Consider the following 60569-nt stretch of genomic DNA (forward strand, 5'->3'; position numbering starts at 1 on the left):
CACTACTCAGAATACTTCCAACTGCTGTTCAGACAAGCGGCCAGCTGCCTAATGTTAAGTTCATCGCTTATATAGCAACAAAAACACTCATACTGAACAAGTGAAAGGTATTTAGATTGATTTCAAGTAAAAACATATTTTTGTCATAGCATAACTAAAAACTACATGAGAAGTGACTTTTGGCTGACACGTATTGTTTTACAGAAACATTTTATAACAACAAAAATTTATGCAAATTAATCCCTATTAAATAATCCACAAGCATTTTAGCAAAAATGCCTCAAATCTGAAAAGCGCTGCTGGTACTACTAATGTTACAATGACTTTATTTGCTGTGCTGTAGTAGACGGAGTGCCTTATACTAAGTTTTAAGGGTCACAGACTTAATAAGATTTTAAGTAAGTGGAAAGGGAAACTAAAATCAAGCTCTCAGGACCAGAGAGCGTAGGTTCCGAGTCGCTTCTGACTCTGTCACGGGGGCTCACAGATAGGCCTTCCGACCTCTTCTTTAATTTCCACACGTGACCACAAATAGAATATTCACAGCTTTGTCCTTTTTGGTATTCCCCAGGTGAACCGCCGGTGGAGCCTTCCACACTCCCTTTCCTGGAAGTGAAGAAATGAAGATAGTTGGTTGCACTGATAAATAGATGAAATGGGTACCTTGGGCTGGCGGCCACAACGTATAAGGGGGACCCTTGGCTCAAGGCTTGAGCGTCCAGACGGTATACGAGTGTGTTCCTGGGCTTGATGCTGGAGGCGCCTAGAGGGTACACAGGTGAGTATATGGAGGGTAACTGGGCTAGGTACAATGTGCGTTGCGGTAAGTAAACAGATAGGTACACTGGATTCTTGACTTTAGGTGTACAGGTGAGTATGCAAAGAGATACACTGGATCTTAACTTTTGGGCGTACAGGTGAGTATACAGAGGGATACACTGGGTCTTGACTTTGGGCGTACAGGTGAGTATACAGGGAGGTATAGCTGGAAATTGGTACAACTCGCAGACCCTGAGGTAGATGGACGCCAGGCTTTAGCCCTTCAAGCTTGGGGGACTGGAGAAGACGTATTTGCCATGACAACTTCTAGCCTTCCTCACCAGGACAGACTTCTCAGAAAACCAGGACCGGGAATTCACCCGTAAAATCGAAGAAGCTGATGTAGCGGATGACCAGATAAAGACGTCACGGCCACAATGTTGCAACACACTCCCTCCTCTCCTTAGCTGGTTCCGGCTCACCCACCAATCTTTTCCACGGGTGGGGCCGCTTACACACTGATCACACTCACAAAGAAGCACACTGAGATACAACACTTTTAAGGTTAGCATTGACACGATAACAATTCAGCGTACTCACAGTTCCGTTGCTACTTAATCCTATCCTCTGCCTTCCAGATATCTGATGTATACGAGGCCGACAGTACAACACTCCTTCGTTTTGTCTCCTTTCACTGTGTTTCTGGTGGCTCTTCAATGTTCACAATCTCTTCGAAATAAGTAGCATATGTCCACACAACACTTCAATGAAGATACTTAAATACTCAACTCTGTATCTTTAGCCCAATCCTCCGTTTCACTTTGCCCAGTCCACAATATCCACAATGAATACGTCTCTCCAAGCACCTCAAATGCTCCGTCTCACCCACAACATTCGTCAGAATAAAACTTCCTCTTCCTGTTCTTCCGATGCCTTATTTATATGCCTCCACTTCCTTGAATCGCCCAATCACCGATCGCCACACTCATCTGCACACCTGTTCTCAATAAAACCCGAATTTGGGTTGCCCGGAGTTACCAGAAGTGACTGGTGTTTCATGGACAGTCGTCCGGGCGGAACTATTTTTGGCCACTATAGGTTCCACTATAAAAAGTCACTCCATGACAATTGTGTCATAACCTGTGACTCTCTGTCGCACAGTAGAGAAATGACTGTATAGACAGGAGGACAAGATTGTAGGCAATGATTTACTGTCTATGAGGCAGTCGGGTGGACGTGGAGGCATAAAGTCAAGGAAGATTATTAAACAGAATACTTACCAAAATTTGCTCCTGTTCGAGCTCACGGTCTCTGCAAGATTTTGTGGGTGATTCAGATTTCGCTTGGCATGGCTATTAGAAGACTTACAATTGTCAGACAGGTTGCTCATGTGACATCTACGTCATTAAGCTCAGTTTGAGTCCGCGCAGTACGCTCGACCCCCAGGAAGTGTGTGCTTCTAATTGATTTCACTTGTCTCTGTTGAATCCAATGGGGTCGCTGTGTCCTTTCTTTTACAGGCTGGATCCGAAATCGCATACTTACTGAGTAGGCACTGAATTTCACTTAGTACCTACTTAACGAGCACTAAGACAGTACGTACGTTTGCGTTAGTATGGACAGCATCCGCCATGTTGACGTTATCATGTGACCTATAATGTAGTAGACTTGTTCGAGTTAATGCAGAACCACAAGAACCGACAGAGGGACAACATCACAATAACGCAAGAACACACACAGAGCTGCCGAACAGCTCGGGACGTAACAACCATATGAAACAAAACTTTATTTAAATGTATCAAATGTATTCAAACTATCACATATTTACTGCCATCCCAACACAGCTGTGACAATTCTACAGCTTTATTTTCATGAATCAGCTGAGCACCTTGGGTCTATGTGTGAAGTCAGGGTGCTGAGGAACAGCCCTGTGTAACGTATCGAAATCACCAGATTGGCTGCTCTCCCGTTGTTATTTTGCTTTCTGGTGACATCATGGGAAAGCTGGGATAGAAGGGTCCATCCGATGCTTGCTTCCAAATCTTGGCGGACTCAGTAGGGCATCCGGGGATTTCTCGCATACTGATTTTATGAATACTGAGGATTTGGACATACTTCTCTGTTCACATACTGTTTCCCCTACTACATTTTCAGTAAGTAGGCAGTGTCGGATGATACTTAAGTAAACATGCCTCTGAAAATCCCGGTAATTCTCGCCTACCCTATACTGAGGTTTCGGACATACTATTCGTTCGCCTTACTGCTTTTTGCCTACTATCAGAGCCGCCTAAACCTAATGTGAGGCCCTGGGGCTGAGAGGTTTTGTAGGCCCCCCATCCCCTCAATTTATAGTCTCTTTTTTTTTTTAAAGTGTAATATCTAGGTAATCTACATCACAAAATGCATTAGTTTCTTTCGAGACATACAACAGTGAGTTTTCCCTCTTTGACCCAGAAAACACCATAATATTGTTATTAACATATCACTGAGCCCACTTGAGCATAAACACAAGACACTTTATTTAACAACCACACACAGCAACTTGTGGTGATAATAAAACCAAAATGTGTGAAAGTATATATGTTTATAAGCTTTATGTTTATATAGTTTAGTTTTTGAAATATACAAATGTGCAGAAAATTGCAACTCACTAACTAAATGCTCACTTACTAATTAATGGATACAGTATAAGTATGCATTATTATTAAAATGGCATGTTATGGCATGTTATTTAGAAATTAATAAATTGAATGTTTATCTTATTATCTTATTATCTATGGACTTTGAACTTGTTTTAATGCGTCTTTGCATACAGCCATTAGGAAACAGGTTTCCATCGTATATGGTTTACTTTTTTTTAATTTGCTAATAAAAGATATCAAATAAGTTATTTTTTATATTAACTTGTATAGGAATAGCTGTGTAATAAGTGGGATAATGTACAAATAAATCCCTTCAGTGATATCACACTGTTGGGAACGTGTCCGTACCTTACACCTAACTGTGATACTTTCTAAATTATGAATCTTTCTCAACTATATTATTAATCAAACATACACTTAAATTGATAATAGCAAACGTTGGCGACCACAGGTTGCAACTAATTGCAGGCTGCAACAACTCAAATATATTGGTTCATTTGGCGGAACAAAGTATATAAAGTGGGAGGAGTTGGATCTAGATCCAACCCCGCCCCCTGGATGTTGTGTTCCGCAGTGAGAACGATCTCGTCTTGTCAGTCTTATGAACACCCCTTCAAGTAAAGTGTTGGCAGTGTATTTTGTGCTGTTTTACTTTGTTTCTATGTCAGTACAATATATAATACTGGCGTGCATGTGTGCGTGGCCATGCAAGAGGATTACAAAAGTCTGAGACAAAACAGAGGAACAACAACTGTGATGATGATTGTGTTGAACTGAATGGAGGGAGGGAGGGAGGGCTGTTTGAACTTACATAACGTGACATTCTAGATTGGTTGAGAGAGGGAGAGAGAGAGAGAGAGAGAGAGAGGGAACTGTGAACATAAGAACAGAATGTAGTTGAATGCGGAAGAGTTTTCAGCAGAAAGATTTGATGAGAACAAAAGATCAGAGCTAGAAGAATTCATCATCATGGAAACCCCTGACATGTCCTCAGTGAGTAAATACAACTATTTTCTGATACTTTAAACAAAGTTGTAAATCAAAAACTGTTGAATTATAAAAAACTGTATAACAATAGTGTCCCAGGGTCGACATAATGCTGCTCTGAGGAAATGAACCCCTTGGCAAAATCAGGAGAGCCGTTCTTGTAGCTAACATTGTATATTTTATTTTACACAGTAGCATTAGCTCATATATAAATATATATATGAACAAAGGTAATTAACCTGACATTTATTTTGCTTGTTATCAGAAATAATCTGCTCTACAGGAACTCTGTTGTTATTGAATCCATGTGCAAGTTTTCCGAAAGTTAGGTTTGGTCCACAAAAGGTGTTTGTTTATGTTGTTACTGCTGAAACCATCTACAGTAATAAATATTAAGCATTGTTATTTTCTCCGCTCACACAGTGATTTGTTTCCTTTATGATTTAATGACATCACAAAACAGTGCAGCCAAATTTAAGTTTAGCTTAAAATTTTACTTAAAGGTGTTGCTCTTTCACCGACAACAGAGAAATGTCACACTAGAGTTAACGCTCAGCTTCTGAGTTTGATTTAATTGGTCACCTTAATGATTTTAACATTGATAAGTCTTTAGATCAGTTACTGGATGTTTGGCTTGAGAATGGATTTAATTGTGTGAAAGCAGGCAGCATGTTTGCAAGATGCAGCACAGTTATTATATTTAAAGGAACAATATGTGAGAAATTTATATCAATTAATCATAAAATGGCCATGATATGTCACTAGACATTAAGAAATCATTATTATTTCAAAAACTTATATCACTGACAACAGTTGTCTGGCCAGGATATTGTCATTTAAAAAGTGGAGTTGCAGCCCTCAACTGATGTTGATGTTGTCATTTTGTGTATTGGCCACCAGCTGTGTGATTGCAGTACCAGTTTTAGCCACAAGTTTTGTGATTGCAATACCAGTTTTGCCCACAATCCTACATACTGTTCCTTTAAGGCCATTAGATATACTATGACCTAAACACATACATTTTGTCTAAATAAAAGCAAACCCCCTCAATCTGAAATGACATTATATACTGTATAACTTATACATTTACCAAATCAGGCTGGGGCACACATGCCACACTTCTTAGCAAAGCAGGGTCTCTCAGTAAAAATAAAGTATGCCATCTTTTGGGGTTTACTATGTTATTTTATTTACCTTCAGTGTCACTTTCTGTGTTTCCTGAAATTTAAGACCTCAGCAAATGATAATCAAAACTTTTTTCAAACTATTTTGATGAATGAGTATTATTACAATGAAACCTCAATATTTTGTTTTCAATACTGCAGCTGAAAATATCTCGGCCTGAGCTGATTGATTTTGAGGGCATTTCTATGGTAAATTTTTTCACTGACAACTGGGAAAATGTGAAGAACTTCCAGGCGAGACCAGATGACATCCTAATCGCCACTTACCCTAAAGCAGGTGAGTGTACTGAACGAGGTCAGTTACCATACATGAACTACATCTGACTCGCATAAATAAAGCTTGTCAATCACACAAATCCCCTTATGAGCGTGTCACTCAACTTCCACACAAACTTACACAAATGAAACTTGATGAAAGCATTGATGTTGCAAAGAGCACACAAGGTGCTTTCTGAATTACCTGAATTTTCTTCTTAAGAATCTTTTCTTTCATTTTAAGGGGAAACGCCCACATTTTTTGGAATTCTCTAAGAACTGTGCTAGGTTCACAGGTGAACAAATTTGAAAACTACCCCAGGAGCAAAACAATGGGTGTGCAGCATATGCAGAACAAGTGCTTACATGTCAACCGCTCACTTCCCAGTGCAATCACATGACCAAAACTGGACAGATCAGATCACATAAGAGTTGTGAGGTGCAGAATAGAAAAAAACTAACTGTAAAAAACCCAATTCATTAAAATAAGAACAAGGAGCAAATCCCCCTCTTCTTTCCAATTTTCACAAACCGTGAAAATGACATGCTTACACTAAAATGGTTGTAGTTCCTAAAGTACCTGGGACTTGCAAATGAAGTCAGAATTAAGATCAATTATAAAGTAAAAGATTCGGTGACGTATAGTAAATATTAAGAAACATTTTTGCAGAATAAATATATACATGTGGGTGTTTTCACACATACACTGTTTATGTCGGCCCAAATGATGTGTCGGTCCGAAGTACGGTTCGTTTGGGTCAGTGTGAACACAACAGCCGCACTCGGCCACACTAAACGGCCGCTCCGAGACCGCTCTAAACAGTTAGTCTCGACCTCAGCCCGAACCAAATACAGGAAGTTCTCCATATGTTTGATCCACTTGGCTTCCGTCGTGACGTGAGCCGGGTGTTATATTGTGGGTTAACAACAGGGGCGGAGTGGGACCAAAAAATCTACCTGGAAATTTTGTATACCACCGGCCCTCTATGGTAAAAAAAAGGTATCATAGCCTATTGGTAGTAAAATTAGGGTAATACAAATCATAATAAATCTGCCCCCCCCAAAAAAACATTTTAATAATAATAATAATAAAATCATTAAATCATGGCTAATTTTCCTAAATGATTAAGTAACTATGTAAAATTATACCTGTTTGAAAGACAGAGATGCGCACCTCAATCAGCTATTACATAACAGAGCGAGGCCAGAGATGAACGTGCTCATAAACGGGAGTAATATGGAATAATATGTGCATCTGTGAATAACTGTAAGAATATTTCCTTTAAATATAATTTTTGGCATATAAAGTTTTGAGAGATAATAATGTTTTTTCCACTGTTATTACTCATTTATTTTAACGTGTTTGGCGCATTTACCTCAGAGATTTTTTCAGTAATATTGCTGTTTTTCCGCTAATAATAATACAATTTACATGCTAATCCTGCTTCCTTGTCCATTTATTCATTTCATTATGCTGTTGAGTTAAGTTATATGTGGATATTTATTGTCATATAAGACGTTCATTGCCGTTAAATACTCACGTCTAATATTCAAATCATATGCGGAATAATGTGTGCATCTTTGAATAACTGTAAGAATACAGTTCCTTTGAAAATAATTTTTGTCAAAGTTTTGAGAAAAATAATGTTGTGAGGATATTTATATATTGCAGTTGAATACTCTCGTTTATTATTAATCCGACCGCATATGTACTGCAATAAACAGGCATTCGGCCGCGCAGCTTTTTACATCAAAGGCCGACAGGCTATGCAATTTGGAGTGTGGCCGTTCAATGATCCCCCTATATTTAAAAAGACGTTTGAGCTGATGATTTTATAAATGCAAAGCTGTCCTCCACACACACAAATAGTGCTGGCTCCGTGAGAAGGGCTTTTAATAGAACAGTTAAGCAATTTTGCGTTAAAGCAAAGAAACTTCGCAAAGACGTGCATCGTTTATCTCCATATCTTGATAGCCTCGCTCTTTCTGTCAAACTGGTTGTCGTGGAAACATGGGGAGTTGTCATGAGATGGTAAGAGCTGTCAGAGACCAATGACAGCGCTGACCGTTGTCACATGGTGTACAGTGCGGCGTTTCGAGTACGGTAAAAACAACATATGTGAACACGGAGGCCGCACCACGGTGCGCACCAACATATGTGAAAACACCATTAGTCTTACTTAGTCATAAAGATAAAGACCATAGAGACAAGCAGCAAATGAGTCCAGAGCAAATGAAGGGAACATGTAGGAATATCAATGATATTATAGATTCGATTAAGGTAATGGTGATTTTTTAACATTCAATATTGAACACATCCCCTTCAAGTATTGTGTAAATGTCTACCCTGAAGTTTTCCATGAATAATCCACAACAGTCTTTATATCTTGTACAGATGTGGCCTTTAAAAATGCGCGTCTCTGAGACTAGAATGCCGCGGAGACTTCCGAAATTCTGCGAGATCCCGCAAAAGGGGGGTTTGGTGGGGGACGCAGGAAATATAAAAACCTGTAGAGGGCAGGCGTGTTTCATGTAGGCCATACTGACGACAATGTGTATGCTCGACTTCATGCTGAGCATATACTGTATGATATTGAAGTAACATGACACGGATTATCGATGTTTAGGCGATAGACTTTGATGTCATACAAATGCATGCTTTTTGGCAAACATTTTGTTGGCGAAGTTTTCTTTTGCCAGTTACATAAACAGTCACATATTCTTCATAAAAATCCGACTCAAACGCGCATCATTTGTCTTATTTTTTCCGTGTACTTACAGAAGAGACGTGATGTATGATAATCGAGTCTTATAACAAAATAATTCGCGAAGACCTTTGAAGAGACCGAGCGCATTTACGCAATATCATTAACTAGTTTATCTAATTTTACATTTAGTTCATTTGTGCATCTGAACGTTTTAATAGCTTTAACATGGTTGTGGTGCGCTTTTCTGCATTACTGAACAGTAGGCTACTTTTTATATTATCATGTTTCCCTTTACATGGTATGAAACACGATAAAAAGTATGCATTGGTGTTTAATACATTTCACTGAGAATTTGTATAATATGTTATACTTTTGTACTAAGGAAATAAAATCATATTGTGAGTGTAAATATTCATAAATTCGAGGAGTTTCTGAGGTGTTTGTCATCGGCAAAATGCGCAGTTTCTTTGTTGCTGATTAAAAAACCGTTGGCTATGTGATTGTTTAAAATTGAATTTTTTTTCTACTTATTATTAATAAATTTTTTGCCTACATTTACTCAAATAATATCAATGTGAAAATATAAGTAAATCATACTTCAAGTTAGGCGTAAAACTTGCACATTTTTGATGTCAAATAGAAATAATAATAATTTGAAATATGCAATTATTACAGTTTTAAAAACTTAAATATATTACTCTGACCTTTTTAAATATATTGACTAAAATAATCTGTAAATGTAATACTTATATTATTAAGGCGTATACATCAAATAATATATGTACATTTTACACAAAATATCTGTTCTATTTTTAGTAATTTATTTTCCAACTAGAAAAATCGCATAACTGCATTAAGAGATTTTATTAAGTTACTTTAATCATTTATTTTAGAGATATTTACAAAGCCACTGAATCATTTTTAACAGTGTGTACATTATGACCTTACGGTAGACTATTATTAAATGCATATAAATAAAAATATGTAAAACTAAATAAAAAAGATATCATACACGGACTGTATGTAAGCATACGTTTTCTTGTTCGGTGCACGTGGGTTTAAATGCCGTTTTTCTAAAGAAGAATTTTAAAACTTTATTGGTGGTAGTTGAGAAGAATTCCTTTTTCCATTTCTAAATCATTTTGAGCGCAATATAAATATATCATATTGTTATTCTTATTATATAAGAATACGCAATTTTTACAACATTTTTAACATATAGAAAATATACGTTAAGCATGTTGTGTATATTTCCTAATTACAAGCTTTTGATGAAATTGCACCAAAACTAAACGTGCATAAAAACATAAAAAAGTCATTTAAATAAGCGAAAAATCTTTTTTATGAGCTCAAAATTTTGAATATAATGTGCTATTGCTGAAAATTGCCCATCTCTAAAGGAGAATATTCATCTTTAAAGTTTAAGAAACAAAAAAGTACTGATAAGCATTCTCAAACATATATATTCTGCAAGCACTCATTTATCCATAATGATGTAATTTATTTTTTAATAACATATTGTCGCTGTCGGGCAAAAATACTCTCTGGACACCAAGACCATGTCTATGGGTTCAAGAATAACAAAATATTGGCCATTTGAAACTCGAAAGTTATCACTTTATTTTGTCCCATTGTTTTCCATTTTGCGTTTGGTAAAACTCCTGTGCGCGTTGTTCAAATTCATTGAAATTTCGTTCACTTGTAGTTTAGCAAGAATGTATAATACAATTTCAATAATGTTTTTACACTGCACATCGTCTGAGGAAATCCGAAGTTGCGTCGAGGGGAACCAAGCTGACAGCCACGACAGCAGAGATTGTCACGTACCTAAAAGGGTATTGGAAAAAGCTTGCATCTGACCTGCAGCGATATCATTCTGGCTTGGTGGGATGTCAGCCAGCGAGAGTCCTCTGATTCTGACCTTGTTCTTTTACTCCTCAGAGTCTAAAACCAGGAGGGCATATTAAGTATTCATTGTATTTTCATTTTAACAGAGCAGCTATGGTTGCGCGTTTCACACACCTCTCCAAACCACGTTGTTAACACTATGCTTGTTCGACTTCATGCGGCGCCACAAGAACCGACAGCCGGATGACGTCAGAGTACCGCGAGAATGATTCAAGAAATCATATTTCGCCTCGCTCTCGCGATACTGTGAAGTCTTCCGGCTGTCGATTCTCGGGGCGCCGCATGAAGTCGAACAAGCCTATTGACAGCAGCAAAAGCTACGCATGCGCTTTTAACTTGTAAAACTCAAAGGTGTATGGGTAATGTAGTCTCTGCTCTCGGTGGGACGAATTAGGTAGCTTGCATTGTGAAGGGCGCTTTGAAAAGCGGCAGCGCAGCCAAATTATTAAATTAAGCCTCTGATTTAAACAGATGTGCAAATGAGCGTTCTGGTACGCTAGAAGTACGTTCTGGGCGCAGGGAGAGGTGGTGGTACGCTCAAGAGCTATATTTGGAAGTGGCGGTACTGAGTACTGGCGCCTACCGGCCCACATTAAAGCACTGGCGGTAGCAAAGGTAGACGGCCCTTTGAAAAGCAAAAGAAAGCTGATAAAAATGAGAAACCTACACTGAAATAAATTGGAGTAAGATTTAGGCTACTTAACAAAATCTAAACATTTTTCACTCAGAAAATGCTAGTAAATATAAACAAAATTATCAGCAGCTTTAACTTTATTACTTTTTTAATTTTAATTCACTCTTTGTTTTAGTGATGTTTATAAAGATACTATTTTTGCATTTTGATGACAAACTGTTCTACACTGAAAAGAAACTAATTTAATCTTCCTGATTTAATCACGTAAAACACAAGTCTAAACACAAGCACCACTTTTCTGAATGATAATAATCACAAACATCCCAGAGTTTGTAAACCAATTGTTTGTAAAACATATTTAATGCTAACTTTACTTAAAAATTCAGAAAATATTTTTTACAGGGTATAAATAAAAAGACATGAAGGAAGTTAATTCCAAAATGTAATTAATTGTACATGGTTTAGCTGCTTGTTTTAGCAGCTACCAGTGACACAGAGTCAAGAAATTAATAATAATAATAATTCCTTACATTTATATAGCGCTTTTCTTATGCTATACCCATAATAACATTTTCTACGTTTTTCTTTCAATAAAAATAAACATATTTATTATTGTCTTAACTTAAAACTTTGTTTTTTAATTTATAAATTAGATTTTATATAAATAAGTTTTAAAAGTGTTGACTGCGAACGTCTGAGATAAGATATCTGGAAGGACCTATAATATACGCCTATAATATATGTACATTTTAAATTAAAATGTCTGTTCTATTTCTAGCCATTTATTTTGTTTTGACCAAATAAAAAATACAAAAGTGACATTAAGAGATTTTATAAAGTTACTTTAATCCATTATTTTAGTAATATATTTACAAAGCCACTGAATATTTTTACTGTTATGAATAACGGCTGAAAGGATTAAAAAAATCATAACACTGACTGCCTATATGCGCAAGAAAGGTATTATTAAAGTTTTAAATATGTAAAACTAAATAAAGATATCATATGCCCACTGTACAGTATGTAAGCATAGGCCCATGTTTTCTTGTTCGCTCTGCGTGGGTTTAAACGCCGTTTTTAAAGAATATTTTTTAAACTTTATTGGTGGTGGTTGAGAAGAATTCCTCTTTCCACATGTAAAGCAATTTAGCGCAATATACATGTGTCATATTATTGTTCTTAATATATTAAGAACAATAATACTTATATATTTTTACAACATTTATAACTTTAAAACATGTATTTTTATACCACATGAATCTCTTTAAAATATTAATACTTTTAGAAAAACTGACATAATTATTAATATTATGAACAAACAATGAAACGGTGTCAAAATTCGACAACACAAATAATTAAGATATTCATTGTAAATAGAGTTAAGTGTATTAGGCTCACACTAAATTCTTTGTTGCACTTAGTATAAGTTGCACGTACAGTCATCTTAATATATGTATGCGCTGTTATGCTGGCAAGAAGTGGTTGACGTCACTTTGCTGTTTTAATAGAAATGTTAAATATTCAGCAATGCCCTTATTAACTTCTGGAAACAACCGCATTACAACGCATATAAAAATTTAGTTTTTTTATGCGCCACCTGGTGGATTTTCTGTGAAGTGAAACACATTAAGGGAAAAGGGAAAGTAGCCCCCCCGAAAACACTTGCAGAATTCTGCGTGACTCCGCGAGACGATTTGGCGAATGCCGCGGGAGAAAACGCGCGTTTTTAAAGGCCACATCTGTAATAGTTGAGTCTCTTGTTTGCTCTGAGATATTAACGTGCCCACTAATCTTCAGAAAAATCCTCCAGGTCTTACACAATCTTTGCTTTTCCAGCATCTTTGACATACCGTATTTTCCGGACTATAAGTCGCGGCTTTTTTCACATTTTGGCTGGTGCTGCTTCTTATTCTCGGGAGCCGCTTGTGAGTCTGTAGCAATTTACGAGTTCGCCTCACTGACAATAAAGTGGGACTGCTAATATGAGTGAGTGGCGTGCTGTCCCGGGGCGAAGGTTCCGAGCTCGGGAAATACACCCCGAGTTCGGAACGTTCGTCCCTTGACCGGGGAAGGAGCCCCGGGCCTGGGGCGTGCCCTGACCCGGGTTATCCCCGGTGCTGAGCTAAATGTACGTAGTGAGGCGAAGGGGTGGAGGTGGGTTTGCGATAATTCCGGAGAATGAGGGTAAGGAGTCTTGATTATTTATAGAGCTGCTACTAAGTTAGTGATTGATAAACAGCTGTGTTCATTGCTTAATGATCGAGAGCCAGCCGTGTTCATTGATTAGTGATTGAGAGCCAGCCGTGTTCATTGATTAATGATCGAGAGCCAGCCGTGTTCATTGACTGATCAGCTCCTCCCAAACCTTGTTTATATAAAACATCATTTAATGTTGACATTTTTGAGGCAAGAGAGACCATTACTGTCTACAGTCGTGAGAGTCCGCTATATGCTGCTCTGTATTTATGTAATTTAATGGATTCAGTGATGTGGAAGGACGAGTCCGCGAACTTGATGCTAGGTGGCTTGTTTGGTTAATTTATCCTCTTCAGGCTTCCAGGTATGTTCTGTTTGCTATTGTTTATTGTGTAAATAACTGATAATGTTACGTTAATATACAAACATATATTCAGCCTGCTGTTCTTTGTGCTGTTGTTTAGTTGAATAACTTGCCTCTCCAGATTAAATGTGTGTTGTTCGGCACGGATTTTGTGAAATAATTTTATAAATAAATGCCATGTATAGTCCACTGCAACATATACTGTATATGTTATTTTGACTGACTGATGCATTTTTGATTGGTGCGACTTTACTCCGGAGCGACTTATAGTCCGGAAAATACCGTATTTGACCTCTTTCCAACAGTGCCTATTTGATGTTGAAATACATCTTTTTACACTGAGGACAACTGATGGACTCATACACAGCTATTACTATCATGATGCCTGTCTCCCACCCAGTATTTTCACAAGAGCACAAAAAACACATTTTGAGATGGAAAGATGTCTTTTAGACATTTAGCTATTATAAACATGAAAACAGAAAAAAATGATGCCTAACTTGCTATATCAACACAACAAGCAGCTTAACCCATCAAAATCAATTATCGAAACAAACATTTTATATTTACTATTTATTTATTGTTTAATTTATTTTTTTGAATGTTATTTTTAACCTTCCATTTTCAATGTCTACATTTACGTTTTACATTATTTGTCTTCCTCAAACAGAAAATACATAAGTCATCTTCTGCGTCTTATTAATGTCAGCAGGGAGTAAAAGGGTATAGGAAACTTTTTCTGAAGATATTTTGGAGAGTTACAGTTGCCCCGACCGAATTAGACAAGTTTTTAATGTCAACATTGTATAGATATAATAATGCGGTAACGACGTTCAATGTGTGGCTTCAATTCACCTAAAGCCAAGGTATGGTAGACTCTGGTGACGTCATTCAATCTTACGACAGTCCCATGGACTATATTTTCATTAATTCTTGACCCTTTCATACATGCTGCTGCAGCAACCCATGCTCACATATCACAACAAAGCACAACGCTTTAAATAATCTGTTGATGAGAACATCATGGATTCAATTTGACAAATAGACATGCATGACAAATTCATCAAAGGTTAACCTGTTTGCCAAGACATGTTTGCTTGTGAAGTCTTTCTCAAACACAAGCTGAATGAGCTGACGATGACAACAAAACCACAAAAAAATTGATTTTAAAAATGCTTGCGATGCGCAGCTGTTAAAATACTGTGTATTTATATACCATCTTATATCATTTATTTCTACTATATCTATTATATATATCTAAACTACTATATATCATGCTACAACCAAACTGCATATTCTTATTTTAATAAACAGTACTACATTATCTGTGTGTTATCTGTTGGCTGTTGTATTTGAATAAATAATGAGGTGAGTCTAAGAAAGCATTAGGGGCCATTTAGGAATGTTTTACTATAAATATAATAGTTTCATATTAATATGTGTTGTGTTAGTATGTGTATGTAATAGTGACTTGCATTTTCACAGATATATATTTTAAAGATGCATGCAATTTTTTTGAAGTTACCATCATAAAGAATAGTACAGTTTGTTTGTGCCCCCCCCCAAAAAAATTATTTTAGCACCAGCCGCCACTGCTGCAAAGTTACATCAACAGAATCATTATACATTCCACACTGTAGTTTGTGAACATTTCTTTCCCATGTTTGACAGTTATTGTTATTTAAAGTTGATTAAATGTAAAACTATTTATTTTTTTCTCCACTGTTCCACTAGGTACCACCTGGGTTTCTTATATATTGGACCTTCTGTATTTCGGTAATGATGATTCAGATCACCAGACATCAACGCCAATTTACATGAGGGTGCCATTCCTGGAGTCATGCTTTCAAGTTATTCCAACAGGTCAGAGAACACAGTATAATTCACTTCATAAATTCAATCATGATTTTGTCCATCATGAAAAGTATTATTACATCTTAAAAATGTATTGACATTTCATTAAGAGAAATATAAACCAGATGCATTGGAAGTTCTCACATGAATAAACATGTTTTTATTTCTTTGAAATGCCCCTCTCTCTCTCTCTCTCAGAAATACCCATTCCAAAATCATAGTTTATAGTAACTTAGATGTAATATTGACTCTTTATACACTTTACAATCTAAAAAAATGATGGGTTATTTTCAATAATTAACACAGAAAGTGTTTATTTTTGACCCAACAATGGTTTAAAACAACACACATCTTGGGTTGAAATAATACATCATGGATTAACCCTTACAAAAATTAACCATGTTTTACTACAGTTAAAACCAAAAAAACATGGTTACTGTAGTAAAACCATAGTAACTACAAAAAACCATGGTTTTGACAATCATGGTTTTCAAAAACCATAGTTAAACCATAGTTAGTGTAGTAAAACCATGGTTTTGCTCATACTAATCAATACACCAAAAAACCATGGTTACTACACTTTTACCACAATATAACCATGGTTAATTTTTGCACTGCTGGTTTCCTTCATATGTTGTATTTTTTGGATGTTGGTGTTGTGTATGAGAATCTTAACTATATTGATTTCTAATCTAGAATCAAATGTCTCACTTTCAGGGACAGAACTGGCTAATAATCTGAAAACTTCTCCTCGCCTCATCAAAACTCATCTACCTGTTCAGCTGGTGCCTAAGTCTTTCTGGGAACAGAACTCAAGGGTATATATTTATAAATATATTGATTTATACTGGAGTACAAAAAAGATGAGGAAACCTCTTCTTACTGAGATGGATTACTGAGTTTATTATGAGCCACCACACCCTCAAACGGTTCAGACCAGCACCGTGGAGAACATTCTAACTAGCTGCACCACTACCTAGTATACCAAAAGCTCTGCCCTCAATTGTAAAGCCCTTGTAGAAAATGATGTTGTTTTTCATTACTTATCAAGTTCATTGAGTGTATTTTAATCGTTCACACTATGAAACACAATTGCACAACTCCTTCAAGTTTATACTTCAAGAGCTTTGAAAGGGAACAGGGCATAGAGATGATCAGTTTCAAATGGAATTTGCCCTTAGATTTGTTTATTTGAATAGAGTTGCAATCTATTAATTTCTTGGTGAAAACAAACCAAAATCAGTTACATAAATCAGTTACATAAAAAGTACATACAATTTATTAGATTACGTCTGCTTACCTTTCCCTGATTCACAAACAATAAGTTTATAATAATAATAATAATAATTTGTGTCAGATTTGGAAGTCATTCAACTTTGCATGATTTCATAACGTTTGTAAACAGATAAAGGAGGATCCTGCTTATATATCAGGTGTTATAAGGTATGTGTGCTGAATATATATATATATATATATATATATATATATATATATATATATATATATATATATATATATATATATATGAAGAGTTTGGTTCCAAAACGCAATAAACGCCATTTTTAAAAAAAACGAAGTTATCGCCAAAATCAGTATTGTATCTGGTCGGTATTGAGACGTCGATAATCAGTTTAACGCAAAACCCAATATCCGCCATGTTATTTTGACATGTTTTCTCCCTTTTTTCCAAACCGCGACAAACGCCAGTCTCCACTTTTTGCAGAATGCAATATATCCGCTCAACCAATCACAGCGGTAGATCCCCTCAACGAATCATAGCGCACCATTACACGCGCACACGGATTGTAAACAGAAGACGGTGCTTTGACTACACCCAGCTTCCTAGCTTTTCCTTATCTATATTGTTAACAACAAACAAACAAACAAACAAAAAATGAATACTTTTGACGGTATTGATGAACCTGTGGTGGTTTCTGCAGTGGGCAAGAAACGTAAACCATCAAAAGCGAATCATTTACGTGAGGTGATTATAAAGATGAGGCACTCGGGAGGAGGAAAAATGCCAGCTGTTGCTTGCGTTCATAGGACAGCATTCTGTCGCGCTAAAAGACTGAGCCCCGGGGATCTTTTGGAAAACTTTCAAATGTTTTACGCGAAGTCAACAAAAACCGAACAGGACCAAGCCATTTTACAGCTAATGACCGTCAAAAGAGTGCAGCGACGATGCCTCAAGGTTTACAACAGAGATTTACAGAAGAATAGGGAGTTCACAAACAAATATCATTTGCTGACTAAAGATCATCCGACAAAGATTCCTGTCTGCAAGGCCACATTTTGCAGTTTATTTTTTTATTTATTAATCATACTAACGTTATATTGTATGCTCTTTAGCTGTGTGCATCATTGATCGACATTGTTTATGTGATTTATTTAGCCAAGGCTATATGACGTTAGCTTAACATTATTGTGGGGAAAAAAACATTATTGTGGGCTATGCTGGCCATCAGCACTGCAGGATAAGACATACGTTTTTCTGTTGAATCTGTAATATTTTAAGTCTGTTTCTTGTTTGTTTGCATGTTAAAATGTACATAAGGAATGAGCAACACTAGTTGTCTGATGTAGGGTACAAAATGTCCTAGTTGGCTGATCATCTCCCAGTGCTATTTGATAAATAGGCTGCAAGTTAAATTAATGTAAACAGACAAACACACAGACAGACAGACAGACAGACAGACAGACAGACACACACACACACACACACACACACACACACACACAGGGTCAAAACAGAACGAACACAGCCTGCTGGGTTGTAATGTAATCCATACTGGGTTGTTTTAACCCATTGTTGGGTCAAATATGAACATTTTCTGGGTAAAACCCAGCTGGGTTTTCGCTTTTTGCAACACTGGGTTGAAAATAACCAAGCATTTTCTAGAGTGTACATACAACAAACATACTTACATGAAATGTATGTCTTTTTTGTCATTGCAAGCATCAGCAAAGATCGTGTGTCTCGAGTGGCAAAGTATTATGCACTCAATGCTTCAGCCAGACCCGAACACAGGGGTGGTGCTCGTAAGGTGGCTGAAAATAAGGCCAAAAGGCAGCTCGTGATAGATCATATCCAAAGGTTTACATGTAGGGCTAGCCATTATGGACGAAGGGGAGCACCTGGCCGGAAATACCTACCCTGTAACCTCAGCGTGAAGAAAATGCACCAGTTATTTGACCAGCAAAATCATGATGTAGTCAGCTACTCGCTGTATTACACTGTTTTTCGAAAGCATTTCAACCTTGGATTTGGGCATCCTGCCACAGATACCTGTTCTTCATGTGCCAGGTTTCAACTGAGAGTTAAGGACCCCAGCTTAACTGAAGAGGAGAAACGCAGTGAATCCGCATCCTTCATTTTACACAGGAGGCAAGCACGGGCGTTCTATGATTTCATGGGGAAGGTAGATCCTGATGCAGTGACACTTTGCTTTGACATGATGCAGAATCTGATACTTCCTAAAACCCCCATTTGTCAGGCATACTATAGCAGACAGCTGTACATGTATGTCTTTGGTGTTGTTGTTCACCATGGGAAGGGCAGTAAACAAGCAGTGGATGATGTTCATCTGTACACATGGATGGAGCATGAGAACGGAAAAGGTAGCAACATGACTGCTTCAGCTCTGGACCACTGTTTACGTCAACAGTTGAGTGGTGCTGTTCAAAGTGCTCAAAGGCTGCGGTTGTTCAGCGATTCATGTTTTGGTCTAAATAAAAACATGAATCTTCTGTCCATGCTGTTTGCCTTGATGAAGGAGGCATTTCCTAGGATTAGTGCTGAGTATGTGTTTCCTGTAAGGGGACACAGTTTTCTGCCTGTGGACCGTGTATTTGGAAGGATTGAGCAAGAGGTTCTAAAGAAGGATACAATTCTTCTGCCCGAAGAATATTATGAGATTTTGTGCAACCATGGAAATGTTCACATCTACGGGCAACACTGGAAGGCTTATGATTTCAAGGCGGAAACACATGTTTTTGTGAAGGCACAGAAGTCATTTAAGCTAAGTGATGCAAGAATGCTGGAATTGAGGAACAACAAACTTGGATTCAAGGTTGTGTATAGTGGTGAATACCGTTATCACTCAATACTGAAGAGAGGGAAGAATTGGGAAAACTTCAAGCCAAGTCAGCTTCCTAATGAAAGCACAGTGAAAGAAGCAAAAAGGAAAGATGTGCTGAAATTGCTCTCTGAAATTGGTGTAAGTGCCAATGTGCATGCATTCTATGATAATGCACTCTCTCAGTCACAGATGAACAATGTTGACAGTGACAGTCATGAAGAGTAGCTAACCATTGTGTCAGCCTTTTGGGAGTGACCATTCACTGATTTCGTAATGAACGATAAGTTATTGAATGTTTTTACAAAGAATATTGTTATATTAAATGCAATGAATTTATAGTATGCACAAGACAATTAATTCAATTCAACAAAGAAGTCGTAAATATGAATGTGATTTATCTAGTCTAATACAAGTGGTGTCATGTGCAAATCAGTTTTTAATATTCTTCAAAATTTTATTTTGCACAGTTTTATAATTAAATACAGATATTATATTAATGCAATGGATTTATAGTATACACAAGACAACATGCAATATGTTAAAAATGAATGTAATTTTGATTCATTGTTTATAAATTCAAAAGATTAATCCAGTTCCTGTATGTAAGATTAATATTGACCAAGTTCAGAAGCTGTTCTATGTGGACAAACTTACTCTGTTGTGTATTTTCAATGTTTCAGTATGAAAAAATACATTTATATTGATTAAATGGATTTATTGCATTTTGGGGAAAAATGTGTCGTGGATTTATTGCATTTTGGGGAAAAAATAATCAGTTTTTATAATAAATATTTTAAAATCAAATAATGGATTTGAATTTTTAATGTTATTATAACCTAAAGGTGGTATGTGAAAGTTTGTAACAGAAAATAGTGTTTTTTATCTTTTCACTTTCTTGGTATAAAAAACACCTTTTTACCAAAATTTGTCAAAATGGATTTATTGCGTTTTGGAACCAAACTCTTCATATATATATATAAATATATATATATATATATATATATATATATATATATATATATATATATATATATATATATATATATATATATATATATATATACAGTGGGTGAAATAAGTATTGAACACGTCACTATTTTTCTCCTTAAATATATTTCTATATTTCCAAAGATGCTATTGACATTCACAGATGTTGGTAACAACCCAAGTAATCCATACATACAATTAAACAAAAGAAATTAAGTTATGTGTAATAATGTGAAATGACACAGGAAAAAAGTATTGAACACGTGAAGAAAGGGAGTTGCAAAAAAGGCATGGAAAACCAAGACAACAGTTTAAAACATCAGCAATTAAAAAGCAACCCAGCCCCCTGTCATTGCAAATTAATATCAGCCCGTTCATTCCAAACTGATGGCATAAAAAAAGGTCTTATTGGCTTTTTTAAAAGGAAAGGGCTGTCTCAATACCTTTGCAACCTAATTGTTGCAAAACATAATAATGATGGCATTGGTTATAGGTGCATTTCTAGGCTTCTGAATGTTCCAGTGAGCACTATTGGGGCCTTAATATGGAAGTTGCTTAGACTGTGTTCCCTGAGTTTCCTGTCATGACCATTAGGGCTAAATCCATGTTCCCTGAGTTTACAGTCACAGTCCTAATTGACATGGATTTTGTTCCTTTACATCTGACAGACACATGTCTTGATGCAGTTTTATTGCTCGTTGCAATAGAGAGGTTGAGTTGTTGGCCACCATGCTAGTCTTGTAAACCTTGTCTCCTTCTTTCACAAAAGTTATGGCTTTGGGTGGGTAGGCCTGCTTCTTGTTGGCTTTCACTCTAAAAAAATACTAAATACTGACCGGTGCCTGATTAATTTTTATTTTATTTTTATTTTATTTTTATTTTGTGTACATATTTCCTGTTTGTATCTTAATAAAATAGATCGAAAAATAAATGTAGATGGACATTAAGGGCCCTATTTTAACGATCTAAGCACAATGTCTAAAGCGCACAGCGCAACGTTTAAATGGGCGTGTCCGAATCCACTTTTGCTAATTTAACGACATGAAAAATGGTTTGTGCGCCGAGCACAGGGTCGAAAAGGGTTGGTCCTTTTTTTAATGAGTAATGGGTGTGTTTTGGGCGTAACGCGCAATAAACCAATGAGAGTCTCAGCTCTCATCCCCTTTAAAAGCCAGTTGCGCTGGCACTATGTCTAATCCCTATTTGTCACGATCGGGGAACACGAGAAGACAGGAAAACCCAAACGCAGACTTAAATAAACAATACTTTAATGTATACAGACACACAGAACCAAAACACCCACGAGGGGGTAAAACATTACAATAAACAGACACGAGAACTAAACTCACTAACATACACACTGAGAACACTAAACTACATAAACTCACACAAGAGACCAGGAACAGGAATACACTCAGGGAATATGCAGGAAACACAGAAGAATACCAACGCACGGAGGACAGGACAGAAGGGTATTAAATAGGGAGTTCTAACAACAGACACCTGGAGCTAATCAAACATAAGGGAGCGGGAAACAATTCACGAACCCTGAGAGAAACGTGGACCGCGGAAGGGCATGTCACACAATCTCTCAGGGCAGACACGTACTGTCACAACCTAATCTCTCAAACTCGGATAAGACAAGAAATGGAGAGATCAGGTCATGACACTATTTAGATGACGGACTTTGTAAACTGAAAAACTAAGCAGAGGAAGAAGAACCCCAGTTTAAGAATAATGTTAAATAATTGTGTTGTTTTTCACTTGTATTGAAATAGTTATTTTTTTATTAAAACCTTTAAAACCCGTTTTCTTTTAGTCATGGAAGTAAAAAAGCAGGCTTTTAACTCTTTCCCCGCCATTGACGAGATATCTCGTCAATTAAGAGAAAACGCTTCCCCGCCAATGACGAGATTTTCCGTCTTTCCGCAACTTTTTAAACCCGGAAGTATTGCCCTATGGCAAGCGGCTGCATGTCCGTGTCTGTTTTAAAGGTCGCTCTGAATGGGATCTCTATGAAAAGTCCGTCACAAAAATGGAATTATCTCTGCTTTTTGCTCAAAATATGGTGTTTTTGCAAAAACCTACCCATATTCAAAAGCTGATTGCAAAAGAACCACTAAAGGTAGGATGAAACGTTTTTTTTTTTGTTTGAAAGCAGAGGGTCTGTTCTTTCATTTGGTATATTGTATGTTTATATATTTAAAGAAGAACATTTTCTGGAAGGCATTAAACTTTGGTGAAAATCATGAAAAATGCTGGCGCTGGCTGGCAACTTTTTAAAAAAAAACCGCTGGCGGTGAAAGAGTTAATTGCTTTGAATGTATGGCTATCCAATATCATCAAAAAATAATTTACAAGTATGTAAGAAAGTTTATACTAAAAATACTTTATTTGTAACAACCAGGAGATAAAGAATTTACAAACGGCTCTCTGCACGTCTCAGCACTTGGACAGTGTCAGTTTCTTTTAAGCATTACTTAAAAATGTTTCTCATCCACAGGTACAAAGTCATCATATACAATAAATCCATGAGGTAGCATTTAAAAAAAACATTTAAAAACAGATGCATTTGTTTAAAGCAAAGCATTTATTTACTTACCAGGCTGCAGGTGAAGCAGCTCTTTGTGCCTTCTAACGTCTAATAATTAGTCCTCATTTATGTCCAAGAGACTCAATAATAATCTTTTACATTCAATCCTTTAATCTTTCATATTTAATAGCGTTTTTGCGCTGCTGCTGCGCATTCATGTATGTGATTAGCAAACCCGCGTTGTCGTACGGTTTATAGGCACATATTACTAATGCGCTCTTTAAATAACAAAAAACATATTGCGCAGTTGCCTCAAAATAGCAACGCGCCAACAATGTGCTTGAACACATCTCGTTTTCAGACCAGAACGCCCATGGGCGCAAAAGGGGGCGCAAATGCATTTGCTATTTAAACAACGTGGTGCTAAACGTGAAAATGATAATTGCGCAGGGTGGAAACTAGCAAAAGACACTTGCGTCGTGCATTGCGCTTCATTGCGCCAGCTGTAAGATAAAGCCCTAAAACTTCTAAAACAACAAGTCTGGTGGTTGTGGCCAAAGACTTTTGCACAGTACTGTTTATATATCCGCCAAAGTGGTTAGTGTGACTTACTCTGATACAAGCCACTGCTAAATTCCATCCCCATTTAGCAGTTGTTAATGTTAAGCCCTGATTGACAAATGAGCACCGTGGGTTACACATGGCTGTTCGCAATTTTCCTGATGGCAACAGTTTTCCTAATGCGGTGCTGTGCCAACAATAAAATGCATCCAAGTAATCCAAGCTTGCCCTTAAATACTCATATTCACAAAATGCTGATAAGCAAAAATAAGTAATGTAATTTGTTTTGCTACACATGCTTTGCTTTGACAACAGAATGTAGAAGTAAGCATGCATCAATTGAAGAGCCCTATTTGAACATATACAGAAAAATAATTTTTGTGTTATAGCCATTACTGCACTTCGGAAATTGAATTATTTTGTCTTTCCTTCCAGGTTGTGTATTTAGGTCGTAATGCAAAGGACAACGTAGTTTCCTATTTTCATTTTGAGCGAATGAACATGGTACAGCCTGAACCGGGTGATTGGAACCACTACTTACAGAAGTTTATGGAAGGAAAAAGTAAGTTTAACTTAGTAAGTAAAAGTTGTTAAAATAACAAATTAAAAAATCAAATGGTATTTGTCAATTACAACTCTAAACTTTAATGGGTAGTTTCCCAGGCTAAAATATTTGAGATGTCTTAACAAAAAACAGATTTATTTTTGCCATCTGTCTCAAGATGCAGGAAAGTAATAGTAATGTTTTTTTTGTAAACTAGTGAAAAAAAATATTTAAGTGACCTAATAAAACTAAGACCTAGTCCTGGCTTAATCTAAACTCTGTCTGGGAAACCACCTCTAAATGCTAGAAATTCATTTAAAAGGATCTTATGACTAGTACACTTTAGGTAGAGTAAATGGTAACACTTTAGAATACGGATCCATTGTTAATGAATAACTACACAGGAACAAATGAGGAATGCAATATTAACAATCTAGTAACTACTGTTAACTAACACGAAACTCTGATTAATTAACTGGTAAGTAATAGCACACAGATGAGCGTGGTAGTTAACTATTAACTAATCAATAACTACTATTTTTTTCATACTTCCCAGAAAACTGCTGTGAAGTTTCATAATTCATGCAAAACTAAACAATAACTAATACAGGACTAATGACTACCACTATATTAACATGTTTACTACTGTAAACAAATAGACAAGACTCTTTACATTATCAATACATAATAGCAGACTTGTTCTCATTGAGTCAGAGTAATTAAGAGACTATTGGAACATATAGATTCATCAACCATCAAAATGCCAGTGATTTTATTATTTAACCTACCTGTCAAAACATTACACAAAAACTGACTAAATATGAAAGAATGCATTTCTTGAATGTGCTTAATATAATGTCTTTAAATTTGTCTCTGACAATTGATATTCCTTGCTCAGACTTGAATGATAAATTGAGTGTTTGATTGCTTTTCCAGGGGAAGTGTTTACCCGCGGGGGTAATTCTAAAATTAAAATGAGTAATTACTTTAGAATGATGTATTAACACTTGAGTCATTACTAGTGGGTTACCATGATATTCACTTTAGAATACTCATCCAAAAAATGTATAATTACTTTAGAAGAATGTATTAAAGCAACACTATGTAGTTTCCATGTAAAAATGACTTACATGTAAAAATGATAACGCTGGCATTAACAATGGATCAGTATTCTAAAGTGTTACCAAGTAAATGTATTCAGAGTATCTACTGTGTCCAAAACCAGTCTAAAAGTATCATCATTAAACATCAGCTTTTCACCCCACAGATGTGTTTGGTCCATGGTACGACCATGTCAGCGGATGGTGGGAGAAGAAACAGACATATTCTAACTTACTGTACTTGTTCTATGAGGATTTGGTTGAAGTATGTTTCTTTCATAGAATAATATATATATATTTCAAGACTTTGGCCCTCATTTTATCAAATGAACACAGAAAACGATAAATGAGGGCCTCTGTGTCTAAAGCAGGGGTCTCAAACTCAAATTGGCTTGGGGCCATTTCTGAGATTGACATTTAATCGGAGGGCCACAGAGCTATTTTAAGTAGTGATGGGTCGTTCGCGAACGAGCCGGCTCTAAGAGCCGATTCTTTGTAGTGAACGAGAAGAGCCGACTCCCGTCAACGAGAGCCGAATCTTCAGCCGCAGGCAGGGGCGGGACCTATTTGTATGTGGCACAAAATGCATCCAATCAAATGGGAAGACAGACTAGGATTATACTGTTATGTGAAAGAATAATGGGGGATATATGCTGCAAAAAGCCAGTGAAGTGGTACAGTAACAGGCCAGTATAATGTAAGCGCGTTGGGACTTGGGAGGAAGTTAAGGCATTTACCAAAAAGAAGAAGAAAGTTGAGGCAAGCTGAGGCATTTATTATAAATGCTAACCTGCACTAAAGACTAATTTTGACTATTTATTTGGTTTGCTGTGGTTCTGTGTTCATTGTTCAATTGTTTAATTAAAGTTTTATTATAATGTTAATTATAACTATGTATTTTTTGACGAAAAAAATCATAAAAATACAGCTTTTATAAAAACAATTGATACAAAAATTGCATACCAATACACAAACCATTCACAATTGCAACATTTGGCTTTAAAAAGAAGTCTCCCAGATACTAAAAATTAATAAAGAGCTGGAGCCGTAAGAGCCGGCTCTTCTAAGGGAGCCGAGCCAGAAGAGCCGAATCTATGAAAAGAGCCGGATTGCCCATCACTAATTTTAAGGTTAAAAAGTACAATATTTCTGTAAATAGACAGTTAAAATTCTATTATTTAATGTATACTAAAAGCAGTGGTTTTATCTTTTAAATATACATTATTTTATATAAGTAAATCATTTCTTAACCTTCTCTTTAATAACTAAGGCCTATTAAAACCTTGCACTAAACTAACAAATAACATTTCTGTATACATTTATAAACTAATATAAAAAATGACCATCAGTAAGTGTTTGTGTTTTGATTTATTTTGGATTGTTTACAGTCATAGTATAGACTTTATTATGCTCCATCTTTGTTATTCCACAGTTTTAATGAATTTGCTATTATATGTGGAAAAATATGAATAAGTGAAAGTGATCCTTAAACTTCTGAATGGGTAGTAGTCAATGTTACATAAGCTAGTTAAACAGAAAAACATTATAATACTGCTAGGTGTAATTGCATAGCAAGCTACATAATAATATTTTATACTTCATTATATATAGCAGTATACATACTTTTATCCTCTGTATGTTTCTCCTCATCTTTCCTCTTTTAACCTGGGCACTTTGATGGCAATTTTCCTTATCTGTAGTTTATGTGTTGCATTACATCTACGGCTCTCCCTCATATTATGCGGTGTCTCCATTAGAAGCTGTGACTTGTTGATGAGAGTCCACCGCAGCTCTTCTGATATTCACCCGGAAGTAACAAATCTTCTCTGGATAAACACTACAAAGTCCTGACCAGATTAACTGATCGCATGGTGACAATGATATGATTGACGCGAGGTCCAGATGAGGAATTAAAGTCCAATCACGCATTCCGTTATCCTCGCAAACACAGAGCGCGCGCGGCTCATGGCTGCGTAGCAACGCGTGACGTTACGCCACGGAGCGCAACTTCCGCTCCCGAGCACTTTAGAAAGTAAGAAATGCTTTGACCCGTTTTAACACGCGTTGTTAGACGCGACATGTGAACGAACCCTTAAACGTTTAAATTAAAAATGAAATGAATATGAAACAAAGTGAATAAAAATCTTTCTGCGGGCCAGATTATGTTATATTGTTGAAAGGTGCCCGCGGGTCGGGAGTTTGAGACCACTGGTCTAAAGTGTAATTTGTTAAATTATTTCCTCAGGACACAGGACGTGAGGTGGAACGTTTGTGCTCTTTCCTGGGATTATCAACTTCGGCTGAGGAGAGAGAGAAAATAACAAAAGGAGTTCATTTTGATGTCATGAAAAACAACAAGATGACCAATTATTCCACAATCCCAGTCATGGACTTCAAGATCTCACCCTTCATGAGGAAAGGTTAGAAAACATCATCTACATTTGTCCCACTGTAATGGACGATTCTGACGTTCAGCTAATTTGCTTCTCTTTGTTTGTGTATAAAAGGTAAAGTTGGAGACTGGAAAACTCACTTTACTGTGGCACAAAATGAAGAGTTTGATGAGGTCTACAAACAAAAGATGAAGAACACCACTGTCAAGTTTAGGACAGAACTTTGATGCTTGCTGAACTTAGCTCAACAATATTCACTGAATTTGGCTCATTTGTCTGACTAAAGGCAAATTTTAACTCAGTTTGACCTACAGAATATTTTATATTAAAACACAATTATACATTATACCAAAGATAGCAAGTAAACCATATGTTTGTAGGACAGGTGTCCAGAAGATCAGCATTGGGTTTGCTTGTGGAGATACCTATATAGGACTCAATCTCTCCGTCTTGCTCTCCCAAATTCCAGTTCACTGAAGGTCCACTGTATCTATGGTTGATGTTTTTTTAAAGGCCATGGTTAAAAAAGTCAAATTTCTATACTTCTATGAGAAAGAATATCGTTTAGAATTTAAGGCATAATCTGAACTAATTCTAGGGGTGTCTCCTACTTAGGAGATCTAGATTACAGATGGTTAACAGTCCCATTTGGTGCTCCTTCAGGTCACAAGAACTGATTTGGGAATTTTATGATTCTTTGTCTCATTTGTGTATATAAGGTGGCTTGGCAAGAATCTTCCACCCAACAGTGTGTATTAAATGGGGAATTCTGTATTCAAAGGCTCCCACACAACTGTGTATGTATTAAAACATCAATGGGGATTCTGTATTCAGAATCTTTCTGCACTATGTGTATTCAAACATAAGGGAAGCATGTTTAAAACTAGGGCTGGGAATCACTGGGTACCTCACGATACGATGCTGATAGTATCACGATGCGCCGATACTGCGATGGACGATACATTGGTCTATAATAACTTGTGATATATCATGCTTTAAGAAATAAAAACTTTTTTATTAGGAAAATGAATCTCCGTTTATTTTTTTGGATGAAACACAACAACAAAAACAACTTGTGTCTTATCAGTTGCAACAAAACAGACACTATTTTAGTGTAACATTGCTGCTAGTAATAAATTATAATACTATGTCTTCGACAAACAGTGACACCATTTGGGTGCAAAATAGCTGTAAGGCTGAGGACAGATTCAGTGTAAACAATACAATATGATTGTCCTTCATAAACATGAACAAAACTACTTGCAACAAAACAGTCACAGACACTTTTTTTAGTGTAACATTGCTGCAATCAGTAGTAGTAATAATACTATGTCTTTGACATACAGTGACACCATTTGGGTGCAAAATAGCTGTAAGGCTGAAGACAGATTCAGTGTAAACAATAGTACATGATTGTCCTTCATAAACATGAACAGTGACACTATTAAGTGCAAGAAACATAAACATTTGGGCTACTGCTTTCAAATAAAAAATAAAATAAATATATCAGGGATAAAATACATCTAAAATGTACCCAACTTAAAGTGCATCCAAAAATACATCACAACAAAATAGAAAACGGCTTCATGTGATGTGTTTTATATGTTCATATTTTTCTTAAAAAAGAGGAGTTGGTCAGCATGTTCAGGAGTGAGTGAACTTCTTTGGGTACTGATAATATCTCCTGCAGTTTAAAATACCCTCTCAGCTGGTACACTGGTTCCAGGAATACACAAATGCATATGGGCCAGTTTGGAGAGGAGAGTTGTGTTCCCTACATGTTGCTGAGATTTCAACCACAACAGTGGATCTTCAGTGAGAGGCAGAGAAGGACATCTTGATATTGTTTTATCTTCTTCTCTGCAATTGAGGTTGCTGATGAGACATAAGAGGTCTTCTTGAAGGTCTGACCAAGAAGATCAACAAACTTTACTTACCTCTGGTGATAAGAGGGCAGCACAGACAGCTGGGTGTTGCTCAAGAAACCTTAAGACCATCTCATAGGTACTATTCCAATGAACAGGCATGTCCGTGATGAGCTTGTGAAAGGGGAGGCCAATGAGTTTCTGGTTTCTTTTCAGTGTTTCTGCTCCAGTTGTGCTTCTATGAAAGAATGTTGAGATCCTCCTAACTTTGACAAGTACCTTTGTAACAGCCACTATTTTCAGCGCACGTTGGGATGCAAGATTTAAAACATGAGCAAAACATTTAACATGTTGGTATCCTTTTAAGTCCATTGCTACACGCATGTTTGATGCATTGTCGGTGACAACCACTGGCTTCTTTGCGTCAAGCTTCCACTCCTCCACGGCGGCTTTCAGTACATCGGCAATGTGTGTCCCAGTGTGCGTTTCATGCATTGCTCGGGTTTGCAGGACATATGACTTCATTTTCCAGTCTTCGTTTATAAAATGTACAGTGAACGTTATGTAGGACTCCGTGGCTCTCGATGTCCACCCGTCACACGTGAGCCAGACTCTTTCTGCCGACTCGAGTGCAGACTCAACTTTAGCCCTGGTCTGTTCATAAAGTTCAGGAATAATTTTTTCAGCAAAATATTTCCGAGAGGGAATATCGAAGCGTGGCTCTAAGATTTTCATCATAAAGCAGAACCCCTCATTCTCCACCTCGCTGTACTGACAGAGCCCTTTACACATGTAAACAGTGATCCCATTTGTGATTGACTGTGCCCTCGCAGAACAAGATGGCAGCTTTGCCTGGAAAAGGGTGTTTACGCCGAGGTGTGTTTGCTTTGAGCCAGCATCAACAACGGCTTTCTCACAGAGCTCCGGGTGATGCTGTGCGAGGTGGCTGTGCATTTTGGTCATGTTTCCCATGTAGCAGACTTTTGCAAAGCACTTCTTGCATATTGTTTAGTCCTTTTCTAGCTTTGCGCCGTCCTCACTGCTATAAAATTCAAAGTTAGTCCACACTTTGGATTTAAATGTTGCTGGAGCGTCCTTTAACTTCTTGATCTCGCTTGACAGCCAAATTTCGCAACGCGCGACCCCTATCTACTTCCGGAGAAGGGTCTCATCAAGGGATAATAAATACTAGAGCGTTTTAAAAGGGCTTTTAAGATCGATACTTGGCAAGAGCACATCGAGAATCGATTGCGCATGTAAACATCGCGATGTATGGTCATATCGATATTTTGGCGCACCCCTAGTTAAAACATTATGGAAGTACTCTGTATATAGAGTGTCTATTGTATTCTTTAATTGATGTTTTAAGATGGAACCTGCCTGGCATAATACATTGTTACTTTTGGCACATTCTAAATGGGTCAGTAATTCTTAATGCAAACATTATTGGGCGGTTTCCCAGACAGGTATTAGACTAGTACTAGACTACAATGAATGTAAGAGCCGTCCATACAACTTGCATTGACATATCTTAAAATACATCAGTTCCCTTTGTTTTATCTCAAAATGCACACAAGTAATGTTTTTACTAAGGCATGTTTGTTAAAACTAGTTAGATTTCCTAAGACTTGAATGGAGAAACCTCTTCTTAAGACTGAATAGTATTAATTTAAATTAAAATGGATAGCCTCAGTTTAAGTTTATAGTAGTGTATCAGCATTTTTATATTTATATTATAACCTTGATAAAATAACCATTGTTAAACTATGATCAGTAGGGATGCACCGATACTGGTATCGTGTATCGGCCTTGATACCACATTTTCTAAGTCCCCCGATACCTGGAATCGATACCACGGTCTGAGAAATGTCTATGTTTGAGCGGCGTATAAGGGGTTAATGCCTCTTGTGTTGTCCAAAGAGGCAGAGTTTACAACAAACTGGAAAACTAGTCCTTTGTTTTTTTGTCAAATTATATGGCTAAAGCTGTTACCTGTAAATTTAAATCATGTTTTTTTATTAAGTACTCGGTATCGGTATCAGCAAGTACTCAATTGCAAGTACTCGTACTCCAAAAAAGTGGTATTGGTGCATCCTTAATGATCAGCATTATTATTATTATTATTTAAAATTGGAGTCAGAGTAAGTAACAACTGTCAAAAGTGGCGAGAAAAGACAAAACATGCTGATACCTTCGCCCATGCCATTGGATACCATCATTGGGCCGATGGGTGGCTCCTTACAGTTTGATTTCCTTCATTAGCTTTCAAAACATTTGTCTGTTTGTTTAAGCATCTATGGGAGGAGGGTGAACAAACTTCAGAGTAAGGCTATGCGTTTCCACTTTAGAAACACATTTGAAGATTTCCTGACAAAGAAACAAGTCATTTTGTTAATTTTAATTGAAAAAATACTGTAACTACATTAGTAGTTAGCTTACTGTAAAATTTAATATAGCATTTTACTGTTTTTTAACATGTCCAAGTACAGTATTACACTGTTGATTTTTAATAATACTGTAAAGTATTATACAGTTATGAAATTGTATTTTCATTTATTTATATTATAGTATAGTGCTACTGTTTAACCTTTAGAATTTGTAGAAAACCTATAAAAGTGCTATTTCAACTGTTGGTGGGAAATAAGAAAAATAACTATTGCACAAAAACGGTTTATTTTCATTTTTAAACAAAAAGCAAAAATAATGACATATAACAACAAAAATCTGCTTTAAAAGAAGACTAACTAATTTATAATTAGTTATTAAAATCACAGAACTATATTAATAATAATAAAAGCATGTAATACAACAATAAAATATGTTTTAACACGACCAATTAACAATTTATAGTTAATCATTAAAATCTGTGAACAATTCATGCAAAAACAAATATGTAAAATACAAACTTACATAACAACACAGTAGAACAAAGAAAGAAGGTGAAGATGGCCAGGTGAGGAGGGCTGTGGAACACGTGAAAAAAGTTGAATTTCTAATAATCCTGCAAGAAATTATAAGCACAAATCAAGCATTGAGGCCAAATATACAACTAACAATCAAAACAAAAACTCACATTATCAACAACTTTAAATGATGGGCAAAAGCTTTTGCAAAGGCCCCGCAGCGACAGAAATTTAACAGTTTTTTCATTAATATGTTCAACTCAAAAGAAAACATACATACAATATACATTTTGGTGGATAACAGCATATGTATATAGTGCTTACATGTTGTGTGACATACATAAATCATCTGATTTAGGAGGGAAGGAAGAGGGTGGTCGGTGATAAAGGCAGGTGAGAAGTCTTGCTCCTCAAAAATATATGGGTTGAAGTGGCAGATGATAGTGCACAGAAATCCAGATGTTATGTTGCTGAGTGTTGCTGCTCATGCCAGAGCTTTGGCTACTAGGCTTGGAACATCATAGATGGTCAACGTTTTTCCAGGATGTGTTTTCATCCAGTAATCTGCTGCTGTGTTTATGTGTCGCTTCTGTAGACCGAGGAAACTCCTGTCAAGTGGCCGGAGGTGATGTGAGCAGTGGGGTGGGAAAGATAGTAGGACTATGCAGTTTGACCAACAAAAGTAATTTGCTACCACAGAAAGGTGTGACCAATATTTGTCTAGGAGGAGCAGCACCTTTGACTCCAGGGTTACACAGGTGTTACACTGGCAAAGTGTTGGAGAGACGCCAGAAAGTCTGCATCCTGCATCCACCCTGTACTATTTGCAGAACCAACAGAGCCGATGTGACCATTCCTCACAAAGTGCTCCTGGAACTTCTTTCTGGTAAAGATGAAGTAAGGGTGAATGAAATACCCTTGTGCTTTTACAGCAAGGGCAGTGGTGTATAATGTCCCCTCTCTCCAAAGGTCACTGCACTGACCTGGCGCTTTCCTTTGGTGGTGATTATTTTATCTAGCACTTGGACCGTTGTTGTACCTGAAAATATATCAGCAGCCCTCTTTATATATGGCTGCAGCTTCCTCTCTTGGTCCACAGAGATGACCCTAGAGTGTGTATCTATACCCTGGTGGTCTAGTGGTCTCTGCCCTCTTCCTGTAGTATCTGAGCAAAGTGACATGGCATATGCCATGCCATGCAACTTTGCAGCTGCCCTGAGGCTTATGTTTCTGACAGATATGTTCAAAAACGTCCTCTCATATACCTCTGGCTGAACCAGACCTATGTCTGTCTTTCTGACCCTGACTCTCGGCATATTCTGTTGGTATATAATGATGACATAATCTAGCCTGGGTTTTCCCCTGCTGCCTTTGTGTTTAAATTTATTCACGCTGCGAGTCTAACATGGAAACCATGGACCAATTTTACACATCAAATAGGGAACCAATCACAGAATGGGGAGGGGGCAGCAAGACGATGATGACATCTACGTGACACACTGAGGCAGTTTTGTTTATCCATTGTGGGAGCAGACACAAAGTTACTTTTCGATGCAGCCTTAGATAGTGTTCTAAGTAGTTTTGAACGCAAGTTTTTAAAAAAAGAGCAACTTTTGGCATTAAACAATTTCATATCCAAAAAGGATGTCTGGATATGGCAAGATATGTTAGCCACAGAGTTTTATAGGACCAACCTGCTAGGCATCGTCGTCGACGAAGTCCATTTAACTTATTCATAAAGGACATGTAAAAAATTGCTGCTAAGCTACAGTTGTGTATTACTATATATTATATTAATCCATATACAGTGGCAAGAAAAAGTATGTGAATCTTTTGGAATTTCATAGTTTTCTGAATAAATTTGTCATAAAATGTGATCTGATCTTCTTCTAAGTCAAGGGTATTGACAGACATAATGTGTTTAAAAATAATTATACAAAAAATTCTGGTCTTTCATATCTTTATTACAAAAATAAAACAAAAATAAGTTAAATAGGTAAATAAACAAGCCTGCATGACAGCCAAAGATTTGAAGGCATTAACCTGCTAACATTTCTGTTTATGAGTCTACAATACGTAAAACACTGAACAAGCAGGGTATCCACGTCAGGACACCATGAAGGAAGTCACTGCTTACTAAAAAGAACATTGCTGCAAACCTGGGGCCTCATTTATCAACAGTGCGTAGAAAATGTTCTATATTTGTACCTACGAATCAAATTTAGAATGTGCCTAAGTACAAAAAAAATCGGGATTTATTAAACGTGCGCACGGGGTTCGTACGCACATCAGTAAGTAATCCTTGATGATAAATCCCACTTGTTCTTAAGCACTATGCTCGTGCACGTTCATGGTCATTTGCATTCCGAAACGCCTCCAATGAACCATATATGGTGACAACACCTCCCGTTATAAGTCACGTGGTTTTGCTTTTTCCCTCATCGCAATAATGGCAAAGAGAGCGTAAAATAGGAACTTTACAGACACAGAAATTGAGTTACTGGTGGATGAGGTTAATAACACATCTGTTTGGTTCACTTAGTACGGGAGGAATTACTAAAAAAAGAAAACAAATCTGCATGGGAACATGTTACCAGTGAGTTTAATTCCGTTGAGTATGAGAACACTTCTAGAAATAAAAAAGTGGTTTGACATTAAATTATCAGCAAAAAAAAAAAACGCATCACAGCACACCGACGTGAAATCTGTAGGAGGATAGACATTGACAGAACTTTCCTTGGACAGCCGCATAACCAGCATCATCGGCGCAATCTCTGAAAACGCGCTCCCGGCGGAATGGATGATTTGCCAAATCTTCCAATAATGCAAGATAAGCCACTGTGTCAAGCATTTGACGGAGCTTTCTAATATAGGGTTAGACACTAATTTCATTAATTAACTTCTACACTGATTTGCAGTTACTTTATTAACAGTAATCATTTTTAACACCTTGGGGTGGATAATAAATAGGCAAAGTGTTCTTTTAACGCTGGTGATGGACGGTCCTGTGTAGTATCGCTATTCTACCACTAGATGCTCTGCGTACGCATACTCCGAGGTGTGTGTATATTTACACACATTTCTACGTATAAGTACAATTTGATAAATTCCACACTTTGCGTAAAACTGTTCCTACGCACACTTTATGCACACTTCTGTTCGTACGCACGCTTGATAAATGAGGCCCCTGAAGTTTGCAAAAGAGCAAATTGACACTCAAAAATGTTTTGTGTACTGATGAAACTAAGATTAAACTATTTAGAAAAAACACACATCTGTCGTAGAAAGGCATATCGTCATGAAAACATCATGCCAACTGTAAAGTATGGTGGAAGAAACATTATGATTTCGGCCTGCTTTGCTGCATCAGGGCCTGGCCAGCTTGCAACCATTGAGGGGAAGATGAATTCCCAAGTATATCAGAAAATTCTTCAGGATAATGTGAGAATGTCTGTATGTCAACTGAAACTGTGTAGATGTGAGTGATGCTACAGGACAATGACCAAAAACACTGTAGCAAGTCCACAACAGAATGGCTTTAGAAAAACAAAATCCACCTTTTAGAGTGGCCAAGTCAGAGCCCAGACCTCAACCCAATAGAAATGCTATGGATTGACTTGAAGAGGGCCATACACATAAGACGGCCAAATGATTATGACAGAGCTAAAGCAGTTGTGCCAGGGAAAATTAGCTAAAATTCCTCCCCAACAATGTTCAGGTCTGCATGTGCCTGGTTGAGGTTAATGCTGCCACGGGGGGTCAACTCATTATTCATTTTGAGGGTTAACTTACTTTTCCACTGCCATTTTGAATGTTAAATAAGTGTGTTTTTTGGTGTAATTATTTGTCGACACATTATGGTCCCGTACACACTGCATATTAATTCGGTTGTCACTTCACCTTTTAATGCTTAATCCTGTTCTGTACACACACAGTTCAGTAATTTACGGGACTGACAACCGAATTCCACAACCGAATTAACTCCCGCAAAATGCAGGTAGTGACAACCGCATTTACAGAAACTCTGCACAGTGTGTACATAACCGAACTGAACAACTAGTAGTTAATCAAGTGTTTAAACGTTCATCATAAACAGGACAGGTCTCTCTTCTGAAAAAAATAAATGCTTAGAAGGGGAAAAAGTCTTCTGTATGCGCGGTTCAGAAAATGACAGAGGCACAAGCGTTTGCTGACTAGTTTTGCCAGATCTTGCACTAAAAAAACAGCGAACAAGAAGAATCCAATAATAAAACGAAATAAATCTAAATGCTTTACCTCAAAGATCAAAATATTGGGACCAGCCCCTTCATGCTTTATTAACACCAAAAACTTGATCGCTTCATGAGCCAAAAGCTATAAACGGTTAAGCACCAAAACGGTATTTACGTACAAAAAAGACAAGGACCTGGCAACACTGCAAGACCGCGCGCTCCGTGGTGTGAAGCAGCCTCACAAAAGCATAAAATACACAACGCCAAGATGGAGGTTTATTGCAAAACACAATGCTGTTATTATTTTGGTCAAATCTGTGATAAGCACGCGAGACGGCAGAACGTTGCTATGGTTATCTCTGTGTCAATCATCGCATTTTCGGGAGTGAGTCTTGTTCCGTACAGACATGAAACGAACATTTAGGAGATTCACTCCCGCATTTTAATGCGGTTGTCACTCCCGAAAGTTTGCAGTGTGTACGAGACCTATGTTTGTCAATACCCTTGGTTTAGATCAGGGGTGGGGAACCCTGGTCCTGGAGGGCCACTGTCCTGCAGAGTTTAGTTCCAACCCTAATTGAACACACCTGAAAAATAAAATTAAAGTCTTCAGGATTACTTGGAATTTTGAAAAATAAAATTAAAGTCTTCAGGATTACTTGGAAATGAAATTCAGGTGTGTTTGATTAGGGTTGGAACTAAACTCTGCAGGACAGTGGCCCTCCAGGACCCAGGGTTCCCCACTCCTGGTTTAGATGAAGATCAGATCACATTTTATGACAAATATATTCAGTAAAACCAAGAAATTCCAAAAGGTTCACATACTTTTTCTTGCCACTGTATTTATGTATCACAGTAATGATATTTTTAAAAGGTAAAGCAAATATAAATAAACTGTATGCATATTTGTCTATCATCAAGAGTAAACAAATTTGGTAACAAAATCTTAAGCATGAGGTTTGTTCTTCCATGTCATTCAAGCATGTTGGTAAAGCTAAGTTAGGTTTGGCTTGTTTATTCTTGCTGACCAAAGTTTAAAAGGGCCTTTTTTGGTCAATAAAAGCCAAACTTAAATCTTTCCCCGCCATTGACGAGATATCTCGTCAATTAAGAAAAAACGCTTCCCCGCCAATGACGAGATTTTCCGTCTTTCCGCAATACCGCTATTATCCACCAGGTGGTGCCCTTCCGCAACTTTTTAAAACCGGAAGTATTGCCCTATGGCAAGCTGCTGCATGTCCGTGTCTGTTTTAAAGATCGCTCTGAATGGGATCTCTATGAAAAGTCAGTCACAAAAATTGAATTATTTTTGCTTTTTGCTCAAAATATGGTGTTTTTGCAAAAACCTACCCATATTCAAAAGCTGATTGCAAAAGAACCACTAAAGGTAGGATGAAAAGTTTTTTTTTGTTTGAAAGCAGAGGGTTTGTTCTTTCATTTGGTATTTTGTATGTTTATATATTTAAAGAAGAACATTTTCTGGAAGGCATTAAACTTTGGTGAAAATCATGAAAAACGCTGGCGCTGGCTGGCAACTTTTTTTTAAAAACGCTGGCGGTGAAAGAGTTAATATAGTGTTATAAAGTGATTGTATCTCTTCAGAAGAGTTTGGTTAAACTGCTCAAATCAAATGGTTTCATTATTTGATGTCTTTACAAAATCTTCTGTTAGTTGTGAAAAAAGTCACACATAGTTTAGTTCAACAGCAATTCAGGTTTTGTTACCCTAGTGATTGCGTAAGTCAAGTATATGAATCTTACCCAACAGGATTTTCCTTGGTGTGCTGGGCAGAGAAAGTCTCTGCATTTGCCTGTGAGCTCCTGTATGAAAAAGTGAGATCACATATATTAAAAAAGGCAAATTAAAGAACATTTATACCATTGCACATTCACCCAAAAATGAAAAGTTTGTCATAATTTAGTCAAACAACCGGAATGTTATGACAGAATCATAAAACAATTACCGTAAAACTTCAAATAATAGCCCGGACTTTTATTTTCCCAAACCTATCGTCACACCAGGCGTCTAAAAGAGACAGGGGTCTATAAGAGACAGGCTTTTAATTTAATTGTTCCAGCATGACAGCAGGAGGTTACCACATATTACGTTTTATTTATAATTTGAATGTGTTTAAAAAATTAGTTTGTGCAAGAATAACAGTCTTAAATTATTGGCAGGATAAATAAAGCAAACCAGGATATGCTTTTTTATTGGTTGTTGCGTGAAATCTTACCCAGATACAACAGTGCTATTTTTTGATTGGCTATTGTGTAGCTTCTTTCTTTTTTTTCTTTTTTTGGATTGGCTCGCTCGACTAGAACTCCAGGGGAGACTGGCTTGATAGAGGGAGCAGCGCGGCCAGAAACATTTTGGGCGCTGCAGCATATTAAAAATGATAAATAGTGTTTCCGCCTGAGAAATACAATGTGTGGCGGAAGTGCATGCATGACAAAAGACTGAAAGCCCGGCTATTATGAGACAGCAAAACACTACCGGCCCACCAGGAAAAGTCCTCGACACACGACAAGTGTTGTCATAGTGATGAGTAACGGAACAACTGCGTCTGTCACGTGACATCTACCGGTAATCAAAACTTTAGCGTGTGCAATCTGCACCATAGAACTGGCTTAAACAGATGATCTGACGGGTTTTAGAAGATTAAATACAACCCGAAACTAAAAAAACAGACCAGGCCTTTATTTAAGACAAGCGTTTATTTACCCAAACCTGTCGTCACACCAGGCGTCTAAAAGAGACAGGCGTCTATTTGGGACTCAGCTATTATTTGAAGTTTTACGGTACTGGACTTACATCAGCCAGAAGGAAAAGTGAATCTTCTTTTTCTTTAAAGAATGCCATTATGGCAGCACCAATATGGCAGCAAGGCTAGGATCCACATCTTCTAATTCTCTTTTTATCTCTGTGAGGACTGTCCTCACCTTTTTTCCAGCTCAGCAATTGAGACTTGAAGAAATGGAGCACCCAACTTCCTTTTCCAGTGATGGACGCCCTGAGTCTAAATTCTAGTTCAATGCCTGTAAGTGTACTGAAATGCTGTATCAGAAACCTCTTCATGAACAGGAAAGGCCAATCAGTTTTTAGTTGGTCAATGCTAGATGCAGATGATGCATTGATGGCATGTTACTTGGCCTCATACAGTATGTGACCATAATCAGCTCATTTACTCTTGCCTTTTCTGCTCCATTTTGGCCCTCTTGAGTGAAAATACTTTTAAGGTTCTTCTTCTTCTTACTCAGGGAGTGTCTTATTTCTCCCTCTGGTAGCCTGCTCGGATGCCAGTTTATACAGCCATTTTCTAAATGGCAATGGTTGGCTATTCTCCACCTTTTGGGTTTTCTTAGGAGTGTGAGGGTGTTGTTCCTGTTCAGGTTGTCTAATCTTTTCTTTAATTGTGAAAACAAAGTGAAGTGTCTACTGGTGTAGGAGTCAATGATATCATGTCAGATGCACTTGTGGTGGGTTCCACTATCTAAAGAAATACAAAAATTAAGTGTAGCCCTGCCACAGACAATTAAAGCAAAAAGGTGTACTAAAAAGCAGGCAGGCTGTTCCACAGTCTAGGGCCCATTACTCAGAAGGTCCTGTATCTGCATTTTAGCCTCATGCAGGGAACAACAAGTAAATTGTGGTTCCCAGATCTTTGATTTAAAGCAAAAAAATTTAACATTACAAGCATGCATATTCAAAGCATGTGATCATCTGCAATGCCCAATGGATAAAAAAGACACTCCCATCTCTGGAATAGCCTGAGAATTTTAGTCCTGTCCAAATACGTACATAACATCCCAGACGTCGTGGGGGACATGTTGAAACCCAAAATTTGTTTTGATCCTGTCCTAATAGTGCTAGATGTACATGAAGTCGTCAATCTTCCTGACTCCCAATGAAGAAAAAATTTAACTTTAGTCTCCACAATCTTACTATCCTGATGGTGCATCTTATGATGTCCTTCATCACATTTCACCTAGACAGACAGATTGATGGATCACAGCTGTCAAGGATCAGAGAATTAGTAATTCAATTGCAGACACAGATTTTATTAATGACACAAAACCACAAGCCGAAGCCAGGGGGAGATGATATGCTGAACCACTGAAGTTAGCAGGGGCATCACAACAAGAGCCCAGATGGACAGGCCGGGACTGGCAGCAGCCGAGGCTGAGCGACGAAGACAAACAATCAGGGGGGTAGAGCGAACTGAGAGATGGAGCCTGAAAGAAAACACAACAGCAGAGATAAAGGTAATAAAAGAAAACAAACAATATAACAGTGATGCTGAACAAGACTAGACTAGGCAAGGCAAGAACTAGATAACTGGCAAGGGCATAAACTATGACGAACCCGCAGCGAAAAAAATAAAGACAGGATAAATAACCAAATGAATTTGGGGCAAACAGGAATCAGGTGAGGGACAGCAGATGAGATAACGAGGTGGGAGGAGGGAATGCCAAGTGACAGGCGCGCACGTGCAGAGTTGTCAAAACAAAACAGAAAGTAAACACAAACATAGAAGTGACCAATCAGAACGAAATTATGACAACAAGATCAAGATAAAATTTTCTAGACAGGCAATTGGTAATAGTCAGCAAGACTGTCGGCACACAGACAAACATATCGAGTCTGGAGGTCATACTGCAGGCAATGCACACCAAGTTCCAACACTGCCAGCAGATGCAAATACTGCATGCCAACATTCATTGGATCTTTTACATACAATCAAAGCTGATTGGCCTCTGTAAGCGATTTCCCAATTCGTCGGTCATCGACATGACATCCCTGCCTTCAGGGATCGAGGGTTACATCCGTAGCCGAGATAATCTGCTGGCACAATCCCCTTAAACAGATCATGACCCAGGCAAGGTGGAAGTCCTGGGTGACAGACATGAAAATGTTTCAGTTGATTGAAAACCTATTTAAAGTTCACGCCTGCTATGGTGACTTCCTGGCCCTTGGACAACTCCTTAACACATTTTGCATAGGTTTCTTTTGTCCTTCATGGACCAAGCTTTGTTGGCTTCTTTTCAAAACTTTCTCGATCTGTAGGACAGTATCAACAAAATTGTTTGCTTCTGCTGAAGTTTTCAGTGAATCCCCCAAGAGAATGTGATCTCACCTACAATTGCTATCACTGCCCCTTGCAACGTTTCACTATTGTCTAACATAAGAGAAAATATTTTGTCATGGCCAAAATGGCAGATATCCACTTCCCTGCAAAGCATTACCAACTGCATGGGGTCTATAGCAGATCTATTATGTGGTAGAATTTTACCCAATGTCATGTACACAGCCAGAAGCTTGTGCTTCTTGTTACCTGATTTAAGGGTGTTTGCAACCTCAAAAGCATCCTGAAGGTGTTCTCTCTACAGTTTCTACCATCATTCACATCCACAAATACATGTGGGTCTCCCAGAGGGTACATTTTTGCTGTGTTGTACTTTTCTTGAACTGATGGATGTCTCAGCAGTATTTTAAGAGTGTCTTTAACTGACACATACTGGCAGAAACGTTCCTTACCATTAGGATCAACACCACGATAAACCTGAGTTGGCAAAATTATTCTTGAAAAAGGTTTTTCTAGTTTGATATGATCAAAACACACTCTCGTACATCTCTAGTAAATTTTCTTTTGATAGGGCTGGGAAGCAATATCACGGTCATGTGACGCCTACCACGGGTCTGAGATTGTCACCGCCGTCACAGCAATAAAACACAATGGCTTACACATGTGTGCACGTTGTGTCAATTTCCATGGATTCATTGATTCTAATGACAGGGATTGTGTCTAATGACGTGTGTCTTATATGGATTTAATGTTTTCTAAACAAAACTTCATTAAAGGATGGGGCAAATACAACATGTTGCAAGTTGGGGAGCGCAATATTCCATTTTAACATTCCATTTGTATTGACTATTAGGCCTATATGTAAGAGTACCTGTGTAATGTCTTGTAGGATTATTTGAACTTCATTTTACTAAAGCATAAAATACAGGCGCATAAGCAGGACTTCAGTTTTTAATTGCACGTGCTTAACACGATTCTCTCACGTGGTTGTGCAGCCAACAATAAGCTAACTTGGTGGCAAAGCCAAATGTCACGTCACTAATATGGGCACATTTTGGCTTTCAACCGGACGAAAAAGGACTTCCAGCTAATTTGGATGAGCCCATATGTAGAATATGCCACAAAAAGATTACAGTTTCACGCTCAAATAATTTCCAACCTGAGGACGCATCTTTGAATCGATCATGCGGCAACATTTGCTGCCCTTGGCAGCAACACAAGTGCTTCGTCTGAAGATCGGCATACAACCTCAGGCCAGGCACGACAGCTTAGGATCGCCGACTCGTTTGCTAAAGAGACTTAGTACCAACACGATATCAGTGGCGAACCCTGACGGATAGCTCGACCTGCCTTCTGGTGGAGGAAAAGTTGCCATTTAACTTAGTCGAAAAGACAGCATTTAAGCTGATGCTACAGACCTTCGACAAACTAAAGATCCCCCTAACAGAAAATGCTTTTCAAAAAGGCAGTAACAGGGAAGTATGTGAAAATGAAGGACAGTTTGACTCGCGAGTTAAGACTCTGTGGTCGACTGCGGCGTGAGTACCGCAAACTCTTTATTTTTCAATCACTCTGCAAATAGAATTAGATTACTCTGCTGATTTTGGACATACAGATATGATTTATACATAATTTAAATCGTTAAAGTGTCTAGTTTTTTTGTCCACTCCCAATAAAAACAGAATGTTGTGCTTTTTGCAAAATTAAGAAAATAAACATGATGGGCGTTTTGTTCTCTCTCCCTCAGTGAAGTCCTTTCAGAAACGCGTCAGAGAAATTAACTGTAACTTAACGAATACTGTCATAGAAACAAAAGATAAATGTCTACATAATGCAGATATTGTCATTCGGTGTAAACTGTATGAGGAGGAGGAGAGGTACAGTCTTTCTCTTGTTACCTGTTTATCTGTAATGAGATGAGATTACCACACTCCCGCGCTATTGAAGTGAACGAGCAGAGACATGCATATGCATATCTCTTGCCTCCTGCAGTCAATGGGTACGCAATCCACAATCCAGTCTCTCCATTCCTTGTTGTTTTATCCGAGTGCACTAAACATGACATCTAAATCCTTGTGTGTCCTAAATCCTCAGTATCTCCAGACGCGAGTGTTTACTTTGTCCTTCCGTCAAACAGTTTACGCGACGGGAACGCACATACACAAACACATGAGTCAGGTAATTCGAGCGCTTTTTGGTATTCTTATATAATACGCGATTGCAAACAGTACAATCCTTATTTAGTTGCGTCTGAGCTTATATCTCCGCACAGCAAGTTTATAAAACACAGGATCACTCGCGTGTGCACACATGTACTGCTTTCATGATCAACATGTGAGGGAGTAATGGCGGCGGCGGCTGTAAACAAATATTGATAAGTTTATCATGTTTGTCCCTTGTTGTGTTTCTACTATAATGATTAGAAAAACACAAATAAGAGTCCAGACAATGATAGGCAGATCTTCATTTGAGCTTTTTACTGCACAAAAGTAAACATCTCGCTGGCCAACCAAACACTAACCCTGTGTTCATTTGGCCAAACAGTACCTTTACTATGGTTTTTAACTCTTTCACCACCAGCGTTTTTTTTAAAAGTTGCCAGCCAGCGCCAGCGTTTTTCATGATTTTCACCAAAGTTTAATGCCTTCCAGAAAATGTTCTTCTTTAAATATATAAACATACAATATACCAAATGAAAGAACAGACCCTCTGCTTTCAAAAAAAAAAAAAAAAACGTTTCATCCTACCTTCAGTGGTTCTTTTGTAATCAGCTTTTGAATATGGGTAGGTTTCTGCAAAAACACCACATTTTGAGCAAAAAGCAGAGATAATTCCATTTTTGTGACGGACTTTTCATAGAGATCCCATTCAGAGCGATCTTTAAAACAGACACGGACATGCAGCAGCTTGCCATAGGGCAATACTTCCGGGTTATAATAGTGGATAATAGCGGTATTGCGGAAAGACAGAAAATCTCGTCATTGGCGGGGAAGCGTTTTCTCTTAATTGACGAAATATCTCGTCAATGGCGGTGAAAGAGTTAAAGGTATACTTGTGAAATTTATAGAAAATATTTCAATAGAAATATATATATATATATATATATATATATATATATATATATATATATATATATATATATATATATATATATAATGTGTGTGTGTATTTACATTCTATTGAACATTTTTGTTATAAATTCCCAAGTAAACCTTATCATGGTTTTACTACAGAGAAAGTTACATTCCTGTTGAACATTCCTACAAGGCTCATTATGTGGCTCATTATGCAACTCTTTTGTATCTCAACTGTCAATCACAGATTATTCAGGAGCTTTCCCGCCTCCACGCATACAGCCTTTTCCAAGCAAAAGTGTCTTAGAAATTGTAAAATAATATATATTGTTTTATGTGAATGAGTAGGCCGAATGATTTTCACTTCATTTTGAAGAAAAAACTCTAGACTACTAGATCCTGTTTTGAAAAGTCTTGGGAAAACATGTTTAGAATGAGTTTTGTGGACTTATATCAGTGACTTAAAAATTTTGCTTTTTCAAAAACGATGCATAAACATTTTTCTCTCAAAAATACAAACATGTACATACATGTTGATCATATAATATTGTAGCCCAGATTGTGCTGAACACAGTGTTATGAGACTTTTGCCATTAATATGTCTTTAAGCAACTGAAAAAAGCACAAATGTCAGTGCATGTCAAAACTTCCCCAGGGCCCTAAAAACCCCTTAGACCCCAGAGGGTTAAAAAACGCTGACCATTTTTCTCTCACAACAGATAAGTGGTCAAGCGTTAATATGATGCCCTATATGAGCGTGACAGTTCATTACCTGAACACCAACTGGGAGCGTAATTCAAGGTTTTTGGAAACCTCCTTCATGCTAGAAAGTCACACAAGTGATAACCTGTCCGAAGGCTCTGCGATCCACTATTGAAGAATGGTCTCTGGATGAGAAAAGGTTGGCTTGTGTCACTAGTCATAACAGAGCGAACATTGTGGCTGCAGTGAGGAGACTTGGATGGGTATGGCTAACATGCTTCAGCCACAACCTCCATTTAGCCATCACCAACTCCATGAAAGCAGAAAAAAATGGACTGCCCGAGCCATGGGTTTGTGTCGAACACTGGTAACTGCTTTCTCCCATAGTTGGCAAAAACAACAGCTTCAGAAAGACCACCTGAACTGGACCTGCCTCAGCACTCCTTAGTACTGGTAAGTTTAAACCCTCTTTCAACTCTGTTTGGAAAAGATTGACTACAAATAAGCTCGACATGCCAGATTTCATTCAATAGAATCATTAAATAATCTATTGTAGGCAATTAAATATTTAAGTAGCTGTGTGATTCTGAAATTCCAATTTCATTTAAAGTCTATTGAAAAAAATATCTGTCTGGCAGGCTTACAATCCACAGTAATGTACATCGACACTTTGTTAGATTGAATAGCCTTCGTTAAATAGCACCATAGAGACAAAAGTCCCACGAGAAAATTAAATTAATAGAAATATTTAAATAACTAATATAAATAACATAAATTAAAAAAATAATATAATATAATAATATAACTAATAAAAGTAATATACAATCATGGTAGTATGAGCAGCAACTATTTGTTAAGTTAGCTTAAATAGTCTTTGTTAAAAGCCTTGAACCACTGAGACAAAAGCGCACACCACACGAGATATGTAAATTAATTTAAATATTTATAAAATATAAAAATAAATATAAGTAATATTTATATTATATACTATATTATATATAAAAGTAGTATAATATACAATCACAGTAATGTGAGAAGCGAGTGACGACACTTTGTTAAATGAAATAGCCTTGAGGCTTTGTTAAGTAGTCTTTATTAACCACTGAGACAAAAGCGCACACAAGATGTTAATTGTAAATGTAAACTAGAAAATGCATTTCCGGAGGAACTGCAAAAGTGTTCTTGCTCTGGTGTGGTCACTTACGTGATTTGTGAAATGTAAGATTTTAGAATGTTTTTTATCTTGTGCATCCTCACATTGGAGTCACAAGTTCATGTACAAAGTTTGGTTTCAATTTGTGAAAGAGTTCCTGAGATATGAACTTTTTCCTGTTTGGCGACTACGCCACGGGTATCTTTTGGGCTGTGATGGGTAAACGCTTCCTAAAATCAAAAATCCTTCTAGTAACTTTTGTGAGGCTTGGTCCAAAGATCATGCAAGTCCAGTTTCGTGAAGTTCGGACAAAATTTGTAACCTCTGAATCTTTTTTGGTCGCAGGAGCTGGCCGATTTCATGGATACACTGTCTTCTAAACAAGCAGTGACTGCATCCTCTTTGGAACCAGTGCTGCAGCTAGTCATCGAGGATCACCTGCTCCCAGCTGAGGGGGACACCCAATTGACGGGCAACTTGAAAGAAAAAATGTCCGCTGTGTTATTGGAAAAATACAGTGCACCCTCAACTCAACAGCTATTGGCAAAGACTGCGTTTGTTGACCCTAGGCATAAGAACATTGACATTGCTGACGAGGTGAAGGATGAGCTTATGGAGAAGAGCAGCGTGATGACAGTGATGGAGAGGAAGCAAGTGCACCCAACCCTCCCAAAAAACGTCTTGTTTACTATCGTAACGTCGGTTCCCTGAGAGACGGGAACGAGTCATTGCGTCAGCTGACGCTATGGGGAACTCCTCCCTCTTCTGGTTTCTCTGAAGCTTTTATTGAACAACGCCAGTGTCTGAGCCAGCTGAGAATGCTTTGAAATGCCTTCTTCCTTTTGCAACCACTTATTTGTGCGAGTCTTTACATGAAGTACATGGAGCCCAGGCTTGACAAACTGTGTAGGAGCCACCAGGCCCACCCATCCCATTAATATGCTCTCACACCCTCTCTTTAAGATCTTTCTTTTTCCATTAACTGACACACACAGGTACAATGTTGAATGTTAATGTTGAAATTACTATACCAAATTTGAAGGTATTGAAATTACTATTTGTGAAGATCTGACATACAAATGTTATTATTACAACACTAATAAAGTTCAATGTATGTTCACCTAGATGTTTTATTTATTTATTTTTACATTTGCCCTAGTATTGTCTATGAGTTCAATAACACACCATGCAAAAGGGGGGCCTTGGCCAGAACCTAGTGGAATTTGGGGGGCCTTGTTATGGAAAAGTTTGGGAACCCCTGCTTTAGGCAGTCCCTTAAGGGCATATACAGCCCATGACGGCACTATAAGAGGCAAGGGATTTGGCCTCTTGTGCCCGGCCACTGCACGCCCAAGGCACCAGCATGAAACGCAGTGATAGCTGCATGAAACGCAGTGATAGCTGCATGAAAGCCCTTGGGGTAGACAGCCCGCTTCTCCTTCATCTGCTCACTGCTCCAAAGATAGAACGTTCGACAGGTGACAGTGCACCGGGTCGTAGTCATTGCTTCACACCATTAGAGGTGATGCATAAAGAGGGGCGTCTAGTAGGAAGGGCTCGCTGTCCTTACTGATTTTGCGTGTATAAGCAGCAAAACACAATTTGGGCAACACTTAACCGCTGGCACTTGGCCGAGCACACTGTGTTTCATAAAGAGCTCAACCAGGATAAGGACGAAGCTCATACTTTTCCCCCATCATGTACCGATTCATACGTCCAAACCAACACAAACTCAAACAGTGTAAAGTCCTTAACAGCACTTAAGTCTGTGTCGCATTTGGGGCGGCCAAGACATGAGCTGCTTAATGAAGAGCAGGTGCAAATTGCTGTCTGGTACAGTAAGTGGTGCACTGTGAACTTGTAAGCCATTCGATCAACCAGAGAGGTATTCGTCACCAGCACCGCAGTGTCTCGAGTGGAATATCTCAGAGCAGACTCATATCCAGAGTGCTCCTGAGAAGCCCATGTCTGTATCCCCAACCAAGCACATAAACGTAAAGCTGGTATGCAGACAGTGCTTATATTGTCACACACACGCATGCAGAAATCACTCTAATCAAAGGAGTGTGTTTGTGGCTGGTTGGTACATTCCCAAACAGGCAATAGGAGAGCAGGAGGCACATTTTGCTCAGCTAAGAGGGAATTGCGTTACACCCTGTGAATGTGTGCGGGTCTACACAAACCCCGCTATAAGCACCACCGTAGTGCACCTAGTAGTGCAGGTAGGTCTCCTATTGCAACAGGGGTCGTCATCTAGGGTGAGAGGATAGCGGCTGCACAAGCTGTTCTACCTCTCTTGTTAGGCACAAATTATATTACCCGTTCGCAAACTCAGCACCGTACAGCTGGTATAACTCCCTCCAGTTAATAGACACGGACACAAAGCGTTCTTCTTTACGGGCATTTATTAGTCATCCTCGATGCCATCAAAATTAGCCATCAAACATGGTGTAAAGCATGCCGTGAGAACTCATTGGCCGCATTAACTCCAAAGGGAATGACAACAAAAAACAGGTAACAGAGGCAACTTCTCTTCCGTGTGTCTCCGTGAACTTATAAATGTAATGACATTACCAGAAACTTAACAAAACCGCAGGCAGCCGGCCTGTGCGATCTATGTGCAGTCAGTCCACACGTGCAACCTATTTGCACTACATACTACAGAGCATGTTAAAAATACGATGCTGGTGTTACATCAATATGGGTCTGACTCAAACAAACCTCAGAACACTAGTTCCGCTATATAAGCCTACATAAATAAGTCAGCTTATACACATATTTCAAAGTAAAAGAAATGCAAATAAACATGAATATATTATGATAAATTCAAAAGTGGTTACTTATTAAGTTAAACTATTATTTATGGAACTTATAGAACTTAAATTATGAAACTTAAATTATGAAACTTAAATTATGAAACTGTCTCTGCTGGCAGGTCCGTGTACGTTTTGATAGTTTGTTTTTTCGTTTAAACCAAAAAACAAAATAACGAGAAACCACACGTTTTTTGTTTGTCGTTTCAAACAAAAAAACAAAAACCGCTAAAATAAGAGCCGTTCTTCCGTTTTTGGTTTCTGAATCTAAAAACGAAAAACGACTAAACCAAATTCAAATAACGGTTCGATTTTGGTTTTTGGAAATTCCTTTTTTCATTTCTCTGTTTGAAGATCTACATTAAAAGAAAGACAGGTTGGCCACGTGACGCGGAAGTTATAGTAAATACAGCCTATCAAAATAAAAGCCGGTCATGCAGCACTAACCTAACACCAGAGTAACGTTAGAAGAAAAAAAAATCAATAAATAAATAGGCTTTGTTGTTACTGTTAGCGCAGAGTTGTTACTGTTAGCGCTATATTATATAATTAAATTAATATTTAATGTGGTTTCCACCAAACTGTTCCCCCTTTCTACCAGCAGGTGGCAGTATTTAAACGACTGACTGTATTGTGTTTTAGTTTATTCTTCCTGGGGTCTCCTCAAAATTCATTACATGTTTCACTTATATTTTTACACCATTCACACACCTACACACAATAACAATATACAAGACATAGCAGCTCAATGTCAAAGAAAAGAAAAACTCAAAAACAGCTCATTTTCTGGTATTATTCTATACTCCAATAAACATTCTATATTCACAAACAAAACTAAGTCATTGAATTCAACATAAATCTTCATAAAAATCAGAGTATACACCTATCAATAATCACTGTGTGAACAAGAAAAGTTTTAACTTCTTTTGAAAGTGTTTTTTATTATTTTCCAGCACCAAAAATCCTGGTAATGAGTTCCATGCCACCATAGCTTGATAAAACACTGACCGCTGTATTTGGTTTGTTCGACATAAAGGCAACACACATCGCATCTCACCTGTTTGTCTAGTGCAATAATTATGTGTATCTGAAAAAAAATTATAAATTGTTTCTGGAGTTTAGGATACAATAATATTTCTCATAAATGTTACTAAAAAGTACTTAAGTCTAATTTTTACAGTTAACCAACCCAAACTATCATGCATAACAATCACACTGGTTCTATATGGACAGCCCAAAACAATTCGAGCTGCTTTATTTTGAGCAACCTGAAGTCTGTGTAGATTGTTTTCACTTGTATTTGACCAAACAACTGAGGTATAATCCAAATGAGAAAGCACTAATGACTGAACCAGTTGTTTTGTTGTCCAACAAGGAATGAACTTCCTACATTGTCTAATAATAGCCCTGCTTCTACCCATTTTCTGTAAAATTTGGTTTATTTGACTATTCCAAGACAACTTGCTATCAACATACCTAATAATTTAGTTTCTTCTACTTGTTCAATCAAAGTATCTCCAGATAACAAGTTTAATGTGGGTGTCGTGTTTAAAAAATTTTTGACCCAACTACCATACATTTTGTCTTTTTTGATGACTAATCTATTAGCACTAATCCATTGTGTAGGTCATTTCTTTATTTAAGATGTTATTAAGTTGATCTACTGTTCTTGCAGATGCATATAATGTACTGTCATCTGCATATATTGCCATGGTGGCATGTTCCAACACAAGGGGAAAATCATTTGTAAAGATAGAAAATAAAAGAGGCCCTAAACAACTACCTTGGGGCACTCCACACCTCATCTCTTCAACCTCAGAGTAACTACCATTAAAATACACAGTATACTCTCGGTTACTGAGATAACTCTCCATCCATTTAATAGGAGCTGCTTCAAATCCATAACAACATATTTTTTTGATTAATAGGATACGTGTTTTTTCACAATACAGTACAGTACAAGGTCATCTTATAACCAAGGTCATCTTATATTCTGGACAATACGGTAACTTTGCAGGATATGTACAGTTGAGCTCATAAGTTCACATTTCGTGACATATTACCACTGCGGCAATCCAATGTTGGTAAATAAAATCCACTTATATGCAAAACTCGTTCACGGAATTTCAGTCAGTGGTCATATAAGTAATATAACAAAACCACACTTTGAGAGTGCACACACTTTCTCTATTAAAATGCAGTTAGAATGCCATAAGTCAAGATAATAATAACTTTGTTTAAAGTTGGCACTGGGAATGGCACTCAAAAAAGAGTTTCCTGAAAATCAGCATGTAAATGTGATATTGATTTTATACATCATTCAAATACCCTACAGTATATTTCAATATAGTCTTGTTTTGATATTTGATGATATGCAGTGGTCATATTTCAAGTACAGGTTACCAGACTTTACAGTAATTCATACTTTCACTTCAACTAAAAACATTTGGTGTCTCATGACGTAAAAATATGCCAAAGACGACCCAGGACTGATGAACAGTTAGAATCTGGTATCAGGGGCAACAATCCTCTCCCAAAACTCCAGCAAATGGTCTTCTCAATTCCCAGATGGAAGCTAACTGTTGTTAAAAGAAGAGGGGAGGCTAAACAGTGGTAAGCGTGGTCCTGTTCCAACTATTTTTGAGTCATGTTGCTGCCATCAAGTTCCATGTTTTTTTTTTCTAAAATGGTACATTCCCTCAGTTTAATATCAATTGCTATTGTGACTAGAATATTTTTAGAGTTTGGGTATAAAACCCCATTCTGTGTGAATTTTTACGTTTAATATGGATGATTTCTGGAGGGGGGGTTGCTTCTTAAATCTGATGAGAAAATATTGACACATCTTTAACATTGTTCAAGCAGTTAGCAGATACCAAAAATTGGCAAAATAAAAAACTAACATTGCTTTTGCAATGCATGTTGGAGAGCTCAAGAGGCTTACTCCACTTCAGCAGAGGCAGAGAGTGGAAACTATGCTATGGTTAAAGCCTCCATCTGAAAAGCTTATGAAAGCTTAGTTCACTTGCCCTTTAAATGTAGTTAAGAAGGTCTCTGAGCTGAATTATCTTTTTAAAACTTTTATTTAATTCATAAACTTTCTAAACGAAAATAACTAGCTTCCGGTCACGCCACCATCTTAGATGCGTCTGCATTCAGGAGAGAATATCAGCGTAATGTACACACTTTTCTTATTGATGTATGACAAATGCAGAGGACGGAGGCACAGAGCAGCAGCAAAAGAACCCTACACAAAGTGCGTATACTCTCTCCTGAATGTGGACGCGCCTAAGATGCTACACTACAAGTTACTTTTATAAAGTAGCCAGCTACATTAAAACTACTTTAAATTTTTTACAGTGATGTTATATTACAAATAACTGAATATAATTTTTTTATGAAAAATGTTTGAAAATGGATTTGGGGTTTAAAAAATGTAATGTTATACAAATATGATTTTAGTATTGTTTTAGTTTGTAAACTACACAATACAAAAATATTAATTACAAACTGACAGTCTGTAAAAAATTAAGGATGACTAAAATGACTTAGAAACACTTTTATTTCAACTCTTTATTATAATAAATGATTTTTTTTTAATAATTGTGTAAACAAACTAAGGTATATAATTAAACCATGTGCTTTGATAAACTTATATATAATAGTGTTCTTATGTTTGTTACAAAACTGAGACAGTACAGATTCAATTTTGGAATAATGGGAAACATGAGGTGTTTCTCAATGTCAAGGAAGGATCCTCAGAAGCCAGAGTTTCGAGGATGCTGCGTCATCGACATCCATCAAAGGACTGTTCCAATGTTGAGGATCCTCGGAATTTCAACCAAGGACTGATTCCTTCGTTCGAAAAATATCCCATATACAGGAAAGGATGCATATGTGTAGCCTTCACGTTCTTCGCTCTCAAATTAATTTGAAATGATTTTTACTCGTATTTGCTTGTTTTCAACACAAACGGTAGCACAGCACATAACATGATGTCGCGTCTGGTCATGCTACACCACTTGCTGGGAAAAAGTATTTAACTACTGTTACACTACAAGCTACACTGATTTATATGGAAGCCAGTTTTCGCCATGTTTGTTCAAATTTTTAGATTGTCGAACCATGTGTCTCAATTCGTTCCCTAGCTCCCGAGGTCGTGAATCAGTATATTGTGTACACAGGTGCAGGCACTGGTAAGGACCCTAGCTCACTTGACAATGGAACAATGTTCACTTATTTTTTTGTCACGTGGCTGCTTAACTCTTTCCCCGCCATTGACGAGATATCTCGTTTTTTTTTTTTTTGAAAGCAGAGGGTCTGTTCTTTCATTTGGTATATTGTATGTTTATATATTTAAAGAAGAAAATTTTCTGGAAGGCATTAAACTTTGGTGAAAATCATGAAAAACGCTGGCGCTGGCTGGCAACTTTTTTTAAAAACGCTGGCGGTGAAAGAGTTAAGCGCCTTGTGATCACTCACAGCTGTTACTCATCAACAACCAGCAAAACCAACATCTCTCTGACTTAATTTTAAACAGTACATTGTGAAAAACGCTGTCATTATTCTCTTACATATCCGTGCATAGAATTGGAGGAATATAATTACATTTTAAATGTATATATGTTTTTTACAATTTTTAATAAATACTATTATATTTAAATATAGATTGTGGTCCCTTATTGTGTAGCTGTAAGGGTTTTGTCGTGTTCTGTTATGTTTTATGTGTTGTACTTTTATTTTGATACCCTGTTCTGTTCTAACTGTTATTTTGATATCATGCCATGTCACACTTTACTTCCCACTTCCTGTTTGTTTTGTATAAAGCCACTTCGATTCTGTTCTCTCACTGCTGATTATTACTTTGTAAGTCCAGCCGGTTTACTTAGCCTGTTTTGCCTGTTTGACCTGTGTCCTGTTTTCTGTCTGCCTGTTTTTGACCTTAGCCTGATTTTTGGATATTGTTTTTTTGCTGCCTGCCCTGACCTATTGCCTGTTTTTGGATTACGATTTGGATTGCCCTTTATTGGATGTGTTTGCTGGCCCTTTTTGGGATTTACTTAATAAACCTCTTTTGCACATGAATTCTACTCTCCTTCGCTTTCTTTAAGCACCAACGTTACAGAATAATCAGCCTAACCAGAATCCAGCGGAGGTTGTAATTTCCAGCCGGCAATATGGATCCAGCAGATCGACTAGTAGGTCTTCGCCAAGGTAACAGTCGTATTGAAGAGTTTTTCAAAGAGTTGTGTGAACCACAACATCAGGTAGATTTCAAAGACTCTTTGCTGAAGGATATTTTTTATTGTGGATTGAATCGCATCGTTTCCCATGCTATGCCACTCAAGACGCCACTTTGGACTTTAGAAATGTACATTGACCATGCTTTGTGGTTATGTGGCTCTCCCTTCACTGTGGGTGTTGTCGATAGAAAACCAGAGAATTTTCCCAATACGCCAACCTATGTTATGCCTGTTTTGCCTAAATCTGCTAACTGGAGAGATATGTGAGGCAGCCATTTTGTGCAGTGGCTCAGGTGTGACAGCCATCTTGTGAAGTGGCTCTGGTGCAGGTATGAAGACCATCTTGATAGCAGGTTCAGAGTTTACAACAGCCCTCTTCAATGCAGGTGTGGTGGTGACGATGGCTCTTTGGATCACAGGGGCAGGAATAGTGGTAGCCATCTTGAAGACAGGTGCTGGTGACATAACAGCCATCTTAGGTGCAGAGACAGGCATGGTGGCGGCCATTTTAGAGACAGGAATGGTGGAGGCCATCCTAGAGACAGGAATGGTGTTGGCCATCTTAGAGACAGGCATTTGTTTCCTGTGTTCCTCAAGACCCTGAGTCTGAATCATCTGATGCACCTCCTGTCATGGCTAGAGGGTTCGAACCTGTGTCTCCTTCACCTGATACCACGACTAGAAGGTCTGAACCTGAGCCCCACGCACTTCCCATCAAAAATGAACCACCTGAATCCCCTGGCTTACCTGAACCACCTGATTCCCCTGGCTTATCTGAACCGCCTGAATCCCCTGGCTTACCTGAACCGCCTGAATCCCCTGGCTTACCTTAACCGCCTAGTTCACCTGAGTCGCCGGGTTCGCCTGAGTCGTCTGGTTCACCCGATTCACCTGAGTCGTCTGGTTCACCCGATTCACCTGAGTCGTCTGGTTCACCCAATTCACCTGAGTCGTCTGGTTCACCCGATTCACCTGAGTCGTCTGGTTCACCCGATTCACCTGAGTCGTCTGGTTCACCCGATTCACCTGAGTCGCTTCCCCAAGTTTTTTTTGGGGGGGGTAGTACCCGGACAAAGGAGGGCGGCAGAGGACACAGAGGAGGAGGCAGAGGTGTACCCAGATGCCAGCCTGCCTCACGACCCTGGTCCATTCCTGCCCCATGATCCAGTTCAACTTTTACCCCATGACCAAGTTCCACGTCTGCCCCATGATCCAGTTCCACGTCTGCCCCATGATCCAGTTCCACGTCTGCCCCATGATCCAGTTCCACGTCTGCCCCATGATCCAGTTCCACGTCTGCCCCATGATCCAGTTCCACGTCTGCCCCATGATCCAGTTCCACGGCTGCCCCATGATCCAGTTCCACGGCTGCCCCATGATGCAGTTCCACGCCTGCCCCATGATCCAGTTCCACGCCTGCCCCATGATCCAGTTCCACGCCTGCCCCATGATCCAGTTCCACGGCTGCCCCATGATCCAGTTCCACGGCTGCCCCATGATCCAGTTCCACGGCTGCCCCATGATCCAGTTCCACGGCTGCCCCATGATCCAGTTCTACGCCTGCCCCATGATCCAGTTCCACGCCTGCCCCATGATCCAGTTCCACGCCTGCCCCATGATCCAGTTCCACGCCTGCCCCATCACCCAGGCCCAAGCCTGCCCCATCACCCAGGCCCAAGCCTGCCCCATCACCCAGGCCCAAGCCTGCCCCATCACCCAGGCCCAAGCCTGCCCCATCACCCAGGCCCAAGCCTGCCCCTTGACCCTGGACCATCCTGGCCACACAACCCAGGACCTCCTCTGTCCTTTGGACTGCCCCAACTCAGCCAAGAGGTCCTGGCCTCTTGATGTGTGTTTATATTTAAAACTAAAACAAATGTTTGTCTTTATAAAAGTTATGTCACATTTCATAAAATTTATTGAGTTGGATCACATAATTTTCGATTGACTAGCTTCAGAAAAGGTCATGTGATTTCCAGTAAGGGAACATAGGCACCATCAATGCTCACTGTTTATTGCGTTGAATTGTGGGAATTTTTAGGGAACGAACGTTCCAGTGCACTGGACGGATTTTGCGATTGAGACAGCCCTTAAAACGGCCGACTCCCTGATCAGTGCCCTGACTACTGAACAAGGGAGCTGATTGAGACACACCAGAAGTCAGTGTTTTCCAATCCTGGTCCTCAAGTACCCCCTTCCAGAAAGTTTTAGATGTCTCCTGATTTAAAACACCTGATTCAACTCATCAGCCTTCTTCCAAAATGGTTAACTTCTCCCTTACAAGCTGATGAGTTGAATCAGGTGTTTTAAATAAGGAGACATCTAAAACTTTCTGGGAGGAGGTACTTGAGGACCAGGATTGGGAAACACTGGTCTTAGTCATAATAATGATATAATAAGTGAGAAACTTTCTCATAATATTGACTTAATATCTTATAATAATGAGGAACTGGATGTCATAATAATAAGAAACTACACTGTAAAAAAATGCTGTAATAATTACAGTTTATCTGGCAACTAGCTAACCTTTTCCTGTAATGAACAGTTCACCTTTGTCGATTCTCCATATAAACATCTTAGTGTAAATGCATTTGTTGGTATTTCAGTTGCATCTATTTAATCCCTGATAAAATACCCGAACGCGATCTCTTCCATTGCTGACATGTGCAGTCCACAACACAGAGAGATTCAGGAAGTGTCCGGTTTGCCTGCACTTTTTTTACTCCTCCCCTCACTGCAGCCGTTTGCTCTCATCTAAATTCCAGGCAAGGCAAGCTGCATCTCAAACAAGTCTTATAACTATGACAGACTGGCAGGACCATGACATTGGATGGACAGTTGACCGTACCCGTTGACTTCAGTAGCGGTTTTGTGGTTACCATCATTTATCAAAATATCTTCTTTTGTGTTCAAAAGAATAAAGACACTCATACAGGTTTAGAACAGCATGAGGAGGAGAAAATGACAACAGAATTTTTATTTTCCCTTTAACTTGTGGAGTGAATTATACTGTGATCTCTGACCTGTTGGAATAACTTGAAAGCATGACTCCAGGAATGGCACCCTCATGTAAATTGGCTGTGAAGTCTGGCGATCTGGAGCATCATTCCCAAAATACAGAAGGTCCAATATATAAGAAACCCAGGTGGTACCTAGTGGAACAAGAGAGACAGAGAGAAAGTGTTGATAATCTGATACCTGTTATAAACCTTAAATAACAATGGGAAAACTTACAAACTACTGTGTGGATTTGTTAATGATTATGTCAATGTAACCTTGCAGAAATACTTATATTTAAGAATAGGACTATTAAAAACTATAGTAAACTTGACAGCAAAGTGGTCATGTACAGTACAGTATATGCAGCTTTCATGTGTGTTTTTGTTACATGCAGACAGAGCATTCCCTGAAGCTAAGTGAAGCTACAGCAAAACAACAGTAACATATTCATTGCCTTATACAGCCTTCAGGTCTATGTGATAAATGCCTTTTAATACAGTCAGAAAATATATACACCTAGAACATTTATATCTGCTTTTGAAATACAATGAATTCGGACATACTACTCCCACTCCCCTGCTTTTCAACTACTATGGCCCTGTCCCAAATGGCGCACTTCATGTGGACTTTCGGTCTTGTGGCCTTAAATTGCGCGTTCTCGCTTAGTCTACGAGTCCGTAGGGTGTCCCATCTGTCATTTTTACGCTTTGAAGTGTGCTCATCAGCGCCTCCTTTGCCCCCTTGATGTGGTCTTCAGCGAAGCCCGCACTGCAGCAGGCTTCGCGCACTTTGCCAACCCAGAAGTCCTTGCGAAAGGGCAATCAGACCAATCAGACGACGGAAGGGAGGAGTTCACACTGACGGGCAACTTCTCTACCTATTTCCGGTGTGATGCTCAAGTCTGTCCCAAAACACGACTCCGGTGCACCCACGTGGACTTGCATCAAGGGTCCCTAAAGTCTTGACTACGTGATGTCATCAAAGTGTGGACTCTGAGGAGGACCACAAGTCCGGAGTGTGCCATTTGGGACAGGGCGTATATAGTATGGAAGTAGGCGGTTTTGGACGCAGCCTTTGTTATTATTTCATTATTGTCACCTGTTGCCCTCTATTTAATACCCTTGTGTTTGCTGTCTTGTGCTGATTTGTTTTGTTACATGCCTTGTGTCAAGTCTTGTTCACCTTCTTTTGCACACTCATGGTTTTTTTCTGGGTTGATTTTTATAAATCCAGTGTTTCCCACAGGATTTTGAGAGACTTGTGGCGGTGATGACGTCACACTCTAATTAGCATATATGTGACGTCATCACGTGTTTGCGTTTGATCCGGTTTGATCGAGAATTGGCACCTGAAATATGTTTCACTTCTACTCTTTGATCTGTCACGTTATATTGCATTTTAACACAACTGATTGCTATTATTTACATATTATCAGTTCTGTTGTCAGACATAAAATGAGCAGACTATAGCCCTATTCGGATGGGATTAGTTTTACGGTTGTAGATGGCGTAATGTAATTTTACCACAGGACGTCTGTAATATTGATGGTCAATTCGGACGGGATTAGAAATCTCAGTTAAACATTCAGAAGTGGGAGGGGTAACTCGATTGCGCAGCAGGTCACCTCTCTCGTCGTCATGTGCACGTTGCTTCTTGATATCAACATGACACAGACGAGAAAAACTCGAAACACTGTGTTTAATTTCAGTTTGGGGAGAACGTCAGTTTCAGGAACAGTTCTGTGCCTCTGAGAAGTGAATTTGACTTTTTAAAGTTTGTGTCGTGTTATTCAGGAACTGACTTGCCACTGACTTGTTTTTTTCCCCTAGAATACAAGTAAATGCTTAAGCGCTTTTATATTTGAAAGAAACCTGCAAAATAACAGGAAATTACGAAACGTACGTGTATGTTTACAGCTGGTCTATAAATCACCATACATTTACATTGAAGTCTTACTGCTGTTGCTCTTCTCATCAATGTCTTGTTATGAGTCCCTTTTTATTTAAATGCGAGTTTTGTCGCGTATAGCGCAGACAATTGGGTGCAAATTCAGAAATATGAGAGAATACACAGTAACTGTTACACAAAGTTACTACAAAACATGTGCGCAGGCATATCGCATTATAGAGAGGGAGAGAACGCGGGGGTGTGTGTGTGGGAAACACTAATGCCAACCTTTCGTCAAGTCATCGCCGTCTTCTCTGTCAGTAAAATCTGTGACTGTTGACGTTAACGCGAAATAGAAAGTATACGGAGGAACGGACATTGAAACACCGCCACCTTTTCACGCTCGTGAGAGAGAGAGGGAGAGAGAGAGAGAGAGAGGGGCGCGCGCTGCATGCAACATAGAAAGGGAGGGCGCGCTGGGTGCTTGCAACAATGAATTAAGACGTTTTTAAACAGTAAAATATAAATGTAAATGGGGATCATGAAAAATCTATTTGTGGCGGCCAGCGCTGATTCTGTGGCGGTGCGCCACGAATAAATCAACGTATGGGAAACACTGAAATCTGTTTCGTGTCCATAAAAGTCTGCACGTGAGTTCATATCAAGCAGTTCCTGACAGAAGAAATACTCTTTAATACGACTTTAACAGAAGTTTTTTCAGATTATTATAAAATACTGAGGTGCTCTAGAGTGTTCTAGGTTTGATGTAAGTCCCAAAGTTACAGCCCTCTTGTTAGGCAAAACACAGAGAGATCCCAGTGCAGATGAACAGAAAATATTTATTAAAAACAATAATAAATCGGAAAGTCAGTAGCACGTCTGGGCACAAAGGCCACACTGAAGCCGACAGCAAAAAGGCGATGAGCATACACACACACACACTG

At 38.2% G+C, this 60569-nt stretch overlaps 1 protein-coding gene across 1 annotated transcript; it reads left to right on the forward strand.

The window, feature by feature from the left end:
* Nucleotides 1-4245: 4245 nt before the first annotated feature.
* Nucleotides 4246-28727, forward strand: LOC135729881 (cytosolic sulfotransferase 3). The gene is made up of 8 exons (XM_065247771.1): nt 4246-4394; nt 5714-5849; nt 15372-15500; nt 16209-16309; nt 24090-24216; nt 25466-25563; nt 27544-27718; nt 27806-28727. Exons 1-8 carry the CDS (start codon nt 4371-4373, stop codon nt 27916-27918), a joined length of 903 nt encoding a protein of 300 aa, XP_065103843.1. The 5' UTR covers nt 4246-4370; the 3' UTR covers nt 27919-28727.
* The last annotated feature ends 31842 nt before the right edge of the window (nt 28728-60569 follow it).

Source organism: Paramisgurnus dabryanus, chromosome 11 (assembly GCF_030506205.2).
Source record: "Paramisgurnus dabryanus chromosome 11, PD_genome_1.1, whole genome shotgun sequence".
Lineage (NCBI taxonomy): Eukaryota > Metazoa > Chordata > Actinopteri > Cypriniformes > Cobitidae > Paramisgurnus > Paramisgurnus dabryanus.

Excerpts from the sequence above, each read along its gene's own strand:
- LOC135729881 (XM_065247771.1), top strand. The coding sequence starts at position 4,371 with ATGGAAACCCCTGACATGTCCTCA. Across the intron at positions 5,850-15,371 it reads CGCCACTTACCCTAAAGCAG|GTACCACCTGGGTTTCTTAT; the intron begins GTGAGTGTACTG and ends CTGTTCCACTAG. Across the intron at positions 24,217-25,465 it reads GAAGTTTATGGAAGGAAAAA|ATGTGTTTGGTCCATGGTAC; the intron begins GTAAGTTTAACT and ends TTCACCCCACAG.